At 35.4% G+C, this 72089-nt stretch overlaps 1 non-coding gene across 1 annotated transcript; it reads right to left on the bottom strand.

The window, feature by feature from the left end:
* Positions 1–49426: 49426 nt before the first annotated feature.
* LOC142875321 (small nucleolar RNA SNORD56) lies at positions 49427–49497 on the bottom strand. Its single transcript, XR_012922711.1, has one exon. It is a non-coding gene; the product is annotated as a small nucleolar RNA SNORD56 (small nucleolar RNA).
* Positions 49498–72089: the final 22592 nt, after the last annotated feature.

The following is a 72089-nucleotide window of genomic DNA, read 5'->3' as shown; positions in this document are numbered from 1 at the left end:
GTTGTACAGCAACTGATGTTTCTGCTCAGCATTTTTCTGTTAGTCTCATTTTTATTTTTAATCATGGATGCCTAAGGGTTGCTCCTGTGTCTGCATAGCCTAGTAGTTGGTCAGTGATTGGGCAGAGTAATAACTTCAAGCTTGTATGACTTCCACCCTACATCTATAGATTAATGTGTGAATTCAGGAATGCATTTAAAGTTCAGGCAATGTACACATTTGCCTCAGGTTTTAGTTTGCACTGGTCCTCTTTTACATCTTCCTAATACATGCCTGAAGTTTCCTGGTCATTCAGGTGTGCGTGGAGAACTTATCTATCTCCTCTATGGATCTCTGATTAACTAGATCTTTATCAAACTTCTGGATTTTCTACCACTCACCTCAAGCAGAACGCCTATGTGTTTCCTATGAAGTTTGCCTCTTTCGCTAACAATGCTGCTGGGTGTGGATTTTTGTTCTCTGTTTCAAGTTGATTCACCTTCCTCTGGAAGCAAAGCTGCTGGTTTTGAATTTGTCAAACCTTGACAAATCTACTGGGCTGTTAAAGAGAAACAAAGCTGGATATAGTTAAAGGCTATAAAGCCAGATTACATTCACATTTTACTGCAGTAGGAGAGACTTCATTGTGGAACTAAGCTTGATTTCCCTAAGACAAAATAAAAGAGACTTTTTCAATGTTGGGTTTAGCTAAAGAGACCAAAGGGCATTTTTAGAGGGAAAATTAGTTGGTAAATGCAAGGCCATCTGGGTTTGTTAATTGGTGCTTATCAGGAGGAGAAACAATGTTTTGCTGTGGTTAGGACAGGAGGTAGTTGTGCAAATCTGAGCAAAGCACCCACCGAAAGTAGGGCCTTTATCCTTCTTTCCACAGGGCCTGGGAGGTAAGAGAACAAGAGCCATCATCCTCGGTGTTTCCATTTGAGAAGGGTGGCTTCAAGGTCCTTGAGGAAACATTTCTGGGTAGCAGAAGGTTTCCTTTTCAAAGAGGCAGAGAAACAATTTATAATCTCAAGCTTTCTCATACAGGCATTTTAAAGGGGGTAGGGGATGGAGCCATCCTATTGACATGGCTTGAAGTTGCAAGAAGCCATGTTTGGTTCAGTTTCTTTGTGTAGGGTTTTAATAGAGTCCTTTTACAATTCTCAGGGTCAACTAAGCTGAATATAGAGGGATAGGGCAGGCTCACACAAAAAGGATGCAGAATCTCACCTTTCTTACCTGAAATTCTAGCAGCTCTGGGTGTGCTAATACTACTCAACTTCTTGTTTGCCTTTTTGCGATTTCCATGGCTTTACAATGGTTGTTTTGGACAATTTGGTTGAGTTTTATATTTGTTTTGTGGGGAGAGGATTTGCCAGACTTTTCACTCCACCAAAGCCAAAAGTCTTAGCCTGGTTGTTTTCAATCTTAAATGAAAAAACATTTCTGAGAGAGAAAATCATTGTGACTAAGTGTCCTTGTGATGTACTAGAAAGACTGATGGATTAAGACTCAGACCATTCTTTCCCTGGTTATGTTATTAATAAGTTTGTACCCTTGAGTAAATGACAGTCTGGTTAAGGTCTCTGTTTTCTCTTGTGCAAATAGTGATATTATAGATAACTAAGATATCTGTTGGAAAATTAAATATGATTTAGAGAATAAATTTATCTAAAGTTTTAAATTATAATCTATAAAATATCTTACAAATTTGACCGTATTGGCTTTAAATTATTTTAAATAAATAATCGAAGTCTGAAAATTGATTTATGTGCATGATTTTACATTGTTTACTCAGAAGTCATTCAGCCAATTTTAATTCCACCATTGACAACATTTTATAGGATTTTAGAATTTTGAGAAAATACATGAATTTATTCTTAGGCTTATTTCTTCTTCAGTTATTCTACATATTATGAATTATTTGCAGTATTTCTTTTGTTTTTCAACCTAAGTAGCCTTGATAGACATTGGTCTCACCTTCTGTCTGGGAAATAAATACAAATCTGCTTCACTAGAGTAGACTATTATAGAATGTTCCATGCCATCCCTTCAAGAAATAAAGGGCTTATGGGAAATTTCATTCAAATGCTAAAGCAACTAAAGTGTTATGTCTGAATATGAGTTACATTAAAAATTTCCTCCAAATATTTCTACCTGCCACACTCTGATCTCATAAAAGTAGCCATTCTTCTTTAGGACTTGATTTCTTCCTCCATATAATGAGAGTAATGATTGTGTTCATGTTGGTAACTTTTAGAAGTGAGAGGAAAATTAGTGGTGTAAACCCCACAAGAGTCACTAAACTTCATTTACTCTAGGGGAAGACAAATATGGACAAAACATTTTTAGGACTCTAAAAAGGTTTTTGGCATATAACATTACATTTGTATATCTTGTTATGCCAACATATTGACATGTTTACCTACATGAAAGAAAAGTTCTAAATGTGATGTGTACATTTCTCCTCCAAAAACTATTACTTATAATAACAATTTCAAACCTATTACCATATTTTGGAGTTTACTGTCTCTTTGTTCCTGATATTGCTATAGTTAAAGGAATGACTTCACTGATTTTGGAGAATAAAGCCTTAGATTGTTTGGATCTGAATTATAAACTAACAAGATATTTCTATACTGGAAAGACAAGGAGTGATACAAACTGAGAAAGAAGGCACATTGACTTGGTGACACTCCAAACTTTAATTAACTCTGGTCTACTATGTTATTTCCATATTTAGGAGGTCATTTAATAGATGTTTATTCCCCCCAGTTAATTAAAATTGAAACTCATATTGAAATCCTGGCTCATAATATGTTTTCTACACCTTAAAATATCCATTTCACAGGAGCACTGACATAAAGTTTTATGCAAATAAAAACACATGGAACAAAATCTACCATTATATGTACTTCCCTGACAATTATTTGGGTAATTCAATTTTGTTCTTCTAGATTATTGAACAATTGTTTTCTGGAACAGCAAACTGTACTACAAAGCTCCTGAGCCCATGAGATTGGTATTTTGAATTAGAAAACCAGTATTTCAGCAATAGCTGTCACTGATGTAGCTTATTTCTTCTTTATTACACTATCATCTTGGGAATTAAATGAAAAGACATAACAGTGTAATAAAAGGCACAAATGCCACTCATATTTTGTGAATCCAGTTACATAATATTTAACAAAGCCTGAGTATAGCAACCTCTCACTTGCAGGGGTCACCTATAGATAACTTTAACAACCTACAATGCTGTCAAGATCAAGGGAAGGGGAGTGTGGGTCAAAATAATCTTTGAAGTTAACACAAAGCAAGAACTCCTCTGGCCTAAAGTCATTTACTCCTATTTTAGACTGATCATAATGAAAATATTCATCTAAATTTCTGGCTCAGAGAAAGTACAAAGAGTAAATTATTTAAGAACAGATGAGGTTGGTAGAATTGGTAATGTTCAACCCAATACTAGTGTATTATATACTGATACTGGGCTGAATAAGTACATACTGCTTTATAGTTTTTATTGATGTTTTCACAGACCTTACTTGCTTCCTACAACCATTTTGTGAAAGGATGAAATGGCATTTTTACTGATGAGACAACTTCCTTTAAGTTCTTATTTCAACAAATCACACATGTATTAACTGAAATTTGAACCCAATTATTTTTTGTTTTTAATCAAGAGTATATATTTACTTACCTATGCCCATAAAGACAGCAAGAAGTCATGCTATATCTTAAAAGTTTAACATTAAGAGAAAGGAATGAAAAAGCTTAAAAGCATATAAATTTCAAACATCCATCACACACACACACATACACACACACACGTGCACACACACACACACCCATCTAGAGAAAGAGTGGGTATAAACAGCCCTGATACTCCCATAATATCAAATTGCAGCAATATGAAATAATATAAGAGTTAATATACCTAATCATGGTTGTGCTTTTAGGAAAAGATTAAATTATTCTGATTGTCTAATTTAAGAAAATAGTAAGGGAATTTTTTTAGAAAGATTTCCATATAAATAGTTACTAAAGATTACATTGGGATCCTTTAAATGAAATATTTCTTCTTTTCTGCCAAGTGTACTTTTGCAAAGTCATCAGTGATCTTCCATTCTATCAGTCCAGTAGGCAATATTTTTAGCTTTGTCCTTATTCTCTCTTTTAGTAACATCAGATTCTGGTGACTTTTCCTTGAAATAATCTTATCTTTATTCTTCCCATTATCATCCTGTTCTACTGAACACTTTCTCAACTTTTTTTTCTGGGAGATCCTACATATTGACCACTAAATATTGGAGACTTGATCTTTGTCCTAGAAACTTTTCTCTTTGTATAATCTCTCCCAAAGCAATGTCACTTATTATCAAGCTTTAGGTGATTATAACTCACAATTTTATATCTACAGGGCAGATTTCCTTTTGCATTTAGAATTGAATCGAAATTCTACCTTTAAGGTTTTCATACCAATCTTTTCAAGATATTTCATGCCATTTTTTCCCTTGTACTCCAGTTATTCTGGCCTTCTTTCTCTCCCTAGAACAGAACAAAAAAGCTCTATCTAATGTCAGAGCCTTTATTTATGCTTATCATCTCTTAGGCCAAAAACACATTTCCTGGGATCTTCTCTGGCTAGCCCTAAATACTAGTGTCAATGGTCCCTGTAGGGTAGACTTCCCTGGCAAGCTCTCTGGTTTTCCCTGGTGGTTTCTATCACAGCACACTGTTTATTTCTACATAGGATACACATACACCAGCACACAGACACACAAGCACCCACATACAGGATATAGAATTATGTTGTTCTGTCAAACACAAATATTAAGGTTTCTGAATAGGAATATTAACTGTCTCATTCTCCATTTTGTCTCCAGTGCCAACTCTACAGTTGCTATTAAATATACATTTGGAAATGAATAAATAAATGAGTTCATGATTGACTAACAGAATAGTGTAGCCCTTAATGCAAAGACAGGCTACTGAGCAATGGAATGTATTCCTTAGGAAAAGAATTAGTGTGTTTTGCAGCATAATGATTTTATGTTATTTGGGATAAACATGTAAAACTTTTTTAAGGAAAGTTTGAAATACACACCAGGAACTAAAAGATGAACTTGTGACTAGAGGTATATAGTTGGCAATCATTTACATTAAAATGGCAGTTGAAAGACTGAAAGTGGTTAAAATTGGCAAGAGAGAGAAAACAGAACAGAATGAGCATCATGTTTGGCAAACACTTGGTTAGAGGGGGTAGGAGTTTGAAGAGGAGTTAGAAAAGCAGAATGAGGAGGAAGAAGATAGAATTAGGGCTAGAACTTTTCTTTCACAGGTGTTTGTTACCTTCATGAAATAGTTTCCTGGTATGCGCCAAATTAAACAAACCAATTTCTGAGTTCTAATACCACTTTTATAAGTGGCAGTACAAGTTTGGCAGCTAACTTTTCTTACTGGATAATTAGTCTTAAAACATTAAACTACAGGGGTTTCCTCATTGAACATATTTGGGAGGAGCTGGCATTCTTTCTCCCTTGGGGATCAACATTATTTTTATTTATTTATGATACACTTATTTCAACATTTTAAGTATACTTTTCCTAAAGCTACTTTAAGAGAACTCTATTTCTATAGCTATTAGGTGGAGATAGCTAATAGTTAACTTGGTATCCATTTTCCTCTTTTTGCTTTTATTGATGAAGCCAAGAATTTAAGCTGCAACATGACTAGCTAGAGATAATATATTTTAGCTATCCTTTTAGTTAGGTATAGCCATATAGCTGAGTTTCAGTCAATGAGATATAATAGAAAGTAATATATATATATATATATATATATGTGTGTGTGTGTGTGTGTGTGTGTGTGTGTGTGTGTATACATGTGTGTGTGTTGTCCTTAAAACAATACAGTCCAGAATCTAGACATTGTGGTGATGCGGTTTTGGCAGATCAGATAAGTATGAACACCTTAGTGAATGGTGGAAAAACAAGATTTAAGGAACCTGAGTCAGGGAATGACCATATAAAACAGAAAGACTCCCCCAAACTGGAGTACTCACCTGTTACATGAGAGAGAAATACACTTTCATTCCATTTAAACAACTGTATTTTGTGTCTTGTTGTTATCATAGCTTTACATTTACCATACCAAAATAGGACTTTTTACCTGAAAGGGGGGCGCATAGGAAATATCTGAAATATATGGCATTGAGATAGAGGAAAGGTAATAGATGAAAAGCAAGAAATATAGCATGTTGGAAAATGGGTAATTTTTGTTATGCTGCATAAATAATTAATTACAATGTTGTCTCCAATAACTTCAAAGGCAGAACGAAAGAAAAAGGCTGTATGTAGTAGCTCTAATAGGATATGATCAGAAAAACCCAGAAATTTTAGTATGTGTTGATTGCACCTTGGTGTTCTTACCAAATATTATATGACAGAGATAAGCTCAATCAGAACTCATAGGAGTTATAAGCAGAAATTGAAAGAAACAGAACCTAGATCTCTGGGCTGTCTCAGGGCTGGAAGATCCAACTGTTTCAGTTCCCCAAATATTTAGAGCTAAGACTTATTCAGCACCTTTCTCAGAGGACTTCTTTTAAGACATTTTAGCCAATTAAAGGTATACCCCTAGTGTGAATATCAGATTCTGGATATTGTTTTCCAAACAAGCTTATTATTTTACAGAGCCAGGAGACAGCCACCACTTCAATGATGGAAAGAAGGATAAGCTAATCAAATGCAACCATAAATTATGACCTTCTTAGGGAATTATACTGTTAACGAAGTAACAAGCCAAGATGGCCAAAGACTCTGATTGTTTCATATCTAAACAAAATTTCAGTCCCTCAAGTGTGCTCTAATAGGAAAGAGCCTCTCAAAAACACAAGCTCCAAGTAACAGTGAGCCAGTGTCAGCCACTAAGTAACAAGATGAACAGAAACTGGGATTCTAAGTAGGTAGATGAAAGAATTGTTTTACTAGCATGGATCACTCACTGTGGAATTTATAGCACTGCATTTTTAGATTATCTTTGTGTTAGAATTTAGGTTTTACCTTCACAAGTACACTAGGTTTCAAATTTTATAACTCGTTAAATCTGTGCATTGTCTTCCTTAGCATTTTGCTTTCTGAAGTGATTTGTCATTTGTCTCTTAGCTTCCTGTTTGTGGGAATTATCTACAGGGAGTCTCAGGCAGGTCTCAGCTTAAAGGACCTTGTTTATGAATAGTTTTATTGTTATTCAATGATTACCAGTTTTCAAATTTGTGTCTCAGTTCATGAGTTTTGCAACATGTAGGTAACACATTCTCAGATTTCAGGAATATGCTGTGCAGTCTTAGGTTTGAAAAGTTCCCTATATTATTATACATGTTATATTTAGACTATTGGGAATGAAAATTTCAGTTATTGCCTATGATCTTTTATTGATTTCTTTGTTATGTAAGTAGCCACTTTAATTTTCTACTATTCTTGCAATTGCAACATAATACAGGCATTACAGTCTTAGAACTGGGATAAATAAGTGGCCTTGTCAGTCCTGTTAGATGTGTGGCTATAACTCCTGCCCATCAGTTTGTCTGTGTGTTTATTATTTGCTTCTGGAATGTGAAGAGTTCTCTTCCTCTTCTATATCTTAAAATATTTCATCTAGCACTTATATATGTCTTTGTTGGGAGACGAAGATTTTCCTATCTCTTTAGTTCATCTTTCAGTCTAGGAGCTGACATAGAAATGTGAAATAAAAGTAAAGAGAAGAGAAAATATTTCCAGATGTTCCAAATCATTTAGAGTTCCAAAGGAATAAGGAGAAAGAACAGATAAAATGCTACATGTGACAAAATAAGTAGAAAGACTATTAAGAATATAAGGAAGGCATGAGTTCAAAAGCAGGATCAACAAAAGAAAACTCACACGCTAACCACAGCTTGATGAAACTTTAATGCATCAAGATAAAGACAAAATGCTAAAAAGTATCCAAGGGAGGTAAATTACCATAAAGGGATGAGAAATAAAATGCTATCAGAAATAACAAATGCAATAGTACATATGGAATATCTTCAAAGTGCTAAGGAAAAATAACTTAGCCTGAAGTTCTTTAGCCACAACTACTATTCAAAAGTGAAGGTAGAACAAATATGCCCTTGGACAAACAATAATTTATAAAATTGCCAGCCATAGATTTTAGCTGAAATAACCACTAAAGTAAGTACTTTTTCAAAGAAATAAAACAAAACAAAAAATTTAAAAGAATTAGTTAGAGCAAGAATCAATAAATCAAATTTAGCCTAATATATATATATATATATAAACACACATATACACATAATAATTTTATGACATTATCAGTAATAAATAATAGAGGGTGTGAAAGGATAGTTTTGAAGTAAATAAAACCTCTGAAGATTCTTACATTATTTGTAAAAATAGAAATACTGAACAACTCCTAATTATCAGTTTAAAAAATAAAATTAATCCCCTATCTCATACTAATAAAACATTCCCTATAAAAATAAAAATAGTGGAAGCACTTGCTTATTTATCCTGGGTCCACCTGACCCATCTCTGACATAGGCTCCACTCTGCTGTCTGTCTCACAAACACAACTTTGCTTATTATGTTAATATCATAGATGTTTAAAACTTCTACCATGTACTAATCAGGTTATAGGCATTTTTGCTTGAAAGATTTCAACAGAAATCCTTGTGACAGCAGTCACAAGGCCTTGAGCTAAAGTGCAAGTTATTAGATCTAATGCTAGTTGTGTTATGTTACAAGACAGGTGAGGGTACCTATCTCTGGATTTTCAAAGCCCTTTAATATCCTATGACAATTGTCATTGAAAACCAAAACCCTCTTCTTTCATTTTAAAACCTATCACTGAACAAGAATAGAGCTTTTGACTTTAAGACCTTGAGGTGTAATGCCAAAAGCCTACTATTTGTCTCTCTGTGAACATACTAGGCAGAAAAGTAGATATCCTTTTATTGAAAATGCTGTGTTTTTATCTGAAGTAGGACTTCTGTAATGCCTATCATTTAATGCACTTTGGTTTGCACTAATTCAATGTGAAGAAACCCTTTTGAGACTGTGACTGTGTCTATAAGAGCGTGGAAAAATCAAATTAGGCCATAAAATTTGGCCCATTCAATTTACATTGAAAGAGAAAAATGTGCCAAGCAAGATTTTCTGTTGCATGTTTTATTGTGTTGAGGCTTTGAAATTTTTGGAGGAATTATAATTGGTAAAGTTCTCAAAGATAGCTCTTTCAATATGACTAAACAAATATGAAATAATTTAGCTTTTAAATCAATTCTGGCAAAACATAATTAAAGTAAATAAAACAGAGGGAAAATAGGCAGATATTCAGGTCTTAAGCCTATTCAGTGATGGGTAAACCTGATCACCTCCCATTTTATGAAGGGACAATATATTGACTTTGGTTGACCTTGAGGAGTCATTCAAACTTGTCTTTTGAGAGTTTTGACACTATTATTCATTTTTACGGTGTGGTAGCATCTACACATTTTTTGATATTTGATCATATATTTTATACCTTGTTTTGCCCCGCAGAGCATCCTTCTTTGAAAAACCTGCAGCTGTTTACATATGTATCTGCCTAAAGCATATTTAGGAATTTGGGAATCCAGGACATAGGGAGATGATTTCCCTGTGGGTACCCAACAAAATTCTGGTGAGGCTGTTCTCTAGGATTTATGGCTAATGCTGGATCTATTATTAATGCTGCATCAACCATCCAATAATGCAGTTGAAAGTAATACATAGCTCTCACAGTAGGAAAAACTTTAACAATTAAAACTAAACCTCAGTGTATTCTTAAGTGTTCTTTGGTAAACCATTATCCTCTACTAGCCAGTGTTTTGAAATATCCTCTAGGATGAGTATTTATGTAATAAAGGCATATAATGTGAGAAGCTACACATATACATTCGATTGCCTATTTCTTTCATTTCCACTTGACTCTGTTATTAATTTTTATTTTTTATTTCAAAAAGGTGTATAATTTGCTAGGATGGCAACAAATAGTTATATTCTGGGAGTGGAATATAAAATTTATTTTATTTTATTTTTTTATTTGTGAAACAATCTAAACCTTGAGAAGGAAAAGTAATACAATAGATATCCATGTGTCTGGATGTTAATATTTTGACTTATTTGTGTCAGTTCTTCCTTTCTTTTTGAATAAATAAAGTAGATACAGGTAAGCCCCACCTCCACCCTACCCTCCCTCCCTCCCTCCACCAAAGTTGGAATGTATCCTTCCCCATATGTCTTCACGTTTTTAAGCAATGTGTGAAAGCGTAAACTAATAAAGACTACATCGTAGATTTATTTGTTCTGTTTTGTGGAATTATACATAAATGATACCCTACTCCTTTCTGTACTTTATGTTTTTCCCACTAAACATTGTTTTTGAGATCCATCTATGTTAATACAGAATTGTAGTAGGTTTGGTGTGTTCTTTATTTTTTTTCCTCTTATATACTTTATTAATTTATTTTTCCTTTTTATTTCATCATATTATGGGGGTACAAATATTGTTGAGGTTACATATATTGCCCCGGCCATCCCTCCCTCCACCGCCCTGTCAGAGCTTCAAGCGTGTTCATCCTCCAGGTGTTGCGCATCATACTCATTGTGTAAGTACACACCCTTCCCCTCTGCTTCCTTCCCACCCACCCACCACCCTATAAACGTTTTTTTGTTTGTTTGCTTGTTTGTTTTGTTATGTTTTTTGTTGTTATGACATTTTGGTTGCATTTTATATCTTTACCTCTCACTTAGTGGGCTTAGAGGTAAGCCCTCCCCCTTCACAGTTCTCCCTATATCCTTAAGATGTGGGTCTCCCCCGACCCCCAGATCCCTGGTGAGCACTACCACCATTTAAGCACCATAGTTTTAATCAGTCAGTACCAATTTGGTAGAGAGTAGATGTGGAGCCCATTTTCCTGATCTTGTGTCACCTCACTTAGGATAACTGGCTTAAGCTTAATCCAGGATAGCATAAATGGTGCTAGATCGCTGTCATTTCTTAAAATTGAGTAATATTCCATTGTGAGCAAATACCAAATTTTATTATCCATTCATGAATTGACAGACACTTGAGTTGTTTCCATGTCCTTGCTATAGTGAATTGTGCCACCATAAAAATTCAGGTGCAGATGTCTTTATAATAAAATGTCTTATGCTCTTTTGGGTAGATGCCCAAGAATGCTATTGCTGGGTCGAATGGTATTTCTATTTCTAACTGTTTGAGGTGTCCCCAAATTCTTTTCCATAAAGGTTGCACTAATTTGCAGTCCCACTAGCAGTGTAAGATTGTTCCTGTCTCTCCACATCCTCGCCAGCATTTGTTGTTTGGGGATTTCCTGATACAGGCCATTCTTACTGGGGTTGGGTGGTATCTCATTGTGGTTTTGATTTGCATTTCTCTGATGATTAGAGGTGTTGAGCATTTTTTTATATGTCTGAAGGCCTTTATTCTGTCTTCTTTGGAGAAGTTTCTGTTCATTTCTGTTGCCCATTTCTTGATGGGATTGTTTGATTTTTTCTTGTTAATTCTTTTGAGTTCTACATAGATTCTTGTTATTAGCCCTTTATCAGAGGTGTAGAGAGCAAATATTGTCTCCCATTCTGTGGGATGTCTATTTGCTCTACTGATGATTTCCTTGGCTGTGCAGAAACTTTTTAATTTGATCAGATCCCATTTGTTTATTTTGATGCTGTGGTGATTGCCTTGGGAGTCTTCCTCAAAAATTGTTTGCCTAGACCAAGGTCTGATAGGGTTTTTCCAACATCTTCTTCCAGGATTCTTAAGATTTCATGCCTTAGGTTTAACTATGTTATCCATCTTGAGTGAATTTTTGTGAGAGGTGTGAGGTGGGGATCCTGATTCAATCTTCTGCATGTAGCTATCCAGTTTTCCCAGCACTATTTATTGAAGAGAGATTCTTTTTCCCATTGTATATTTTTGTATGCTTTATCAAAGATTAGGTTACCGTATGCTGATGCTTTCATCTCTGGTATCTCAGTTTTATTTCAAACATCGATACTTCTGTACTTATGCCAGTAGCAGGCTGATTTAACTATTATTGCTTCATAGTACAACTTGAAGTCAAGAAGACTGAAGCCTCCCAGTTTGTTTTTCTTTACTTAAGATTGCTTTGGGTATAGAGGTTTTTTCTGGTTCCAAACAAAGTGAAGAATTATTCTTTCTAGATCTGTAAAGAATGCTTGTGGTACTTTGATGGGGATTGCATTAATTCTGAAGATCACTTTATGTAATATTGACATTTTAATGATATTGATTCTACCAATCCATGAACAAAGTAGACTTTTCCATCTCTTTATGTCATCTGAAATTTCTTTTTTTATCATTTCTTAGCATAAATCTTTCATATTGTTTGTTAAATATACTCCTAGATATTTTTCTTTGGGGCTATAGTGAAGGGTAGTGCACTTTTGATTTGAGTTTCTACTTGATGGTTCGTGGCATATATGAATGCTTCCGATTTGTGTATATTGATTTTGTAACCTGGAACTTTACCAAATTTAGTTATCAAATCTAGGAATCTCTTGGATGAATCCATGGGGTTTTCTAGGTATACTATCATATCATTGGCAAAGAGTAAGAGTTTGATCTCATCAGCCCCCACTTGGATGCCCTTAATAGCCCTCTCTAGCCTGATTGCTAGGACTATTGCTAGGACTTTGAGCACTAAGTTGAATAGAAGAGGAGATAGTGGGCATCCTTCTCTAGCTCTGGTTCGAAGATGGAATGATTTCAATTTCTCCTCATTCAGAATGATGTTAGCAATGGGTTTGTCATATATGGATTTGATAAGTTTAAGGTATAAGAAATCTATGCCTATTTTGTTAAGAGTTTTTATCATAAAGGTGTGTTGGACTTTGACAAATGCTTTTTCTGCATCTATTGACAGAATCATATGGTCTATGTTCTTGTTTTTATTTATGAGGTGAATTGCATTTATAGACTTGCATATGTTGAACCAGCCTTGCATTCCTGGAATAAAGCCTACCTGGTCATGGTGAATTATTTTTTTGATGTGCTGCTGAATTCTATTTACTAAAATTTTATTTAGAATGTTTGCATCTATATTCATGAGGGATATTTGGTCTGTAGCTCTCTTTTTTTGTTGTGTCGTTTCCTGGCTTTGGTATCAAAGTGATGTTGACTTGGTAGAATGAGTAAGGAAGGATGCCATCCTTCTCAATGGTGTGCAATAGTTTCTGTAGTATAAGTATGAGTTCATCTTTGCATGTTTGGTAGAAGTCTGTAGTGTAGCCATCTGGTCTGGGACTTTTCTGTTTGGGGAGGTTATTAATTACTGCTCCAATGTCTGAGCTTGAGATTGGTCTGTTCAGGAATTGTGTTACCTCCTGGGTGAACTTAGGGAGATTGTATGAATCCAGGAATTTGTCCATTTCCTCTTCATTGTGTATTTTTGGAAATATAGTTTTTTATAGTAGTCAAATATAATGTTTTGAATTTCCATGGTGTCTATTGTGATTTCTCCTTCTTCATTTCTTATTGAGTTTATTAGAGTCCTTTCCTTTTGAGCCCCTGTCAATCTAGCTAGAGAGCAATTAATTTTGTTTATCTTTTCGAAAAAGCAGCTTATATTTTTGTTGATCTTCTATATAGCTCTCTTGTTCTCCATTTCATTAAGTTCTGCTTTGATCTTTGTTATTTCTTTTCTTTTCTTCTTCTAGGATTGGAATTTGTTTGCTTTTCTTTTTCCAATTCCTTGAGCCTATTCATTAAGTTGTCAGTATCTAAGCTTTCTGTTTTTTGTATGTGAGCATTAATTGCTATTAGTTTTCCTCTTAGGTAAGCTTTTGCTGTATCCCACAGATTTGGGTAACTAGTATTTCCATTATAATTTTGTTCAAAGTAACTCTTGATTTCCCTCTGAATTTCTTCGTTTACCCAATAATTTTTCAATAATAGATTGTTTAGTTTCCATGATTTTGTGAGGTGTTGAGTGTTTCTATTGGAATTTAACTGTAATTTTATACCACTATGATCAGAAAAGATACAAGGTATAATTTCTATTTTCTTGAATATTTTGAGATCTGATTTGTGGCCTAGGATGTGATCAATTTTGGAGTAGGATCCTTGGGCTGCTGAAAATAATGTAAATTCAAGTTTATTTGGATGGAATGCTCTATAGAGATCTGTCAGACCTTTTTGATCAAGGGCCTTGTTCAGGTTCATTATTTCTTTGCTTATTTTCTGTTTGGAGGATCTATCCAGATCATTCAGTGGAGTGTTGAAGTTCCCTGCTTCTATGGTAGTGTTGTGTAACATGGTGTTTAGATTAGACACTGTTTTCTTTATGTAATTGGGTGCTCCTGCATTTGGTGCATAAATATTAAGAATTGTTAAATCTTCTTGTTGGATCTTCCCTTTCACCTTTATAAAATGGCTGTCTTTATCCTTTTTTACTTTTGCTATTTTAAAGCTTAGTTATCTGCAAATAGTATAGCTACCCCAGGTTTCTTTTGACTCCCATTTGACTAGATGATAGTTTTGCATCCCTTGATCTTCAGCTGGAAGGCATCTTTGTGAGTTAGATGTGTTTCCTGTAGACAACAGATACTAGGCTTGTGGGTTTTTATCCACTCTGCCAGTCTATGTTTCCTCAGGGGTCAGTTTAAGCCATTTACATTTATTGAGAGGATTGAAATTGGAGGAAGAATTCCATTCATATTGTTGGGTGGAGACTTGTTGCTTTGTCTTACTCCTTAAGCCATCATGTAGTTTGAGATCTAAGCTTTAATTATTTGAAAATGTTACTTTGAGGAGTGTCTAATGCCCTGTTTAGTTAGAAATGCAGGTCTGAGAACTTCCTGTCGGGCTAGTCTGGACTTTGCAAATTCCTTCAGTGATTGCTTTTCTGAGAAGGGATTTTTTTCTCCCTCATAGATGAAACCTAGTTTTGCTGGATAAAGAATTCTAGGTTGGGCTTTGTTCTGTTTTAGAAGATTAATGATAGGCACCCAATCCCTCCTGGCTTGTAATGTTTCAGATGAGAAGCATCCTGTTAGTCTGATAGGTTTTCTTTTATAGGTTAATTGTTGTTTTCGTCTCGCTTAATGGAGAATTGCTTCTTTCACATTTACTTTGGTCAACCTATTACCATGTAATGGGGTGATTGCTTATTTTTCACAGAACTAGCAGAATATCCCACCAATATTATTACTATAAGATCAGTAAAGAGTCAAAATAAATTAAAGGTAAATTTTTTTAAATTCATCAGATCATTGCATTCAATGTATTGATTTAAAGTAATCAATACTTCTATTCATGTACTATATTAAGTCAGAATATCATGACCATCAAACTTTTAGAATCTATAGCAAAGAGAATGTTTATACCTTCTCGTCCCTATTCTGCTTCCCAATATGTAAAATGCCTGCCAAATTTATTATTTAGAACATCTGCATAGCAAATTGACATTTTAATATTTGGATATTTAATTCAATTTTACTCTAAATCTTTCAGTTTAAGTTGTCAAAATATTCAATTCTACACAATGTCTTATTTTAACACAACATATTTACTTATTCTTCAAACAATTATGCCTATAATCCTAGCATGTTAGGAGGCTGAAGCAGGAGGATTTCTTGTGGCCATGAGTTACAGACCAGCCTGCACAATAACAAGACCTTGTGTCTACAAAAGCATAGAAAAATTAGCCAAAGATAATGACACACACCTGTAGTCCTGGCTACTTAGGCAGCTGCAGCAAGAGGCTTTCCTGAGGTCAGGAATTTGAGGTTGCAGTGAGGTATGGTGACAGCACTCCATTCTAGCTCTGGTGACAGAGCAAGAGCTTATCTTAAAAAAAAAAAAGAGTAAAAGACAAAGAATGATGAAAGTTAACTAAACCAAGATAATGATAAGTTAGGACAAAAGATCCATAACACAATGTTTTATTTAGTTGCTAGAAGTCAACATTGAATTTGCTTTTTAAAAATTATTATTTTTTAAATTTCAAAATACTATGGGATTACAAATGTTTTTGGTTACATGGGTTGTTTTTGCTATGCTTGACTCAGGGTTATAAGGGTGCCATCACCCAATTGATGTTCATTGTACCGTTAGGTAAGTTTTCACCTATCCCCTTCCCTTTCCTCCTCCCTGTTTGATTTCCATTGAGCTTTACTTCCCTCTGTGCACATGCATGCTCATTGGTTAGTTACAATTTTATAGCAAGTTTATGTGGTGTTTGTTTTTCCATTTTTTAGATACTTCACATGGTATCCAATTTCAACCAAATAGTTAAAAGCATTAATTCATCCTTCTTTATGACTGAGTAGTATTACATGGTATATACATATACTACATTTTGTTAATCGACTCATGAATTGATGGGAATTTGGTTGATTAGACATCTTTGCTGATTTGTGAATTGTGCTGCAATAAACATTCGAGTGCAGATGTCTATTTGATAAAACAACTTCTTTTCCTTTGGGCAAATACCCAGTCATGGGATTGCTGTATAGAATGATAGATTTACTTTTGGTTTTTCAAGGAATCTCCATACAGTTTTCTACAAAAGTGTCCTAATTTGTAGTTCCACCAACAGTTTATAAGCATTCCTTTCTCGCTGCATCCATGTAAGCAGCTATTGTTTTGGGGCTTTTTAATAAAAGCCATTTTCACTGCAGTAAGGTTGTATTTCATTGTGGTTTTGATTTGCATCATCTGATAATTAGAGAAGTTGAGCATTTTTTCATGTTTTCTGGCCCTTATTCTATCTTCTTCTGAAAAGCTATGGTTCATGACTTTTGCCACTTTTTTTGTTTGTTTTTTTTTGAATGAATTAGCTGTTCTTTATGATGAATCTTTAATTTTTCCCCTTTTATTTCATAATATTATTGGGGTACATATATTGTTAAGGTTACATATATTGCCCCAGCCACCTCTCCCTCCCCCTGATGTTCCAGAGATTCAAGCGTGTTGAATCCCCAGGTAGTACGCACCACAAAGATTATGTAAGTATACACCCTTCTCCTCCTTCCCCCTCCAGCCTGCCCACCACCCAATAAGAAGTTATTTTTCTTTTTTGTTTATTTGTTTGACATTTTGGTTACATTGTATATCTTTGCCTTTCCCTAAGAAGGTTTAGAGTTATGCCCTTCCCCTCCAAAATGCTCCTCACATCCCAAAGATGTAGGTCTCTTCCTCCCCCCTGAATCCTGGTGTACACTACCACCATTTGAGAAACATAGCTTTAATCAATCACTACTAATTTGATGGCAAGTAGATGTGGGGCCCATTTTCTGTATCTTATGTTGCCTCACTTTGGATAACTGGCTTAAGCTTAATCCAGGATAGCATAAACAGTTCTAGCCCACTATCATTTTGTAGAATTGAGTAATATTCCATTGTGAGCATATACCACACTTTAATTATCCATTCATGAATTGACAGGTACTTGGGTTGTTACCATGACCGTGCAATAGTGAATTGTGCTGCCATAAACATTCGGGTGCAGATGTCTTTGTAATAAAATATCTTATGCTCTTTTGGGTAGGTGCCTAACAATGCTATTACTGGGTCAAATGGTATTTCTATTTCTAGCTGTTTGAGGTATCCCCAAATTCTTTTCCACAATGGTTACACTAATTTGCAGTCGCACAGGCAGTGTAAGAGTGTTCCTATCTCTCCACATCCTCGCCAGCAATTGTTTTGGGATTTCCTGATACAGGCCATTCTTACTGGGGTTGGGTGGTATCTCATTGTGGTTTTGATTTGCATTTCTCTGATGGTTAGAGATGTTGAGCATTTTTTTATATGTCTGAAGGCCTTTATTCTGTCTTCTTTGGAGAAGTTTCTGTTCATTTCTGTTGCCCATTTCTTGATGGGATTGTTTGATTTTTTTCTTGTTAATTCTTTTGAGTTCTACATAGATTCTTGTTATTAGCCCTTTATCAGAGGTGTAGAGAGCAAATATTGTCTCTCATTCTGTGGGATGTCTATTTGCTCTACTGATAATTTCCTTAGCTGTGCAGAAACTTTTTAATTTGATCAGATTCCATTTGTTTATTTTTGATGCTGCGGTGATTGCCTTGGGAGTCTTCCTCAAAAATTGTTTGCCTAGACCAAGGTCTGATAGGGTTTTTCCAATATCTTCTTCCAGGATTCTTAAGGTTTCATGCCTTAGGTTTAATTCTGTTATCTATCTTAAGTGAATTTTTGTGAGAGGAGAGAGGTAGGGATCCTGGTTCGCTCTTCTGCATGTAGCTAATCAGTTTTCCAAGCACTCTTTATTGAAGAGAGATTCTTTTTCCCATTGTATATTTTTGTCAGCTTAATCAAAGTTTAGATTACCGTATACTCATGGTTTCATATCTGGTATCTCAGATCTATTCCAGATATCCATGTTTCTGTTCTTGTGCCAATACTAGGCTGAGTTAACTGTTAGCTTTATAGTACAGCTTGAAGTCAGGAAGACTGATGCCTCCCAGTTTGTTCTTTTTATTTAAGATTGCTTTGGCTATACGAGGTTTTTTCTGGTTCCATACAAAGTGAAGAATTATTTTTTCTAGATTTGTAAAGAATGCTAATGGTATTATGATGGGGATTACATTGATTCTGTAGATCAGTTTAGGTAATATTGTCATTTTAACGATATTAATTCTATCAATCCATGAACAAGGTAGATTTTTCCATCTGTTTAAATCTGCTATTTCTGTTTTTAGTGTTTCATAGTTCTCCTTATATAAATCTTTAGTATCTTTTGTTAAGTATACTCCTAGATATTTAATTTTCTTTGGGGCCATAGTAAATGGTACTGCGTTTTTGATTTGAGTTTCTACTTGATGGTTCTTGGCATATATGAATGCTTCCGATTTGTGTATATTGATTTTGTAACCTGAAACTTTACCAAATTCAGTTATCAAATCTAGGAGTCTCTTGGAAGAGTCCATGGGGTTTTCTAGGTATAATATCATATCATCACCAAAGAGCAAGAGTTTGATTTCATCTGCCCCCACTTGAATGCCCTTAATACCCCTCTCTTGCCTGATTGCTATCACTAGGACTTCAAGCACTATGTTGAATAGGAGAGGAGATAATCAGCATGCTTGTCTAGTTCTGGATCGAAGAGGGAATGATTTCAATTTTTCCCCATCTAGAATGATATTAGCAGTGGGTTTGTCATAGATGGATGTGATAAATTTAAGGTATGAGCCGTCTGTGCCTATTTTATTAAGAGTTTTTATCATAAAGGTGTGTTGGACTTTGACAAATGTTTTTTCTGCATCTATTGACAGAATCATATGGTCTTTGTTCCTGATTTTATTTAAGAGGTAAATTGCATTTATAGACTTACATATGTTGAACCATCCTTGCATCTCTGGAATAAAGCCTACCAGGTCATGGTGAATTATTTTTTTGATGTGCTGCTGAATTCTATTTACTAAAATTTTATTTAGGATTTTTGCATCTGTATTCATGAGGCATATTGGTCTGTAATTTTCTTTTTTTCTTGTGTCCTTTCCTGGCTTATGTATCAAGGTGATATTGGCTTGGTAGAATGAGTAAGGAAGGATACCATCCTTCTCAATGGTGTGCAATAGTTTCTGTAGTATAGGTATGAGTTCACCTTTGTATGTTTGGTAGAAGTCTGAAGTGTAGCCATCTGGTCTGGGACTTTTCCATTTGGGGAAGTTTTTAATTACTACTCTAATTTCTGAGCTTGAGATTGGTCTGTTCAGGATTGTGTTACCTCCTGGGTGAACTTAGGGAGGTTGTATGAATCTAAGAATTTGTCCATTTCATCTTCGTTCTGAATATTTGGGGCATAGAATTTTTTGTAATAGTCAAATACAATGTTTTGCATTTCTGTGGTGTCTATTGTGATTTCTCCTTTTTCATTTCTTATTGAGTTTATTAGATTCTTTCCCTTTGAGTCCTTGTCAATCTCGCAAAAGGGCCATAGATTTTGTGTATCTTTTCGAAAAACCAGCTTCTGGTTTTGTTGATCTTTAGTATAGTTGTCTTGTACTCCATTTCATTCAGTTCTGCTTTGATCTTTGTTATTTCTTTACTTCTTCTAGGATTTGAAAATGTTTGCTCTTTTTTTCTAACTCCTTGAGCTTATTCATTAGGTTGTCAGTATCTAAGCTTTCTGTTTTTTGTACGTGAGTGTTAATTGCTATTAGTTTTCCTCTCAGGTAAGCTTTTGCTGTATCACACAGGTTTTGGTAAGAAGTATCATCGTTATCATTTTGTTCAAAGAGATTCTTGATTTCTCTCTGAATTTCTTCATTTACCCAATAATTTTTCAATAATAGATTGTTTAGTTTTCATGATTTTGTGAGGGGATGAATATTTTTATAGGAATTAAATTGTAATTTTATACTGCTATGATCAGAAAAGATACAAGGTATAATTTCTATTTCCTTGAATTTTTGAGGTCTGATTTGCAGTGTAGGATGTGATCAATTTTGGAATAGTATCCTTGGGCTGCTGAGAAGAATGTAAATTCAAATTTATTTGTATGGAATGCTCTATAGAGATTTGTCAGACCTTTTTGATCAAGGGCTCTGTTCAGGTCCATTATTTCTTTGCTTATTTTCTGTTTGGAGGATCTATCCAGATCATTCAATGGAGTATTTAAGTCCCTTGCTACTATGGCAATGTTGTGTAACATGGTGTTTAGATTAGATAAGGTTTGCTTTAAGTAGTTGGATGCTCCTGTATTGGGTAAAGAGATATTAAGAATTATTAAATTTTCTTGTGGGATCTATCCTTTCTCCATTATATAATGGCCATCTTTATCCTTTTTTACTTTTGCTATTTTAAAGCTTATATTATCTGCAAATAGTATAGCTACCTCAGGTTTTTTTTGACTACCATTTGACTAGATGATAGTTTTGCATCCCTTGACCTTCAGCTGGTAGGCATCTTTGTGAGTTAGATGTGTTTCCTGTAGACAACAGATACTAGGCTTGTGGGTTTTTATCCACTCTGCCAGTCTATGTCTCCTCAGGAGTCAGTTTAAGCCATTTACATTTATTGAGAGGATTGAAATTGGAGGAAGAATTTCATTCATATTGTTGGTTGGAGACTTGTTGCTTTGTTTTACTTCTTGAGCAATCATGTAGTTTGAGATCTAAACATTCATTCTTTGACGATTTTACTTTGAAGAGTGTCTTATGCCCTGTTCGGTTAGAAATGTGGGTCTGAGAACTTCCTGTCAGGCTGGTCTGGACTTTGCAAATTCCTTCAGTGATTGCTTGTCTGAGGACTTTATTTCTCCCTCATAGATGAAACTTAATTTTGCCAGATAAAGAATTCTAGGTTGGGCTTTGTTATGTTTTAGAAGATTAAGGATAGGTGCCCAAACCCTCCTGGCTTGTAATGTCTCAGATGAGAAGTCTGCTGTTAGTCTCATGAGCTTACCTTTATAAGTCATTTGCTGTTTTCGTCTTGCTGCACGGAGAATTGTTTCTTTCATGTTTACTTTCATCAGCCTAAAAACCACATGGCGAGGTGATTGCCTTTTCACATCGAGCCTCCCAGGAGTTCAGTATGCTCCTTGTATTTGAATATCAAGATTTCCTGCCAGGTCCGGCATATTTTCCTTCAGTATTTCGTGAAATAAGTTTTCCAGCCCTTGTGAATGTTCCTCTACCCCTTCTAGAATACCAATCAATCTGAGACTCGGTTTTTTTGACATAGTTCCACACTTCCTGTAAACTTTGGTCTTGTCTCTTGATTCTGTGTTCCCTTTCTTCCTCTGATTTGTTTAGAGCATAGGCATAATCTTCAAGTTATGAGATTCTTTCCTTTGCATGGTCCATCCTGTTCTTTAGGCTTTCCACTGAATTATGGAGATCCTTGATTGTTTCCTTCATTTCCAGAATTTCTGTTTGTTTTTTGTTGATAATCTCAATTTCTTTTGAGAATCTTTCATTCATTTCCTGTAGTGTTCTTGTGGTTTCTCTATGTTGTGATTCTATCTTCTCTTCAATTCCATTTAGTTTTGTAGCAATCCATATTCAGAAATCTTCCTCTGTCAGTTTACTCATATGGTATAAGTTGGTATCAGATGATGGAGAATGAATATTTAGCTTTGGAGGTGACTTTTCTCTCTACTCCTTCATGTTTCTTATAAACTGTCATTTATTCTTTCTCATCTGTGTACTTTTATGAGTTTTGGAGATGCAGGAACTGGATTGTGAGCTAAAATCTGGAATTCCGGAGGCATGATCCTTGGCTAATCTGGGGATATGTGCTGTGGAGCTGTACTGTCTCAGAGGAGTTTGAGCCTGTTGGGTTATATTTGACCTGTTGTCTTCACCATCTTTTTTTTTTTTTTTTTTTTTTTTTTTTTGAGACAGAGTCTCACTTTGTTGTCCAGGCTAGAGTGAGTGCCGTGGCGTCAGCCTAGCTCACAGCAACCTCAAACTCCTGGGCTCAAGCGATCCTCCTGCCTCAGCCTCCCGCGTAGCTGGGACTACAGGCATGCGCCACCATGCCCGGCTAATTTTTTATATATATATCAGTTGGCCAATTAATTTCTTTCTATTTATAGTAGAGACGGGGTCTCGCTCTTGCTCAGGCTGGTTTTGAACTCCTGACCTTGAGCAATCCGCCCGCCTCGGCCTCCCAAGAGCTAGGATTACAGGCGTGAGCCACAGCGCCCGGCCTTCACCATCTTTTAATAGAGATTAGTGAGATTGGAACCCTTTCTTAGACTCCTCGGAATTATATCCCTCTTGTGAGTATGATTCCCCTATCAACTACTCATATGAAGAGAGAGGCACTGTGATGAGCTATGAGGTTATTCTCTCTTTTTGTTGCTTGTGGTTTGCAAGGGGAAGTCAGTTATTAAACTTTTCCAATACTTGAAATGAGCTCTAAACCCTTAAATGTGGTAAACAGGACTTTCAGCCTTTGGGGAGTACTGTGCCTCTCCCAGGGGATCCTTGGGCCCTGTTACCTATTTAGTTGGGGTGAGATAAGCAATAGGTATCAGCAAGCTTAAGAGATTATACGTCAGAGTTTGCTTGATCTGTGCTTAGAGGGGAGCTGCTAAAATGTTATTCAGAGATCATTCGCTGCATATGTGTGGCAGCTCCTGGTGGAAAGTGTCTTTTGGTGCAATTGTTAGGGATTCTCGTTGAGATTTTTCTTCTCAGAACATAAGTCTATAATTTGGCAACTGCCTGGATACCAAGGACAAGCCCTTGTATTCTGCTTTTAACAGATGATACAAACCAACTCGCTATAGTAGGGCATCAACTCTTTTTACTCCACCTCTCCAAGGATGGAGTTTATCTGGATGGTATGAAGTAAAAAGCTCAGGGCTGTTGAAGAGGCCCTTCCCAGGGGCACTGAGGGACACAGAACAGAGAGCAAACTGCCTGGCAACTCTGCTCCTGCATATGAGGGTCAGGCCCTTCCATATGGAATACTAGTGGCCTGGTCGCAGACAAGGACCTTCTGCAACCAAGGGGGGCCTTAGCCCTAAAAGTGGACTCCCTCACTACTGCGTGTTTCCAGGGCTGGAGGCTGATCTTTTGGCTGAAGACCCTGTCTTCCAGGTCATTTCCAGAATATGGGCTCATGTCTTGGCTTGGGTATCAGTCTAGAGAAACCATTTCTAAACCCTTTCAGGGGAGGGGTCTGGGCCTTTGGCAAAAAACAGGCCAGCAAAGAATACTAAGCAATAGGAGATAGCAGTCCAGTCTGTGGTTTCATCTTGAATAATGGCTTGTTTCACTACTCCTCCCAGGGTGGAGACTGTAGTTTCGAGAGAAGCACCTATCTCAAAACCCCAGAATGTGCTGGAGGTACAGTTGTCCCAAGTCAGAGTTGGAAAATCACTCTCTTTCCTATTTCCACACTGCTAGGGCAGGTTCTGTTCATTAGGCAAAGCAGAGGCGGTTGGGTGGGATGGGTAACTGCCTGACCTCACTGGGGGACACCACCTGGGGAGCAATCTCTCTCCCTTTTCCGTCCCTTCCCTGGTGGGACTTGAGACACTGGGATCTTCCAGGAGGCTTCACCAAGAGGCAAGCTCTTTCCCGCTTCCACCCCCTCACCGGCAATGCTTGAGCTACTGGGGACCACTGAGAAGCTCCACTGAGGGGTGAAAACTATCACTTTTCCATGTGTCATCAGCAGACCTTGGGCCACTGCATACCCCTGGGGAGGATCCAAGGAGGATCCCACTGGCTCCCTCTTGTACCCCTTCACTGGCAGAGCTCAAGTAGCTGGGGACCACTGACAGCTGGGGACAACCAAGGGGTGAAAACTTTCCAGGCGACCCAGGCTGCTGAGCTTGGGCCACTGTAGGCCCCTGGGGAGGATCCGCTGAGGATCGTGCTCCCTTCCTCTTCCACTCCCTCCCCAGCAGTGCTTGAGCCATGCGAGTCCACCGGACAACTCAGTCAAATGAACAATCTGGCTCTCTTTTCTGTCCCTTCACAAGCGAAACATAAGCCACTATTGTGTGTAGATCTCCCAGCTAAGGCAACCTTGCACTGTGCCCTGGATATTTCAAATTACTTTCCACTCCTGCCTCCTCTCCAAACTGCCTGCCCGTCCATGTTAACTCTTCACGCTATCTTCAGGCACTTCCCTGCTTGTGTGGGTGCGGAGGTCCGTTAAGGAGAAGTCGTCCCCCTGTGGGGCGGATCACAAAGTCCTGTTTGGCTGGCCTCTGAGTGTGGCCAGCTTGCACTCGGATCCCCGCTGTACCACACGGATCCTTGGAACTTCACAGCAAATCCACTGAGTCACTTTCCTCCTTTTCCCAGCATTGTTGCCCCTTGAAGCTTCCCTGCAATTCCGTGAAGCCAATCCAGTGGGAGAACTACCCACTTGAGTGATTCAGGCCACCTTCTTCACCTCCCACTCTAAGAGCAGACAGCCAGGAGGTCATCCCTAATCCACCATTTTTGACAATCCCAGACTTTTGTCACTTTTTAATGGGGTTGTTTAATTTTTTTCTTGCTGATTTGTTTGAGTTCTTCATAGATTCTGGTTATTAGTCCTGTATTGGATGTATAGCTTGCAAATATTTCTCCCATTCTGTAGGTTTTTTATTTGTTCTGGTCATTGTTTCCTCGGTGCCAAAGTAGGCTTCATCTGAGCGATGTGAGGATGGCTCATTATACATAAATCTATAAATGTGATTCACCACATAAACAGAAGCAAAAATAAAGATCATATGATCATTCTATAGGGGCAGAAAAAGCATTCGAGAAAATTCAACACTCTTTCATAATAAGACCTCTTTAAAAATGTCATAGAAGATACATATCTCAAAATTATAAAAGTCACATATAAGTATCCCACAGCCAACATCATACTGAATGGGGAAAAGTTAAAAGCATCCCCACTTAGAACTGGAGAAAGAGAAGGATGCTCACTATCACCACTTTTATTCAACACAGTGCTGGAAGTCCTAGCCAGAGCAATCAGGCAAGAGAAGGAATTCAAGGGCATCCAAATGGGGAAAAGGAGATCACACTATTACTCTTTGCTGACAATGTGATCTTATATGTAGAAAACCCCAAAGATTCTGCTAAGAGACTAATGGAATTGATAAATAAATTTAGCAAAGTTATAAAATCATTATAAACAAATCAGTAGCATTCATATACACCAACAACAGTCAAGCTGAGAATCAAATCAAAGACTCAATACCTTTCTCAATAGCAAAAAATAAAATAAAATATTTAGGAATATATTTAACCAAGGAGGTGAAAGACCTCTACAAGGAGAACTATGAATCACTGTGGAAGGAAATCACAGATGATGTAAACAAATGGAAAATCATATCATACTCAGGGATCAGTAGAATCCACATTGTTAAAATCTCTATACTACTCAAGTTATTTATGGATTCAATGCAATCCCTATCAAATATCAATGTCATTTTTCACAGATCTATAAGAAAATAATTCTATGTTTCATATGGAACCAGCAAAGAGCCTGAAGAGCCAAAGCAAACTTAAGTGAAAGGGACATATCAGGAGGTATCACTTTACCTGACTTCAAGCTATACTACAAGACCATAGTAACCAAAACAGCAAGGTGTTGGCACAAAAATGGAGACATAGACCAGTGGGACTTAACAGAGAACCCAGATATAAAACTATCCACATATTGCCATCTGATCTTTGACAAAGCAGGCAACAATATACACTTGGGAAGAGAATCCCTGTTCAATAAATGGTGCTGAGAAAATTGGATAGCCACATGTAGAAGATTGAAACAGGATTCTTATTTCTCACCTCTCACAAAAATTAATTCACAATGGATAACAGATTTAAATCTAAGGCATGAAACTATAAGAATTCTAGAAGAAGAAATTGGAAAAACTCTTATAGATATTGGCCTAGGCAAAGATATTATGAGGAAGACCCTAAAACCAACCAAGCACAGCAACAACAAAAATAAAGGGGACTTGATGAAACACTGTAAATATTTTAATTTTAACTTTACTACTTGCTAGCTCTTGAGTGTTAATGCTTGCTCCTGCTCATTTTCTTAACCAAAATAATAATTCAATTCTTTCTAATGATTTGAAATACGTCTGTAAAAGAGTTGAGTGATTTGGTCTAAATAATTTGTCATTATGTGGTAAAACTACAAAAATTATAAAGAGACTTTCTTTATCTGCTTGTGCCATTATTAATCTTGAAATTTGCATAATAAATAAAATTGTAATTAAATGGAAAAATATATCACCTTCTTGAATAATGATTGACCAAAGAAAACATTCAAGGGAAAACAAGTCTGATAAAAACAGAACATCAACAGTAAGGAGACAAAAGGGTAGAGGGATAATTATCCATTCATGGATAAATAGAATAAGGAAAGCAAATGATCAGATGAAATAAAAAGTCCAGCAAACAGGCTAACAAAGCCAAAGTCCCAGAGATGTGCTCTGCCTTCATGGAGACAAATTATCATAACTTTCCTTTTAAATCTAAATGAAGGCATGATTTAATCTGTGAAGTTGTTTTTCTCTCAACCTTAGGAAAAAAAACCTGCTTTTTAAATCTATCTTGCAGAACAAAAGGAGCTGACTTTGTGTTTTTCAACATTCAACTTAGAAAAATATACTTTTGACTTAAATGGATATGGATATGATTTTAAACTCAATGTTTTAGATTTAAGAGAGCAAATGAAGAATAACCTATCATGTTTAAAATTGATCAGAATTGATAGATCCAATAATTCTAATCAGGAAAAAATAAATTTCAGGTATATATTTCAAAAACTCAAATAGCTTTCTAAAATGATATGATGCTATTTTGAAAATAACAATTCATTTGTAGTACCAGAAATGCACATTCTGTTAAGGGTTTAATTGTATAGTTTTATCCTAGTCAAAGAAGGATGGAGATATTCTATTACCTAGACAAGTATTCTCATTCTGTTCTTGAAGACTTGTGCCCTGCCAACTCTGTTTTTGTAGCAAAGTGACCCTTCATCTGTCCTCACAGCTGTGATTGTCTTACCTCATCATCAACTCTTCTTGCCTAAATTACTCTAACAACTTGCTAACTGATCTTTCTGCCTCTATTTTTACCCCTTTGCAATCCACTTTCCATGCTGATTTCAGAATAATCTTTCTAAAAGACAAATCTGAATGTTTACTGTCCTTGCTCAAATTCCAACTATCATTCCCATCACCATCAGCTTCCATTCCAAATACAGTGGCATAACCATATACAGTTCTGAACCAATTAACTCCTTCCTATATTTCCCATATGCTTTTCGTTTCGCACCAACCTCCCTCCCTTCCACTTGTATTTCTGAATTACTGTGGTATTTAATACATTAATTCACTCAACAAACAATACTGAATATATTATCTAATATCTCCATATCTTTGACATGTTCTTCATTTTGCAGTATGTGCTCTTCTTTTTGTCTGACTGACAAGTTGTCTCTCACTTTTTAAATGTGAACTGAAGTATTATCTACCTAGTGAAGAGTTCTCCATATTCATTTCTGCCCCCAGGCAGAGGGCCTGTATAAATTCACTATGACACTTACATTTCAAGGTCAAGCTAAAAGAATAGGGCCTTGTTTGCTCAGTTTCACAATTGCATGACTCTCCACAACATACTACACACATTTTGTGGGACATATTAAACCCATACCTTCTTACCTTTTCTGAAAACTATCTGTCAAATTGAGCCACTCCAGGCGGCAATTGTGTAATACAGCATTTTGCCAAAAACTCCCAACATTTAACTGCTAGGAGTAGACTTCTTATGCAAGATAGACAAATGGACCAATAAAATTCCCCATCCTCAAAATCGTAATTGTGATTTACTTTTTATATCCTTAATTTATTCATCTATAAAATAGGAATACTGATATTGATTTATCAAATGATAAATTTATCAAGTGATTTGATAATAAATGGGGAATAACTAGTACAGGATAGGTTCTTAGTAAATGGTCCTTGACTTGTGTCTGTTATTTCTACTGATCTCACATGCAGTTTCATCAGATGAGAAAATTTTGTCTGAGGACTTTGCAAATTGTTGGGTGGTATGCCAGTAGCTAACTTTTTTTCTAATGTAAATCCATACTTTCCAAACTGACATATGTGAATTCTTGTGATGAAAGTATACAGTGTTGTAGGCCACAGGTCAGGGGAATGCATCAGAAAACCTCAGTGAACATTCTTGTGATATAGATTGCCAAATTTCCCTAAGAGTACAAATTATAGCATTAAATCTCATATATATATATATATGAGATACACACACATATGTACATATATACACATCTATCTATGTGTGTGTGTGTATATATATATATATATATATGAGGAATGATAAACAATACGAATTTTTCTCATATTCCCAGATGCTCTAGGATATGAATTTTTTCTCTCTTGTTCTAAGCAGAACTTTGGTGAAAAATGTTTAAAATAATTACCTAAAATGTTATGAAATGAACAGTTAATACATCAGTCAAGAAGTTGCCTCAATTCTTTCAGTTTTTGATTCTTGGATTAGAAAAAAACAAAGAGAAGACTTATGAAAGCTTACATCAAGAAAAGGGAAGCCAATTTCCCACACCACACTTATCTTGGTCACTTCTTTATAATTTATACTCCAAGAACCTAGGGAATTTATATTTTTCTCACCCTCAAGGACGTAGAGTTAGCCGTCTCCAAGACACAGAAGTGGGTCAAGCTAGTATAAAGAAAATAAATCATAGTTAAAGGTTTGTGAAGACCCTGGTTCACTTTTTTTCAGAAAAGAAAGAAATTCAAAAAACATCAGGGTAAAAGGTATAAGTAAATATCAGGGATCTGATATAAAATGTTGATGCAATTTTAACATTTGAGTTATATATAGTGTCCAGAGGACTCAGTGTGAAATGTGGCATCTCAGTGTGAAATGTGGCATCTAGAAGGAGCAATTATAGCATAGAACAATGGTACAGAAATCCTGCAAAACATTTACTCAGATATTTAGAAGACAACCAAGAAGAGAAAATAGATGGCAGCTACAACAAAAAAAACATTATGTTCTAAAAAACAGTATAAAATTATCTTTCAATTTTACTTTAAATTTATTTTTAAAAAACATGGGTATCACATAGTTCGAAATTCAGAAGATACTCAGTGAGAAAAGTCTCCCTGTCACTCTTGACCTTCGACCACTCAAGCCCCATCTTCTCAAACAACCAATGTCAACAACTTTTTATGTAATCTTCTGAAGATATGTTATGTTTACATAGCAGATATGCTTCTATTATTTTCATTACCCCTCTTTTACAAAATGGTAGAATTTCCTAGTACTGTTTTGTTCCTTGCTTTCTTCACATAGCAAGACTTACTCTATAATATCACATAAAGTGTTTTCTCCCTTTTTAAAAATCTGTAGCATATGCCAATCATAAATACACAATAATTTTATTTATCCAATGAATGAAATACTTCTCATTTGTCTCTCTCTCATTTTAATTGATATCTCTTTAAAAAAGAAGGGGTAACTAACTTGCTGATCAGTCCAAGAAATCCAGTTCTGTGCTCAGCACACATTGGATCATCCATTCTCTAAAATACAGGTTTGGGTAACAGAGAGGATGCTAGCCTCCTCTTGTAAACTCATTACATCAGAAATGGTGCTGCTACTGTACATTATTCCTTATATTACTCCCCTGTCTATTCATGAAGTAATTAAGCTAATTGAGATGATTTGTTGAAGCTCCCCCAAATTCAAATGAAATTTATTCCCATAAACTATTAAAGTTTTTGCTTTCTACAGAAGATAACAGTATTTCAGTCTCAATAGGCTATATAGTTATTTTTGGAAAATGAGTAATTGTTTCGATTTAGAAAGTTATTAAAATATTTTCATGATTTATTTATATTTTAACCATTTATCTCAAATTAGACATCCTAGTTTTAATTTGTAAAACATACATATTTCCTTTATTTTTTGGTATACTCTAATATGTCTAGTTTACAACTGTCAAAAAGTAAAAAATTAAGCTAGGTGCCTATGTAAATGAAAAGCTATAGGAAAACCTCTTGGAATAAGCTTTTGGGAGAAACCATTTCTTTTTGGCTATTTAAAAGTATCTCTTTAAACTTTTCTCTGAGATATCACTAAATAGTTATATTTTATAAGAAAAATAAAAACTAAATCCTAAGTTATTAATAAAAAACTTCAATAAGAATCATAGCTAACATTTATTGAGTGTTTTATATATGCTCTACTATGCATTATATTCTTATAACTTTAAAAACAACCCCAAGAGGTATTAGATCACTAAATATGTCTGATTTCAAAACAAATATGTAGTTTATTATATCTCAAACAAGAAGCAGTACAATTAATCAAAGTATGCGCCTAAACTATCGACATAGTTTTGCCATCTTAACAGTAGCTTGTTTATGCCAGCAGCAAAGAAGCCTGGAGAGTGAGTGGTGATGAAATCATGAAAGACATTTTCCACAGCTTGTTAAGAACTGAATATTTTTCCTCACAAGAAGTGGTCCAAAGCCTGGAAGAAGTGGTAGTCATTTGGTACAAGATCTGTTGAATATGGTGGATGACAGAGAGTTTCCAAGTCCAGCTTCTGTAGTATGAGCAGCATTGTTTGTGTGACATGTGGCCGAGCATTGTCTTGCAAGAGGATTGGCCTGTCTCTATTGACCAATCTCAGCTGCTTAATTGCAAGCATTTCATCATTTTGTCCAATCGGTTACAGTAGATATCCACTGTAATTGATTGACCACGTTTTATGAAACCGTAAGTGGGTAATACCAGCTCTGGACCACTAAACAGACACCATTAGCTTTTTTTTGATGAATATTTAGGTTTGGACTGTGTTTTGGCACTTTATCTTTATCCAACCATTGTGCCGAATGCTGGTGATTATAAAAAATAATCCATTTTTCATCACACATCATGATACAGTGTAGAAATGGTTCACCTTTATATTATGACAGCAAAGAAAGGCAAGTTTCGAGACAGTTTCTATTCTGATGCTCATTTAATTCATGTGGAACTCATCTATCCAGCTTCTATACCTTGCCCATTTGTTTCCAATGATCCACTATTGTTGGAATAGTAACATCAAAGCTTGTTGCTAATTCACAGGTAGGTTGAGATGGATTTGCTTCCACTATAGCTTTCAGATCATCATTATCCATCTTGGTCTCAGGTTGCCCACGTGGCTCATAAGATTAAAATAACTTGAATGGAGCTTCTCAAACCATCAATTGTGCATTCATTAGCCATATCCTTCACAAACACTTTGGTGATATGTTGAGCTGTCTGCACTGCCTTGGTTCCATAATGAAACTCATATTTGAAAATAACGTGAATTTTTGACTTATCCATGGTTTCACAAAAATTTCTCTAAATTTTTCTGAAAGATAATCACAAGGCAAACCATGCATCTGAAAGACTGAGGCTATACCTTCACAATAAAAATAAAGCAAGAAGTGTCAACATGAAATGTCAGGGATATCAACTGTAAAACTTAGTACTTACGGAAATGAGACATTTCACACTAGAAATGAAGAATAGGAGAGTATTGAAGTGAACAAGGAATTCTCAGTTGCAGACCTATTCTCTTGAACCTCAAGCTATGATTTTTTCTATTTTATATAAATTTTTGCCTTATTTATATTTCAATCTGGCTGACCAAAATTATTTCTCATTATAAAGCATAATTATAGAGTATAGTTAATTATACTGTTATTATCTTAAATACTAGAATTTCTCATTATCTGGGATAGGAATTAAATAAATATATGAAGAGCACTTACTAGGTGTAAGGTCATTGGCTGAATACTCAGGAGGAAATACAAAGATCAAAGTCATGGCCAGTAACTTTAAGAGCTCATCATTGGCCTTCTGTGAGGTCTGCTTTTCAAGTGTGCACTCCACTCATAAATCAATCCAATCCATTGCATATTGCTTCCATTGTGTTTTCAGACTAGGATTATAGGAATAATCACAGAATGGGGAATTTCTTTATATGTATGTTTTTTTTATGTCTATGTCAAATGCTTTCAAAATGACAAAGTAATATCTAAGTGGGAGTATTTTTTAAAATATATTATATTAGAAAGAAGGTTGCATTAGGGAACTAAGATAGAGCTCTGAAAAGGCATCATCTTGGTTAATAAATTCACCTGGATTCAGGTCCGTTTCTAGGCTAAACTGTGCTCAGTTCTAACAATTGAATTAGAAACAACATCAACTCTCTTCATTTTCTTCCCCACCTGCTACCACTGGTACTTGAAACCCTGCATGTGCACAGTAAGTGGATTGTGCTTTTGTGTCTCTTTCTCCAGATAACGTATGACTCAGCCTTGCTGCACAGCTTGGTAAATATACAAGCTCCCCTGCATATTGTACAGTCTATGCAACTGAATACACTGGCCTTATCTAAATCAAGACCTAACTGGGATACTCACAAGCTGTATGATCCAGAGTGAGACAATAAATATCTCTTGTCATGACTTTATTCATCTGTAAAATAAGTGAAGTAGATTATTTGATTCTGCAGTCTCCTTTTAGCTCTAACTTCTGTAAACCATGAAGTATCTCAAAGCACAGAGGAGATGAAATGGGTGTTGACAATAGCCTGAACACTACCTGTCAAGGAGCATAAAAGAAAAATCATATATGAAAAATCGTATATATGTTGGGAGAGTACCCAAAGATAAATAGTGATTTTTCCTTGTGTGGTGAATTTACAGGAGACTTCAGAGTGTATCCATGTATACAGATTATGCTTTTAATAGAATTACATGCAATTTATTGCAATTTCCCAACATTCTGAACTAAAAATAAATTACTTTTAACAGTAAAATATGATGCAATAGATATAATGAAAGAGCTAAGAAAACACTGGGAAAAAAGTAACTAGCAAAGGTGACATTGTGGTTGGGTTTTGGAAAAAAATGATTTGGGGGTCAAGAAATAAAGAAAAGAACATTTTAGGAAATAAAAACCTGGGCCAAAAGGAAGTGTGAAGTGTGTGTTACTTAAGACAAGTCAAATTCAACGTGCAACACTCTGTCGAGAGGGCTGGTATGGAAGGGTGCTCCAGCTGAGACTGGGTAAGCGAGTTGCTGTATGTCTTTGTAAAGCAGTCATGGTATGGATACAGAGTGCAACTGGAGGCTTCACAAAAAGATTCCTCAGATAGAGTTATCTGATTATATAGTTCCTCCTTCTTGCTCGTGCCCTACCTCCCAGGAATTAGTTTTTTTCATCTGGAGAAACTGAGATATTTGACAAGGCAGCAAGGAGAATGGAGAGGCAAAAAGTCAGTACTTTCTTCAGCAGAGTATGAGTGACTTTGTCACTTTTCTAGGAATTTTGAAAGAGGATCATGGGATGAAGCAAGCCTTTAACCAAGGGATGGTTTCCTACGTTGTGGAATTTCAGCCTCTGTTGATGGTTAAGGCAAAATGGCATCACCTAGTTGATCGCCTACTACGCTCACCCTAAACATGGACTTCATAATCTTTATGTACCTTTTGCAAATGGTGTATGTATCTGCAAAATGGGTATTTAGGAATTTAATCTGATTAGTTGGTATGAGTTAACTATGTTAGAAGTGCAATGACGATATTGTCATTTTAATGTTTAATCTCGCCGTAGGAATTCTGGGCCGATATCAATAGGGAGTAATACATGACCTTAGCAGACACTCAGCCCTGACAGTTCTGTTTTGAAAATTTTCACATTCAGTGGGGTGGCCTCATGGTCTCCAATAATTTAAATCCTGCACATTCCATTTATGTGACAAACTCCTACTGTTTTAGGAGAATCTCAAGCACAGTTGTGACAGGTGGCCGTGTAATTCAAACAAGCTGTGGTAGTTTTCAGGTCAAACAATGCAGACTTAACTTTCTTAGAATCTCCTTTGACGCAGATGTTGCTTTCTTTTTTTATTACCTAAGCTTTACCTGTGGAAACTATTTTCGTTTATTCTCTACAAGTGTGCCTTGAGGCAATAGCAACAGGGAGGGTTAAATCTGCACTTTTCACTGTCAAAACTGGTAGTCTATAAAATATCCAGTTTTGTTTTTGTTTTTCATGATGTGACATTCAAACAAATTCATATTTTCTCTACCATGGAGTTAGAAACTTGATAGAGTAAATAGAGATGACGAGGACTTTCTTAGTCAACCTGGATTGAGATGCATGGTATGCATTGGCATGGGGAACCAAGTTAGAATTTAAACAATATCAACTTAATGTCTTTTACGTACTTAATGACGATTTTATTTATAATTGCTATTGGAGATTACTTAAATTCTTAAAAAGAGACAGGCAGGGTATAACAATGTTCGTTAAAATTAGCAGAATTGGTAGAAGAAAAATATCATTTTATTCCATTTTAGGCGGTTTATTTGCTAAAGGGCCAAATGTTATTTTTTCATATAAGTAGACTTTACATTGTAGAAATAGGGTTGACTCTGAGGGCACTTAAGAATTAGGGTAACCAGCTCATTTTGGTTTGCCCAGGACTTTCACAATTTTAGAGTTGAAAGTCTCACATTCAGGGACTTCCATGGGATACAAGACAAACTGGGATAACCATTCCTCTTTTCCTCTTTTGGCCCTGCTCTTACTTCATTCTTCATAGTTCTTCAAATTCTAACAAAAGCAAACTCCATTGTAATCAATAAATTAAGTACGTGATAGAATTGGATCTTATATAGAAGCATCTACATTGTGCATCGGTTTAGAGTCTACTGTGAAACTCATTTGCCAAGACCCCTTGAAGTATTGGTTCAAACAGATGTTGGCGTTGCTGAAGTATAATGTAGAAGCTATTTTTCACCCTGAGAAACTCAAACTTAAATCTGCAAATGAGTGACTTAGAGCATAAACTAATGAATCTGCAAGAAGGTAACTGCCAAATTGCTCGACAGCATGCTAGAAGGCTACTTAACAAGAAACTACTCTGAGTCCTTGCTGAGCCAACTTATCAAGACTTAAAAATGAAAGTGCCTAAAGACAACCTTTCTGGATCTGTTACAGTAAAGCCTTATTACTAGAATATGCGCGTCCTATTTTTTAATGCTAGGCTTGCGGAAGGGTGCTCTGAAGACAGTGAGGAAATCACTCTCTGTCAGTGGACTAAAGCAGTAACCCTCCTAAATCCTACCTCCAGGTTGCAGTTGACAGGAAAATCTGTGGAAAAGTTACTATTTTATCTGGTGAGCTTCAGCAATTCAGGAGAATATAATAGTTTTCAGTATGAATTTACAGCATAGCAGTCATCGTAGATAACCTGGTAGGGGTCCGATCAGTTCAATTATTCAGAATATTTAGGGTGCTAGAGAACTACGAGCAAGACAAGCACAGGTATTGTTTCTTAGGTGACTTATGCTGACAGAATTTGCTTTTTTATTTGCAGTATCAAATCAGAAAAAACACATTTATTGCAGTGTGGGGGAAAAATCAAAACACTCTAGAGTCAAAAAATTTGAAAGCCTTCATTTTAGACTTGTCTATTACAGTTCATAAAAAGTATGGTTTCTTTGAAGATTAATAAGCCATGGTAACGCTATAGGGAAATACTTTTGCATATGTAAACATTCCCATGTAAACAAATCTAGGGGACTAAAGTAAACATCAATATGTTTAAAGTAAAAAAAAAAAATCAACAAAAGCAAACAGTGCATTTATTCAAGGCTCCTCTGCTTTGTCGTATAAGACTTTTGATTCAAACTGTTGGGCTCTAAAATGAGCAAACTCTTAAGTAGGTAATTGCCATGTGTATGGAAATATAGCCTCAGTCCCCCACCCTAAAATGTGCACACATTTAGAGATTTTGACTGTGCAAAAAGATTAAAAACAGTCCTCGGTTTTGCTTACAGCCTTATTTCCCCCCCCCCACTTTTTTTTTAAAAACATTCTTCAAATTTAGTTCTCAAAAGAATTATTCTGACAGTTGTTGGAATGGGATTGCCCAACAGTCCCAGCAAGGTCATGTAGTAGGTTACAGTTGTGGAAGATGATTAGGAGGGGTCTATATTTATCATGGAATATACTTTGGAGAGTGTTTTCCCCTTTACTTATTCCCCCATTTCAGTTTGTTTTCTGGTAATGTGGTTCTGACTTTTAGAAGCAGATCGCAGAAAAAATTAATGTTAATTAAATGTCTCATATTAGTTAGTCAATCTTTTACTGAATAAACAGCCTTTAAAGGGACTGACACGATCCTGAATTTTTATTATTGTTAAAATTGTTTTAAAACAACAAAGAGAAGTAGTTTTCTTTAGTTAAATTTTTTTCCTGTTATTATGGCACTGATATCTCTTATATGTCTGACAACTATTTTTAAATTTTGTAACAAATATCTCTGATAGTTTGAGACTGTCAGGGTAATGCTAAGAACTGCATCAAAAGTCCCCCATCCATAACATCATATCTCAACATTGATTGAAAATGTAAAAAAGTCTTAAGTGCAACTTTAATGATTTATACCCATTAGCATGGAAGATATCCAGGGGAACATGGAAAATTCAAATTTGAGGGTAGAATAAAAAGCATTGCTCATGAGATTAAACATTTTACATATGAACTTTGTCATTACTCCATACTCTCTCACCTTGAATAGTTTCATGGTTTATGATTTGTTTTATAAACTGTGTGATGAAGACATTAGCCATCCGTTAGAAATATTTTAGAAAGTGCAATGGATTAGTTCACCTATGTTTGTAAAATATCATATGATAACAAATTGAGATAGTATAAAAGATTTATCGTGAATGAAGGACACATAGATATTGAGAAAATCAGAAGTAGTGGTATGTGGAAAATAAGTAAGCTCCAAATTTTGCTAGAAATGTCAGTAATCTGTGTATTATTGTAGGAAATACACATATATATGAATATATACAGTCAAGTAATTTTTCTCATTGCTGAAGGTTTACATGTGCTCAATCTTATAGTTACCATTGCCAGATGCTTTTTATTTTGTTATTTCTCCTGAAAATATTAGCTTTTTTGAATATTTTATTATTTTTACTTTTATATTTTAGAGTATAGTTTCATTTTTAGCAGTTTCATTCACTTAACCCCCTTTTCATGTTCAAGTTTTAAATGAAATATATTTTTCTTATTATTTCATGTTTAACAATTAATTTCTTTTTAAATTATGAACTTCCTTCTGACTATATCTTTGTCTATTACCCCCATAAGTTTTGATAAGTCATTTTCTAAATGACTTGTGCTATTTTTTCCTAAAGCCATTGAAAAATTGACCATAATTTCCCCTTTTAATAAATTTTCTTGAGTAAAAATTAAGGAAATGGGACTTTTTGAGAAAAACATGTATGACTTAAAATGATTCAAGAGAATATAGAAAACCCAAATTATCCTCTATACCTAAAGATATAAGAAAGCTCTCCAAATTGTTCTGAATTATACAAACTCCATAAAATCAGAATATTTCATAAATGTACTCATTCAAACCTTTCAAAATCTGACTTTTTTCTTGCCATTCAAGTATTGTGGCATTTTTCTTTAAAAGGGAATTCTCTAGCCCAAATTGCTCTAACTTTGAACAAAACCTAATGAACATAAGATTAGAAACATAAAAAAAAGTGGTAGAGACAAATATCATATGAATGAAGCTGCAAAAACTCAAAGTAATATATTAGTAAATAAATCTAAGCAAATATGAAAATCCTAAGTGAAACATCAAAAGGAGAACTGACATTTGGATGTTACTATGATCAGAGAGCAAGAGTGAGCAATATCTCTTCATATTGTTAAAAGCAGGAGAAACAATTAAAAATCAAGATTGAATAATAAGGCTGATTAATTAAACATCAATTTAAAAATCAGTTGTATTCTTATACCACTTAGAAAATAAGAAAAAAAAACAAAAAAAATGTCATTCATAATAGCTCAAAAAATTTAAAGCACCCTAGGATAAAGCTACAAAGATATGCATAAAACCTATATAAAACATTCCAACTATAAAATATTCCTGTTAAAAGGAAATATACATTGAATAAATGGAGGTTGATACATGTGTTTCTGAGAAAATATGTATCAATGACTTTTTTCAATATCAAAAAGACATCTTTGCATTTATTTGAGCATGATTGCATTTATTTCAGTGCAGGCTTAGGTTCTCCAACAAACATCAGCATTCAGTGACTTGAGTAAGAAAGTTTATTCTTAATCTAACAGTCAGGAGATGACAGACCCAGGGATGTGAAGGTGGTTCTGTCAACTTTAGCATGTGGCTTCTAAATTTTCTGCTAATTTTGTTACTTCCAAGTAAGCCAGAAGAAGGAAATAGAGAAGCCAGGGCATATAATCTTGAAGAAGATGTCCTAGGATTTGCACACATCTCACTGGCAGGAAGTTAGTTACATTGGCACATCTGGTTGCAAAGGAGGCTAGGAAATGAAGTCTCTAGTTATTCAAAAACATGCCCAGTAACAAACCAACTCGATATTTAGTGGCTTAAAATAGTTAATGATCATATTATTATTTCTCATGCTTTCAGTGGATCAGGAATTTAGGAAGAGTTCTTCTGGGTGGTTTTGGTTTAATGTCTCTCTAGCTGTAATTAGAAGGTATCTGGAGGAGGAACAGAGCTGCAGGGTGGTGGAATAGCTATTGGTGGGTTAGATATTTCTCTTGCTGTTCTTGAGCTTTTCCACGTGGTCGCTTCACATGGACCAGTTGGTGCTTTCTCCCAGCATGGCAGAATCTGGGCAATTGGACTGTTTACATGGTAAGTCAGGGTTCCTTAGAGAAAGTTTTCCAGAGAATTAGGCTGCAATTTCATTACCTTAAAATGGCACTGTAAGAAGCCTTAAAAAGTCACCCAGTGTCATTTCCATTGTATTCTACTGGTCAATGCAGAGAAAGCCACCAGATTTAAGAGGAGACAAAGAATGCCCCTTTTAATGGAAGAGTGTCAAAAAATTGGGGACATTATTTTAAAATTGTCATGCTTACTCAAAGAAAGAATGAGAAAATGGAAGTTGAGAAATAGCTACTAGTCTCTGTCTAGGTCCCTCTGGCTTCCTAAGTATGCATACATTCTGGTCTCCACATAAAAAACACCACACACAGACACACAGACACACAGACACACACCCACACACATACATGTGCACACACAACCCCTGCAAGAACTTAATCCAAGGTTCTACTTACCTTTTATATCCAGTTCAAAGACCAAAATCTGTGGCTAATGCTCTTTTCTTTGTATTAATTCCTAAGAGATGTTTTAGAGAATGGGGAAATGATAATATCAAAGACAAAAACATCAATATTTATGGAATATTAGGAACAAAAATGTTTACATAAATAAACTATTGTTTGGAAAAGAGAAGGTTTGAAAATACTCAGTTGTCCATAACAAATATAGCACCCTTCTTGGCAGAATTCTAATTACCTCAGAGAGGGTAAGTTCCTTTATTAAGCCTGTCTTGCCAACCCTGATTTTTCCCTCTAGAGTCAACTTCCTTTTTCACACTCGTTTATGACCCCCTCCCTGACTCTTTTCAGGTTCTCCCTTGACCATCACACCTGACGGCCCGCTCTTTCAGTGAATACTGAAAAATATGGAAGTTTGGCGATCTGAGAACTACTATGGAGCTTGAACAATCATAGGTTTTTGTGATTAGGCTTGTCATTTATTTAGCAATGCAATTCCTTTAAAAATTCACTAGTCTCTGGTCAATTTGCTTCCAGTTAGTTTTATGTGACATAACCATTCCCAAAGATCTCTTTTGGTTACAGTGCCTGAACTTGTTGAATCACTTCTTATATTGGATGGCTTCTGAGCTTAGGTCATCAACCCTGTCTCCCCTCTAATGGGGCTCCCTGAGGCATTTGTAACCATAAATTCATGTGGTTTGACAACACCCTTAATCTTATCTTTGCTTACAGCATGCCTTTGGCAGTAATCTTAATTCCTGCTGTTTCCATAAAGAAGCAGTTGTAATTTTTAACCCTCAAATGCCAAAAATGTCTGGACATTTGATCAGTTTATATTCCAGGTCACTTGCACACAGAGCCTCCCTTAATTACAGCATTCTTTTCCATATGTGCTTACAAATTGGCCAATTTGTGGCTGAATGTCTTCTCACCATATATTACTAAAAGCAGTCAGGAGCAGCCATCAAAAACTAGCATTCTACATTTTCTCAACCAGCTCCCCTATGATTGCAGCTGTGATAAGTATTGAGTCTAATTTCTAGGTGATCACAAGCAAGCATTCTGCAAATGCTTTACCTTGTCATAAAACAGGTGACCAAACTTCGGGACTATAATAACATCTGTGTCCTTTCTACATTTTAAGCAATTTCTAACACAAGCCCTTCTATTCTAGGATTTTTTTGTCAGTGTCTCACATCCCAGAATACAATTCCGTTTGTTAGGTTTTGGGCTCAGGTGGTAGAAAAAAATATTCTATCGTACTCTGCCTTAAATAAAAGAGAAGTTTGTATCTCTCTCAAGTACCAATTCAAAGGTGAATGGTCTAGGGCAATATATTTTAAGGAAAGAGCTTAGAAGTTGCCCCCACCAGGTCCACTCACTCTTCTTGGCATTAATTTAATCCTATAGCCACAGTAAACTGCAAGGGTAGGCAGTCCATATCCAGCTAACATTTTGGGTAGGTTTTCATGACATTCAGGTGAAAAGTAATGTATTTTTTTTGAGAACTTAACAAAATCATTCAAATATTGACCTGTAATAAGCAGCATGTGAGAATAATAATAGAATTCCTGAAAACAAAGAACACTAGAGTTGGAAAGTGTACTGGGTAAGGAATTTGTCCTAAAACACATTCCATTGAATGAAATAATTAAAAGAGTGTGTTGCTGATGCAAGAATAGATAAATAGCCTAGAGGATATAATGCAGAGACATGTCTCGTGACTCATAAAAACAAGGCATATGATAAATATGGCATTTAAAGTTGGTAGTGGAAAGATTCATTAGTAAATGATATATATTAGTATTAGAAAATACTGATGAACAGAATGAACTCAATGAACTATAAAAGTTCCAGAAGATTATATAGTTAAATATCTGTACAATCAAGGAGCAAGGAGAAATTTTTTAGAGCAAAGATAGCAACCATAAGGACAATATTGACATACATGATTGATAAATTTTGCAAATAAAATAAATCATCATAAAACTTATTAAAATGCAAGTGGAAATCTGGGAAATCTACATAACTTATAGAATATATAAAAGATTTATATTTTATTAGAATATACAGTTATTACCAATGAATAAGAAAAAAATCAACACTGTTATCCAAAAATGCTCAAGGTCATAAATCACAAAACTACATAGAATGTTCTGGGAACTTTTGAAAGAATGTTAAACCTTACTAGCTATAAAAGAAACAATTAAAACATTGAGACCATTTTTTAATTATCAGAGGGTAACCAATTGAAATTGCAAAGTCATGGTGAAATGAGAATATTCATGCACTGCCACAGTGCATGAATTAATTAATAATTTTTGTAGAATATGGCATTATATATCCAAAATTTCAAAATGTTTATACTCTTTTAATGATAAATCACAACTCTTGGGAAGTTTTGAAGAACAGAATTGTGAAAGTTCATAAAAACTTACGTTTAAGAATGTTCATCAGACTGCCTCTTGTATCAGCAAAACACTGCAACTTCTTAACAGTCCCTCAAAGAAGGTTACATATGTGATACATGCATATGATGAAATTCCTTTCAATATTAAAATCTGTGCTACATATGCATATTTATTTACTCAGAATGGTACTAATGATGTTTAAGTGAAAAATTTACATCATGTATAGTATACATACTAGATATATAAACATCTATATATACATATACACGTAGGAAAACATATGCTTATGTATTTTTTTCTCTAAGATGATAAATATTTGAGGAAGTTTATAATTAGGGAAAAATTATTACTTTAATTAAATTAATTAGCTGATTCAGGTAAAAATGAATTCTCTTATGAATGAATTGTCTGCTAAATACAATTAGCCATGTGATTAAAATGGTTATAAATGGAATCTTTTTGATGAAATTGAGTGTTTTATTGAGATTGTACTTCATTATATTATATTGGTTAAATTTGTATCTGAATGAGCATTTAATCAAAAAATATGAAAATAAACAATACTCATTTGCACTTATTGATAATATATACTTTTCTATGCTTTTAACTTTCATTCCGAATGAAAAAAATTTTAAAAATCCAGAAACCATATATTTTTTCTATGTATATGTATATATGTAAGGATGTCTCAGTGCTTATCTTTTTATTTTAAACACATACTGAGTACCTTCATTTTTAAGTATAAGCCAACACTGCTTTTGTTACCCTTCATAGTTTGCCTAAAATTAACCCATGTTATTATATTCTATGATATCCATCTTCAATTTGAAATGTGCAAGGTATGTTATCTATTTAAATGGAAGCTTGATAACCTAATGTAACAAGCTTGAACATCAGAAATCAGCTAAAATCTTTTATGTGACAATTGGCTCACAAATTTCTGCCTGGGCAGATGGTGTTGGTTTTAAAAGAAAGACATAATTTGCCTGGAGAATTTCAGAGAAATCTGGGCATCTTTTTCAGATTCTGGTAAAGGAGAAAGGTGTCAATTTCTTGACAGCCCCAGCGGTTTCTGTTACTGTTTGCATGACAGATGCCATGAACAGATTGATGTGTAAAGAAAGGTAAGGTACAAGAAAATCATACATTAAAACTCATTAGCTGGAGATAGACACACTCTACAGGGAGCCGCTCAGGAGCATTTTTTGATGTATAGAGAATGTTTAACATTCTTAATATATGTGCTTTTTAATGTGCTGGGACTAGATTTACATATGTGATGCTTGCCGAAATGGGAAAGAAAACACATTGGCTCGATGACAAGTAGACTGCCATGAATACGTAGCAGAAAAGAATAATTCTTAAATACAACTTTCAATATAAAATGCATTTTATTATTTCATTTATGTATCCTCTCTGCCTGGGCCTATGGAACTAAAACCCAATCATGGGACTATTACTATTAAAAACAAAAAACAAGCGCCACTCAACATATGACATTTTAAAGAAAGAAATTGAAAGCCATATTACTTTTATGATCTCAACTCCTATTTTTTATCATTTTCTCAAGAATATAAAATATCTGATCAATTTATGAAAATGAAATACTACTTTTTGCTTAGGTTATTGTGTATTTGACCCAGGATATTTTTAAGAATATTTTCTTTGCTTGGGAAAGGGCTAGATAAATGATTTCTATCAACCCTATCTATTAACCTGGAGAATAGCTTTGCACATTTACAAATTTATAGATTTCTGGTACCTACATAGTGCTTGAATGAATATAGATCATAAATCAAATTCCTCAACACTAATAGTGACACTCCGATGTCAATCATCATAAGCACTGTTTAAAAGCCTAGGAGGGCCCTGCCTACGGTCAATTTAGCACTCTAGAATAAAGACAATCACAAGTGCTAGGTCAGCAAAGGGCCATGAGACTGTAGCCCTTGTAAGCCATGGGGAGAGAACTAATAGAAATTCTGCGCTGCATTTACCATGTACAAAACTCCAAGGGTAATTTGTCTGAACAGCAAGTAAATATGGCCCACTATTCACATAACACACACGCACACATGCGCGCGCTCGCGCGCACACACACACACACACACACACACACACACACACACAGAAAAAAAAGAAAGAAACTCCTGGGAAGAGTTTCTACAAATTATTTACAGAAATAGATCAGCTATGATCTTAGATTGTCTAAGGTAGATGTTAATGTACATTAACAGAGCGGAAAATGATCTTCATCTTCCTTGCTTCCATTCTGAATATCATTCTCCTTACTTGAAAAAAATGGAAGCAAAATAGAGCATGCTTACTTTTGCTTCTTCTCTCATCTTTTAACATCACGCCACTTAATCTAGACAATGGATGCATCGCTTCTTAGTAAGCATTTCAGAATATTGCCTCCAACTCTGCGCCTTCATGAAAAACTTCCCTTCCTCCCCTACTTTGAAGTATTGCTTCTTGTTGTTCTCTCTGGCGAGAGAGGTTTATAATCCCACATCTCATGTGGCATGTTCTACAAACCCTGTTACAGTTCTCATAACTCCCTGTGTAACTCCTTGACCATAACTTCCCACTCACACAAAATTGCTTTCATTTCTGAGGCTCATTTTTTTTTCTAGCTGTGATGCCCTAAAACACCTTATTGCCCTTATTTGCTAACAATTTCCCCTATTTGTTATGGAATTTGGCACATGGCTATATTCCTGTGAATGTACACTTATTTGATCCAAGAATCCAGAATTGTTTGGTATTCTCAATACCATACCGACAACCCTCGCTATCATTAGCTTCAGGCATCTGTTCCTGTGCCCTCACCCAAACCCTGTTAACCCTTAGAACTGCTCTAACTTGAATTTATATATGAAAATATCTACCATAGCCTCCTGCCTTCTTTCACTGCCTTACTCTCCTAGACACATTCTTTGATACCTTGTCCCTTAAGCTCAGCTTTGTATCTTTATTGATCACTTCACTTATAGCTTCATTTCCTTCCTGAATCTTCAGTTAAGGTTCTACTTCTTGGTTCTTGCTTTCCTGAGACGGTTTCCCTAAAAACCCTCACCATTTACCACCTGTAGTCACACATTTGGATAGCTTAAGGTAGACTATAAAAATCACATAATCATATGTTTTGGTGCTACTCGAAATAATTTCAATTCCCTTTGGGTCCACAGTACAGATCAGCTACCTTTAGTCAACCTATTCTATCTAATCTAGCAACTGTATTATCCAGGATCTTTCCACTTAAAGAGACAAAAATAAAATATCTGAAGTCTGGGCAGTGATGTTTAACCTTCAGAATTCATGAGAATATCCCCCACAGGGCTTGCTAAAATAAAAGTTGTTGGTCTCCATTCCAGAGTTTCTTATTCAATGAGTCTAGGATGAGGACTGATAATTTGTTTTTCTAACAGTTCTCAGGAGTGGGCACTACACTTTAAGAGCCACTGGTCTCCGAATAGAATTCCTTTCAAACATGTCTGGAGACAGGTGTTCAAAAAGATCATAAGAATACATCTATTTCTCTCTCTCTTTCTCTCTCTCCTACCATCCCCCCCTTTCAAGAGAGAAAAAATGGTACTAAAAGCCCCAGGATTAAATATCCCTTTTAATTCATACATCTAGAGGAAAAACACTGCCTTTTCCCATATCTCTTATAAGACACCTGGGAAATGAAGTGGAAGGAGTTAGCCAAACCAGCTGCCTTATGTTACTAAGGACCAGGAAAGGAGAGAACCCACAAAGAAAGTATGTTAGATTGATGTCTTCTGCAGTGTGTTTTCATCTTTCTATCTTGCTCTTAAAACGCTCTATACCACTGCCTCACCTTATCTTAGTAAAGACTCTTTAATGACAATTTAACCAAAAGTAGCTGAGGTTATAAAGCAAGACATCACTCACCTCCTGACTCAAACATGTAATTAAAAAAAAAAAAATAATGTTTAGGGCCTACAGAGTATGTGTGGCAAAAACAGACAAACAAATGGTTTGAATATGGTTTGTTTGTCTCCACCAAATCTCATCTTGAAAACTGATCCTCCATGTGGTGGTATGGGGAGATGGGGCCTGGTGGGAGACGTTTAGTTCATAGGGATGGATCCCTCATGAATGACTTGATACCATTCATATGGTAGTGAGTGAGTTATCACTCTTGAGAGACTGAATTGGTTCTCAGAGGAAAGGATAAGTCCCCAAAAGAAGCTGGAAAGCCCCTTGGGTTTACTATCTTTTCTCACATGCCTGCTTCCCCTTTGATCTTCTCTACTATGTATTTTCTTTTTCCTTTTTTATTTTTTTTCAGCATATTATAGGGGTACAAATGTAAAGGTTACATATATTGCCTTTTCCCCCCTCCTCCCTCAAGTCACAGCTTCAAGTGTGTCCATCCCCAGTTGGTGCACATCACACTCATTATGTATGTATATACCCATTCCCTCCCCCTCCCACCTGCCCAACACCTGATAGATGTTATTCCTATATGTCCACTTTTGTGTTGATCAGTTAATACCAATTTGCTGGTGAGTACATGTTGTACTTATTTTTCCATTCTTTGGATACTTCACTTAGTAGAATGGGTTCCAGTTCTATCTAAGAATAGATAAGAGGTGCTATAACACCGTTGTTTTATATAGCTGAATAGTACTCCATGGTATACATATACCACATTTTATTAATCCACTCATGCATTGATGGGCACTTGGGTTGTTTCCACATCTTTGCAATTGTGAATTGTGCTGCTATAAATATTTGAGTGCAGGTGTCTTTTTCATAGAGTGACTTTTGTTCTTTTGTATAGATGCCCAGTAATGGGATTGCTGGATCAAATGGTAGATCCACTTGTATCGCTTTAAGGTATCTCCATATTGCTTTCCACAGATGTTGAACTAGTTTAAGGTCCCACCAGCAATGTAGGAGTGTTCCTATCTCTCTACATCCATGCCAACATTTATTGTTTTGGGACCTGTTAATAAAAACCATTCCCACTGGAGATAAGTGATATCTCATTGTGGTTTTGATTTGTATTTCCCTGATGATTAGAGATGTTGAGCATGTTTTCATATATTTGTTGGCCATTCTTCTGTCTTCTTTTGAAAAGATCCTCTCAATAGACTCAAAAAAAGCATTTGACAAAATTTAACACCTTTTTATGATAAGAACACTTAACAAAATAGGCATAGATGGGGCTTACCTAAAAATGATACAAGCCATATATGACAAATCCACCACCAACATTATACTGAATGGGGAAAAAGTGAAAGCATTCCCACTTAGAACTGGAACAAGGCAAGGTTGCCCACTATCTCCACTTCTATTCAACATAGTGCTAGAAGTCCTTGCTATAGCAATCAGACAAGAGAGCAGAATTAAGGGCATCCAAATGGGAGCAGAAGAGACCAAACTCTCCCTTTTTGCTAATGACATGATATTATACCTAGAAAATCCCAAGGATTCAACCAAGAGACTCCTTGAATTGATAAATGAATTTGGTAAAGTCTCAGGATACAAAATCAATACACAGAAATCAGAGGCATTCATATACGCCAACAACAGTCAAAGTGAGAACCAAATCAAAGACTAAATTCCCTTCAAAAAAGCAACAAAGAAAATAAAGTACCTTGGAATATATTTAACTAAGGAGATAAAAGACCTCTACAGGGAGAACTATGAAACACTGAAGAAGTAAATAGCAGAGGATGTAAACAGGTGGAAGAGCATACCATGCTCATGGGCTGGCAAAAATCAACATTGTTAAAATGTCTATACTACCCAAAGTGACCTACAGAGTCAAAGCAATCCCTTTTAAAATACCATCATCATTTTTCACAGATATAGAAAAATAATTTTACGCTTTGTATGAAACCAGAGAAGACCCCGAATAGCGAAAGCAATCCTAGGCAATAAAAACACAATAGGAGGTATCAATTTACCAGATTTCAAACTATACTACAAGGATATAGTAATTAAAACAGCTTAGGATTGGCACAAGAACAGGGACATTGACCAGTGGAACAGAACAGAGAACCCAGATATAAAATAATCCTCATATAGCCATCTAATCTTTGACAAAGCAGACAAAAACATACACTGGGGAAAAGAAACTTTATTCAATAAATGGTGCTGGGAAAACTGGATAGCCATATGTAGAAGGCTGAAACAGGACCCACACCTTTCACCTCTCACAAAAATCAACTCATGCTGGGTAACAGACTTGAACCTTAAGTGTGAAACTATTAGAATTCTAGAGGAAAACATTGGAAATACTCTACTAGACATTGGCCTAGGCAAAGAATTTATGAAGAAGGCCCCAAAGGCAATCACAGCAGCAACAAAAATAAATAAATGGGACATAATTAAACTAAAAAGCTTCTGCACAGCCAAAGAAACTGTCAAGAGAGCAAACAGATAACCCACAGAATGAGAGAAAATTTTCATGAGCTACACATCCGATAAAGCGCTGATAACTAGAATCTATTTAAAACTCAGGAAAATGAGCAAGGAAAAAATCAAACAACCCTATCAAAAATTATGCAAAGGACATGAACAGAAACTTTTCCACTATGTATTGATGCAACACAAAAGCTCTTACCAGAAGCCAAGCATATGCCAGTACCATGCTTCTTGTACAGCCTGTAGAACTGTGAAGTACATAAATCTCTTTTTCTTTATAAACTATCCATTGTTAGATGTTCTGCTATAGTAACACAGAACACAGTACAATTATTAAAATTTGCTTTTATATTAAACACCCACAACCCTGTCCTACCCCACCAACCAACCCAACACATACACACCCCTAAGTCTACCAACATGTCTTTTATAAAACATGACAATGACCTACTTTCTAATGTTTTTCCCTTATTATCCATTTCTTTGACCTTCAAGTCTACTACTTCTCATTACTATTTAATCTCTTTACCATTTCATATCTAAAACATTTAATGTTATTTAATAATTTATGTCAATCTCACTATATTTGATTTTGAATAACAGAGGGACTGTACTATTCATTCCATATCCTGGGTTTCTAGAAAAATTTCTACACAAATTAGTACTTCAGATGAATATATGAAAGAATGAATATATTTTATGAATTTACTTCCCAACCTTCTTCTAAAGGTCAAAAGATAAAAAAAAATCATCACTTTAATGAATTCATCATTCAGATTCATTGAATTCATATTTTTATAGGTTTGTAATTCATGGAGGGGGGCATGAGCAATATATGTAACCTTAACATATGGACCATTCTATCATTTAAAAATGTTTTCATTTTCATTTTTCGTAGTTATACCCAAATTATCAACACTCACTAGGTGAACTGTTGTTGATTTAAAATGTTGCCATTATTTCATAAAAATATTTTAAACAGGCAAAAATTAATATTGTTTCTAAACAAGTCAATGCTCAAAAATGAAACAAATCTAAAGAAACCACCAGAATTAAACAATACCAAAATTATAGAAAGGAATTCAATAAATTATCAAGACACTTTTTTCTTGTATTTATTTAAGTACCTACTTATAAATAAACTAACATTTTAGAAAGTCCTTCATTTAAATATGATTTCTTATGTAATGCATAATAGTAAAGATGTGCATGTATTTATCATAAATTCTCTGTAAAGTTTTTAAGTGTGAAAAGAACTTTTATTAATAAATGTCAATTGCAGAAATTATTGTTTAATCTATTTATTTTTGTTATTTTGAATCCTTAAAGGATTTTTTAAAAGATACACTGAAACAAATTGTTTTAATAAAAATACATAGATAGTAAATTATTGAGCTACCGGTCTCCATGTATAATTTATATAATTACTTTTATAAGACACTGATGAAAGTCTTTAAAGCAACTTTAAATACTGTATATTCTTAGAATATTTCCTTTCCAAAAATTTGTGGCATGTTGTGATAATTTTCATAAAACCATCAATATTAGGCCAATCTACCAGTGCCACTGTGAAGAATCTATGAGATGCTTATGAAAAGTGTGTCATTTCTACCTTAGATTTTTGGAGAAATGTAATTACAACTAGTCAATTTGTATAGTAAAAGATACTTTGCTCAATTTTGAATATAGATGGGAGCCATAGAAAGAAGGGAAAACAGATGATTGTATGGTATCAAAATAATTGGACAAGAGAGGAAATGAATGATGGAGGAAGAAGGAGGAGTAGGGAGCCAAGTGCACGGGTTTCAGACTTGTGTTTGTATACTGGAGGAAACATCAATCAGTGCATGAAACAGGTGAATGCATATGGAAATAATTCAACAAAAAATATTGATTTAACATCTATAGGTCCACAATTCCTTATATAAAACAATTGGGGCAAGATGTACGTGGAAAATTAGAATCTTTTGGATTTTAGAAGGTTACATGGACAATATACTTTATAATACATAGCATTTCAGTAGGGTCTGGTGCAGCATCCTATAATTAAACACATTGAAATAGGTCTTTTCGAATAGCACAGAATAAATAAAGACTATAATTATTTACATATCAGTGTTGGTTTAATTTTGCCAGCAAATGAGTTCCAGTGAAGTTAGGTTGTGCTGCCAAATGAGAGTTAAAAAAAAAAAAAATCAATGAAAACAACAAGAATAACCCAAACCCAATCAAAACTAACTTTTTTTATTCCAGAGTTCAGATTTTAGAATTGTAGATAAAGGATTGTGGCTCTGAATGTATGCTTGCTTGTACAGTCAATGTCAGGCTTATACTCAAACTCTTTATGGGAGAAAAGATTCAAATGCTTGAAAAACTTAGACACTTTTGTCACCATAACATGTAATCCAAGGCTTCAATTCTGCAGTTCAGCTAGTGTGACACCAGGATAAACTGTTAAATCAATATACACACAACGAGCAGTTGAGAGACAAATTCATATGTAGGGGTTCTTGGCTGGCAAAATTCAGAAAGTCCAAGAAAAAAAGCTCTTGTTTTATAAGGCTGGGCGCGGTGGCTCACGCCTGTAATCCTAGCACTCTGGGAGGCTGAGGCGGGCGGATCGCTCAAGGTCAGGAGTTTGAAACCATCCTGAGCAAGAGCGAGACCCTGTCTCTACCAAAAATAGAAATACATTAATTGGCCAACTGAAAATATATAGAAAAAATTAGCTGGGCATGGTGGCACATGCCTGTAGTTTCAGCTACTCGGGAGGCTGAGACAGGAGGATTTCTTGAGCCCAGGAGTTTGAGGTTGCTGTGAGCTAGGCTGATGCCATGGCACTCTAGCCCAGGCAACAGAGTGAGACTCTGACTCAAAAAGAAAAAAAAAAAAAATTCTTGTTTTAGTTGTGCAGGTGTTTATGGTTTAAAAATAGATGTAGGAGGTTTTGATATAGCTCCCTTCTCCACCTACTCTCAAGCTGAGGTCCTATGGATGAGACTGATCCATGTGAAGATAATGACAGTAGTATTGATAGGTGTCACATTAACAGTCTCAGTTGCTGCAGAATCTGAACTAAGGGCACCTATTTTTGCCTAAGGACTAGAGATCTTACCAAGGAAGTTCTCGAGTTGAGTCTTGGTGGATGACTTGTCTTCCAGTCAGTGTGATTTCATGCATGGGACAGGGAGCAGTGACTGCAGACATATTATTATTGCTCATATTGAATTCTGGTGACTCACTAGCTATGGTGAAGTCTGTGCACAAATGAGACTGAACAGACCAGTGTGGGAAGCGCATCATCCCTGGTCACAGCTGTGGCTACTTCACTGAGTATTGCCATTTTGTTAATTGCCTAGATTCCATTCCAGCACTTTCTTAGTATGCTAACTCTGTTCGTATATCTTAAGTTTCTCTCATTTGTATTCACCTGTGTGTTTCAGTCCTGTTGGATAGAGTCAGATGTGAAATATGATTCAGAATCCATAGAAATTATATGAAAAATATTTGTGTTAGTACTCCACTTAATAAAGTAACAGCCATGTAAGAAATATTGGAATGCATTCTGGTCATACTTTGTGTTTTCTCCCCAAATAATATGACTCAGTAAATAGACATGTGAGCCTTATTTTTCAGCTGTGCATGATGCAACAGTGAACTTCTTGTCAGTGAAGTAGAGGAATTCAAAATAGACAACAGTTGCAGTTACAATATTTGCCGAATCCAGTACACATAAAATAATAATGGAGGCAGTCGTTTCTAAAGGCTGCCAGACAGTGGACCAGCTGAGACAAGGCAATGAAAGAAAAAGAAATTTTGTTTTTCAAAAACAAAAAGAAATTGGGAACTAGCCAACCCACTGGTTAAAAATAAAAGGCTCAGTTGGGAGCTAAATGGGGAGCACAGTAGCCCTGGTCTTATGGTATCAGCAAAGTAAAAACCATATAAAGAAAAAATACCACCCCTACAAACCCAAAAAACCAAGTCAAAGAAAAAGAGAGAAAGGAAAAAAGTAGGAGAGATCAAGAGACTCTAAGACCTTAAACATGACTATATTTCCTAAAAGTTAAATGGATTTTTTCACTACATGTCACTAAACATAACCTTTGGCATGTTTCCATATCATTGCAATATAAAGGAAAACATCCACTATCTACCAGGGACAGTTTGTTTTTTATTTCTTAATCTGACCACTGAAAATTTATCTAGAAACATGTCCTAAGAATCTATGGTTCTTTGCTGTATATTATACGAACCTAAACCATTTTACAAAGCACTAAAGACTCTATTCTTGTGATTAGATTTAGTGACCCTCATTCAAGATTTGAGAAAAGAATAATAAAAAATAGTATGTTTTATAGAAAGAAAAAAGAACAAAAAAACTTCACACATTTAGCTAATTGGTAATTCTAAAAATTATCTTTCTTTGTTATTTTCTTTCTTTCTTTTCTCTTGATCTCTCCCTGTCTTTCTTTTGTTACACTGCTATAGTTTAAGCAATTACTGGATAAAGTATTAATAATTATTTTGGATTGTTGCTTAATCTAGGTAAAGACTACAGTGTTTGGGCATAATTGGCTTAGTGGTGGTATAAAAGCAAGAATTCAGTTTAGAGTTTTTACATTTCATTTGATATGAATTATATTTTGACTTTTAATATTTAAATTCATATTCAACTCTATTTCTTTCTCTAAAAAAAATCACAGACATGCATGTGGGAAAGTACCACTCAAGAAGTTCCCAAATGACATTTATTAGTAAAGTTACATATTATTCAAAATAAGCCTGAGTGTTTTTCTTAAATGTATTCACTACAAAGTTTCAAGGAAATATATCACTAAAAAGTTCTATGATTTCCATTAATTAAAAGCACTCCCTTATTTGCTGAGAAAATTTAAGTAAAGTAGGTAACACTTTTGGCCTCAATTTTTTTCTTTATTTAAAATGAGAGTGTTGAGTTTTCTTACCAAATTTTGAAAAATATAAACATGTAAGAGTGGAGTTCATAAAAAAAAAATTATCACTGAAGTAGGTTTTTTTTCTTAAAATGGTGGATAAGAAAGAAGAAGAAGAAGAAGAAGGAGGAGGAGGAGGAGGAGGAGGAGGAGGAAGAAGAAGAAGAAGAAGAAGAAGGAGGAGGAGGAGGAGGAGGAGGAGGAGGAGGAAGAAGAAGAAGAAGAAGAAGAAGAAGAAGAAGAAGAAGAAGAAGAAGAAGAAGAAGAAGAAGAAGAAGAAGAAGACTCTTGAGTCTTCTTCTTGAGTCTTCTTCTTCTTCTTCTTCTTCTTGATGATCTAAGAATGGACCCTAACTCTCCATCCCAATCTCCAGAGGCTGTACTGGGGAAAGAGGGTAGATAGAAAAATCCTCACAATCTTGACCAATGCACTTCCTTCCCCAACACACATACACAGGCAATCAACTAGGAGAGAAATAGACTGTCTAAATTAATGGAAATGCACTTAAAAGAGGCCCTACCAATCACTGAGGAGTTTGTATCTCAATATCTCAGTACTGCAGAAGTAGATGCAGGAGGAAGTACTGGAGCTTGCCACTTTCAGGGCTCTAAGCAGTAAATGGTCCAAGATCAGAGGTATTTTCCTTAGATATAAGGTATACTCATATTTACATATAGCTAATAATCTTTCAGAACACTTAACAGCATCCCAAAACTAATATCAGAATCTGTGTTCTCAAAAGAAAAAACAGGAAGTCTGCACATAGTCTTAGCTAGGAATTTCTACCCCACCCTTCTCCTTACCCTCAGATTACAGACAAGCAGAAAGCTAGAAGACATTTCAATTTATAGCTTAGAAGGAAAGATGTTTTTTCTGATAAGTTGGGAAAAGTCACAGAAAAAGCAACTAAATTTTACAAATCAAAGATTAGGTTATGATCTAATTATATAAAGGTTTTAAAAGAGAATAGAAGAAATGATAAACACACCATTAAAAGAGACTGAAGAAGAATACAGCCAAGAAGAAACCATAGGTCCAGAAATAAGAGAAAGCACAATAAAGCCATAAATAGAAAAATAGCATAGTTATAGATAAGCAGCATGATGTTGTTGTATAAACCCACATATACACAAGGCATATACACAGTATAAATGTACACAAATAGCATGTATACACACATATTGCATACATATACACATATGCACACAATAAAATCAGGAATGCAGGTGTTAATTTCCTTTTCTTTTAGAGTAAGTGATTAATTGATTGCTTATAATTAAAACATAAAATAGACACATGATGACTATAAGCCCTTAAAGTGTGTCATATTTATTCTCTTAACTTTATAGGAATAACTCACTTCCAGAGACAAAACCGTTGTTTCTCTTTTAAAATATTATAAAGTAAAATCCTCCCTTCTCCACATAATAGGAAACATGGCTGCTGCCAGCTCCCAAATGTGGCATCTTAGGACTTCATCCACCAAGAATAAACTGGCAGTCTTGATCACAAGCCCAAAACTTTCAGGCAAGAAGTCATTGATCCAGCTGGGATCAGTTGTTTATTCCAAGCTCATTGATGATACCCTCATACAAATTGATCCCACTGCAGCCACATAAGTAAGAAAGATTAGAGACATCAGACTGATGAACTGTGACTGAAAACTGCTAAACTTCTCAGGTCTCATATTACTTAAGTTTTCCACATACTTCTGTTGAGAATCGTGTTACCTAGTTGAACTATCAAACCCTTTAACTGCAGTTATGATTAAACATAACTAATTATGCAAATCCAACCTATCTTCTTTTTCTTTTTGCCCAACCTTTTCCTCTCTGCCCTCTGATTCCTCCTTATAGTGCCATACTCTTGTCCAAACATTTTTTTTTACCCTAGTCCCTAGAGTCCATCTTTCATTATATATCTATGCCTTAAATCTTAAGCCTCTGAACATGATCTTTTCTGAACATAGTTGACATCATTTAACTCTGACACTCAGACTCAATACACTCATCTTCCCTGCAGCTATCCTAAAGAGAACACAGCATTCTCTCATCCTCCTACGCTGCAGACTCTGAGATGACAATGGCATCCTCCTACTCCCTATTTCCAATTTCAGGTGGTTATTCTACTATTCTCTCCTACAATCACTTCCCTCCTAAGGTTCAGGATCTCAGACTGTAGCCATCTTCTACTGCTATTTGTGACTTCATCTCCAGAGTTCCCAACTCTTATCGTAATAGACATTAGTATCTACATTATTCTCTACTCCAAAAACTTCAATTAGAGTAAATGTGAAAAATCCAATTCTCCAAACTGAAAATTTCTTTTCTAGGAGTTGCTCAATCTAAAAATCCTCTTCTTCATATCTTTGGGAAGTCCTAGGCTTTGTCAGCATTTCAAACTATTAAAACTCTGTGAATTTAAACTCTAACACATATAATCTCTGATCACAGCTTCATTTTTCTTCATTTCTTTCAAATCATTTTCTAAGCAAATATCTTTGATTTCACTGAAGTGTTGAGTTTCTCCAAACTGATTCACTTTTGTCCCCACCTAGAAACTTCCTAGGTAGTACAGATACTATGTTGCAACTCAACTATTCCACTGTCACATATTCAATTGCTTTGTACCTTTGTATTCTGTTCTCTATTATAGCTGTGATAACCTTTTCCCTTAGATCAATATAGCCATTGAATACTTCTCACCTTACACTTGTACTGCTAAGCTCTGTGGAACAAATCACATGGTATATAGATTTAAGCCACCTCAAATTCACAGTCTACATTCTCAGTTTGTATGTACTATTCATAAGCTATTTTACCTGTTTATGGTCATCCTTTTGTCAACATTTCACATATTCAGTATTTTTCTCAAATATATTTTGGGGCTACCTGTGAAGACCAAGGATGATTGTTTTCCTTTACCTGTGACTAAAACCAATGGAGTCATTATCAATAACAATATTGTTATCAGTTTCAAGAATTTCTGAAGTTCCATACACAAAGCTCTCATAAGATGGTTGATTCTGAGTTATCTGATATATTCTGGATATATTGAATATAATGAGCTACCAGTTTTAGAATTAAAACACATTTCATTTTTTTTTTTTTTTTTTTGAGACAGAGTCTCACTTTCTTGCCTAGGCTAGAGTGAGTGCCGTGGTGTCAGCCTAGCTCACAGCAACCTCAAACTCCTGGGCTCAAGCGATCCTGCTGCCTCAGCCTCCCGCGTAGCTGGGACTACAGGCATGCGCCACCATGCCCGGCTGATTTTTATATTATATAAATCAGTTGGCCAATTAATTTCTTTCTATTTTTATGGTAGAGACGAGGTCTCGCTCAGGCTGGTTTTGAACTCCTGACCTTGAGCAATCCGCCCGCCTCGGCCTCCCAAAGTGCTAGGATTACAGGCGTGAGCCACCGCACCCGGCCAACACATTTCATTTTAAATAACATGAGAAAAGACAAAATAGAGGCAATTTTTCAAGAATTATAGCATCCATAATTATAATCTATCTGTGTTATTCATGGATTTTGTATTTGTGAATTCACCTTCTTGCTAAAATTTATTTGTAACCCCCAAGTCATCACTTGACTCCCCCCTTTTCAGTCATTGAAGAACATGCATACACAAGAGGCAAAGAATTTGAGTCTTCATGTACTTTGCCAACTAAGGTGGAATAAAGTGATGTTCTTGCCTTCCTGTTTCAGCTCCCATATCATAAATGAGTATTATATTGGTGTTTATTTAGTACCATATTTTCTTGTATTTGTGTGTTCTGTGTTATTAATTTCACTGTATAAAATGGCACCCAAGCATAGTGCTGAACTGTTGTTCAGTGTTCCTAAGTACAAGAAGGCTGTGAGGTACCTTGCAGGAAAAACACAAGTGTTGGATAAGTTTCGTTCAAGCAGGAGTTATAGTGCTATTGGCCATGTATTCTATGTTAATAAATCAGTGATATATATTAAATAAGATGTCTTGAACAGAAACACATATAAAACAATATTATGTATTGACTCGTTGATGAAGATATTGTGACTAGAGGATTGCAAGCTTAACTCCATTTTCAGTTGGGGACAATGGTTAATTCCATGTTCACGGGAACCTTACAGAACATAACTACCTGAATAACAAAAACTACCATGAGGAGAGATTGAGATTACAGAGATTTGAAGGGTTGTGATAAATGACCTGCTTGAGTATTCATGGTGGTGACATAAACTAAACTACTGCCCATTCTAAAACAATAAGTGTATGAGCTGCAAATAACTACCAAGTCACTCAAAATATTAGATGGGTGAAATATGTTATGATCAACAGTCTGTTTATTGGGCCATCAATCAAAGTCTCTGATGATTTTCTTGTCAACTTTCTGTAGGTGAGCCAACTGGCTTAGCTGGACAAAACAGATGTCAGTCTTCCTTCTAGTAGATCAAGAATCCTAACTGGAACAGTACAACTCAGCAATAATAGTCTCTAAATAAATTGCTGCACAAGAAAACTGTCTAGCCCCCCAAATAATTGGAACTAAAAGATGCTCAGGGAGCCACAGGAAAAGTGAAAAGTAGGAAATTAAAATTTCTTAAATAATAACTCTATGCCTGATAGTACTCTAAAATTTGACCTTATTTCATTTAATCTTATGGCTATCTTTTGCTATCAGTATTATTATCTTCATTACAGATGAATTACTGAGAAATAAAATGCCTACACCCAACTAATAACTGAAAGAGCATGAATTAACAACTGTTATTAATACTTTCTGATTCCAGAGATCATGTGCCTTTAACTTAAAATTCTATGTTTTCTATTCTATTTTCTTCATTGTCTTTTTCCTTTATTTCTTTTCAAGGTTTTCAATCTTCTTTTAGAACTGCAATTCAAATTATTTCATAAATCTTTAATGATATTCTGAAACATATAAAGTGCTAATATAAAATAATAGCATTATTTTACTCTAGGACTCCCTTTTCAAACTTTGTTGTATCACGTAAGTGCATTACTTGATTGTACTTTGACATATAATTTCCCTAAAAAATGGTACAATTGATGGTTAGACATTCAAGAACGGAAAGCAACTGTTTAATAAAAAATTGCACCTCAATTATAATTTTGTTAATCCTGAATTATGAAGCATCATCTAGTATGTTTCTATAGAAAGATGCATTTCAAGTTACAAGTTGTTACATAGCAAGCATAATTTACCTGTATTCACTGAATCTTAGAAACGCCTTCCCACAACATGCTAGGCAATGAATAAAAGGGAATCCTCCACTAGAAGACCCTGGTAATACATTCTGAGACCTGTCAGGGATTTTTTTCAAGGCTTACTTGGAAAGGAGATTAGGGCTTACAAAAGGGGGAATGTGAACAACTCTAAGAATCTCCTTTCCTGAAATGGACCTGGCTGGCATTTGCTCTTGTCTTGAACCAGCAGCTTATGGCTTGACGAACCATGTGTTATGACACATAGATTAGTACTTTATTACTGAAAATGTGTCTAGATAATTAGTTAGAAAAGGTGCATTAGATACCTCTTCTTTGCCTCTAGAATTAATACCACAATGCTTAAAACCTTGTACATACTATAAAACGGTGTCTAGAAGGTTAACTTCAACATTCCAGTGAATCTCATAGAAGATTGAAAACCTTGATATCAAATAAGAAACTATTTGTATATATTGTGGCAGTTCTAGATACAATATGTATATTTCCCTCTTTCCTTTACACATCACATTCATTTCAAACTTATTTAGTGCTTTGTTAGATTATACACATAAAGAGGCAGTACATTTATAGAATATATGCATATAAACATTTTCAAATTATGGAAATAAGGGTAAAGATTCAATATACAAGGCCCATGTAGAAAGTATTCAGCCATGTAATATGAAAAATGGAGACATGTATTGAAAAAGATACAAGATAGAAGAAACACTGTACATAGGACAATGACACCTTGGTCTCCCTTAATAGGCATCTTGGGACCTCACACAATTCTACCATCATCTCTTAACCTAACACCTGTACACATTCAGCATTCTCAGGTGTTCTGCTTGTTGCGGGTCTTCCAAAATGTGGATAATTTCCAACAGATTCTCAACCATCTTGAAGTGCTTGTGCGACACTTTTAGTTGCCTTGCACTCATTGCATCATCCCTGAAAGCCTTCTGAATCATCCGACTATTTTCCAAGGATGAATGTTCAAGTTTAATGCATAATTTGATGCATATTCATTGTTCTACTTGCTCATTCATTTTTACTGCAATGGCCACATAGTACACATGCTCACTCAATGGTATCATTTAGCACCCCACTGGCCAATACAGTGAAGCTGTCATTGTTCACACATGCACATCCCAGTCCACTCTCCTTGGCTGCCACATCAATGCTGTGCAAACCATTCTCCTTATATTAGCAGTGGCTGGATAGTTTCCAGATGGGTGTGGTATGTATGTCTTTATATGTGTACGTGTGTATGTGATTTTTTTAAAGACCAAAGAGGAAATGTTTATATATTAAAGTTGCTGCCATATGTAGGGAAGGTCTAGTGTTGTCTTAGTCTGAAACTGAACTCAAAGAGTTTCACGGATGATTCACTTCCTGGCATTTGAATAGATTCAAAACAATAGAAATCGAATGATCTCTCCATCCAATATTAAGTTGAAATATTGACTAGAATACCTGATATATGTTATTCCCATTGAGAGAGGTATAGAGTTCTTTTCTGGAAGATAACAAAAGTCAACCACTACAGAAACTAGAAAGTTCCTCCCCATCTTTCTTTTTTCTTTTGGCTTGCCTTTTTAAAAAGTTAAGGTTGTTCATTATTTAAAGGAGATAGCTGTCAGGGCTTAGTCTTACAAAGAGCAGTTCAAGAACAGCCGAACTCTCTGTATGTTGATTTTTAGACAAAGGTAGTTTTTTAATCTCATACATCATTTACAAGTTTCTAACATTCCATGCAGGATTGCACATTTTTTTTTTTACTTTTTGTGTGTGGAACTAAGATAATATAACAAAATAGGCACAACTAAAAACTTTCTCTCCAGGCTTTGATCCAGTACTATACAACTTACAGGTCTACTCTGTGAAATCCTCTCTGGGTGGAACAATAAATAGATAGAGGAGCAAAGCCATAGTGAAGTATGTGACAATATACTTATTCCAAAATCATTTAGATTTGTGTTACAACTAGAATTTCCTCTTATCCTATTTAATGTTAACAAATGCTAAAAAAATTTGATCTTAAGTAACTAAAAACTATACTTATGCTTTTGTGGTTTAGGCAATTCCACATCACCTTGCAATATCCAGGGAAAGAATGATTATCCCATAAAAGTGTATAAATATATAGACTATTTGGATAAACACTATTTCCAAGGAGTTTTCTCACCAGGAAAGAAATAAAACTAGTATTATAGCACCACTGGATGAAGTTAAAATAGAAGTATGTACTAAATGCAAAAGGATTATAGGTCGGTAGAATAAATTTTGAAAACTATGCCTTAGAGAGGGACATACAGCTTTCTTAGTTTTAAGATTCCTTACATATTCTCTTTTATCAGTATTATTCCAAAATTTATTAATATGATGACTTTGATTTCTTTCCAGAATTATTCATATCTTACGTAACATAAATTCAGTAAGTGATTCTTCAATTAGTTACTTAAAACTCTGGATACATGAACTCTACAAAATTCATCCTTGGGGTTTTCCATGTGATTTAGAGGAAATACAGAATAGACTAGGAATAGACATTTTAAAAATCTTAAGTATATTTTCTTATCTAAGAAGTCCCTGTTACTAATCATTTTGATTCTACTCACAATCAAACTATACCCAATATTCCTCTGATTGTGTTCACTATAAGATTTTTTGCTTTTGTTTTATAAGTAAACATTAACCACATGAAATATATTTAGTTCCATTATATTTAGCCTATAATTAGGCTCATGCCTAATTTAGTTTGATTTTTTTAATTACCATCATCTCTTATCTTTACTTTTTTTTCTATTTTTTTTATTTTAGCATATTGTGGGGGTACAGGTGTTAAGGTTACATATATTGCCCATGCCCCCTCCTCGAGTAAGAGCTTCAAGTGTGTCCATCCCCCAAACGTTGCACATCTTACTCGTTTTGGTTGTATATACCCATGCCCTCCTCCCCCCTCCCATCCTCCCGACACTCAATAAATGTTACTCCTATATGTCCATTTAGGTGTTGATCTGTTAATACCAATTTGCTGGTGAGTACATGTAGTGCTTATTTTTCCATTCTTGAGATACTTCACTTAGGAGAATGGGTTCCAGCTCTATCCAGGAATATATAAGAGGTGCTATATCACCATTGTTTCTTAAAACTGTGTGTATACATATACCACATTTAAGTTTTATTTTGTGAACAGAAACCCATTGAAAAACACATTTTTAGAGAGAAAAATTCTGAGAAATATTTATGCTTGAAAAACTGTTGAATGTCAAACAAGGCCAATGGGAGTCAGTCATTCTTGCCTACAGATGAATCCCCTTAGTATTACTAGGCATGTGGAGCACAGAGGTTCTGCTAGAGTGGGGCAGACTGTGATGTCTGGCAGCTGCATTGCATTGGTTGATAGGGGTTTCCTGAGTTGAAGTGGTGGGCAGTGCCTACGCACAGTAGTATTCCCCGTGAAATTCACATCTTGAAGACTAATGACTGGTAAAGAACTATGGCTCTATTAATCTAAAGTGTCAATTGTGGTTGGAGCAATTATAAAATATAATCCAATCTGAGGCTGTGAGTCAGATTGCATAGTGTCAATAGGAAAAAGCTTAAATGTGTCATATAATCTTGGCTGATTGTAAGGCTGTGTGAATGTATATAAGGGATATAAAAGGGCCCATAAAAAATTTAAAATTAAGGAAGATGTGAAAATAGCCTAAATATTGAGTGTTCCCTTACAGTGATCCATCACTAGAGAATAGAAGCCTTATTACCTTACAGTGTTCAAATAAACTTCTGTGTAACCATTGGCTGACTACTAAGTTCTATAGAAAGTAGGGCATCCAAAGGAAATCAGACTTAAAAACATATATCAACAATAACAACAAAAACTGGGCAGAGACATAGTTGGCCATGTACCATGGAATAAACATACTTCATAGATTCTTCCCCAAGGAAGTTGCTAAACAAACAACAAATGAACAAACAAAAAATGAAATCCACAACACAGCATATGGTGGAAATGAGAATAGAGACTCCTTATAATATGTTCTCTAATATATCTAGTATTCAACATAAATTATGAAACCTACAAAGAAACATAAATATGTGACCTATCTTTAGGAGGAGCAGTCAACAGAAATTATCTCTGTGTCCACAAGTGATGAATTTAGCAAACAGGACTTCAAAGAAAACATAAATATTAATATGTGAAAACTAATAAGAACCCTCTTTTAAAAAGTAGTGTGGTAACAAATAATCAACAAGTAAAGATTCTCAATAAAGAGATACAAATTATACAAAAGAAAAATGGAAATTCTGGAGTTGAAGAGTATAATAACTAAAATGAAAAAAGTAAAACTGGATGAAAATATTTTTTCATCCAAATTCCATGCTAAAGCTTTATATTTGTGCCACATAAAACCTTTCCCAATATAGTGTCCTAGTGACTAACAATTTGGAAGGTTTACTCTGTCATTGAGATCAAACACTTTTGTGTGTATGTGTCTTTGTTATTATTTGATCTCATCATATAAGCAACACAATGTTTTGGTGTAATTCTTTGAAAAACACCATAATCAATGGAAATGATGATAATTAGATCAAAAAGCTATTTTTTTTCTAACAAAGAGATTGTAGGCAAAGCCTCTGGTAGAAGCTGCCATTATTAGCAGGTGCACTGGGCTCCACACTTGTCACTGGATTATAATACTAGATGTTGCTTGGAGTTATAATGCCGTTTTGTTAGGAGCTCTTTCTCTGAAGGCAAAATATGGAACATGGAATAATATGTGGCTTGTTCAACTGATACATAGTATATTTCAAATACTTAACATGCCTGTAAAAATCAAATGGCATGAAGAATATCCAAAGGAAATCATGCAAATAAAAATGACTTTAGGTACCAAACAGCACATAATGACTTTAGGTGTCAACTATGCAAGCAAATTGTTAAGAATCCTCATAAAAAATGTTAAGTGGTATTTTGTCAACCAGCTTTTGTCATTAATTAACTGGCTTTTTCACAGTCTCTAGCACAATGATATCTTTAAAGTCCTTGTATGTTTTTGAATCATGAAAGAGATGTTAAATTATGCTCAGTATACTTCCAATGAAGGCTTTTTAGCGGAAAAACTGAAAATTCTTTCACCCATAAGTTGCCAACTGGCAGCTTAGAAGGCAAAGACAGGATGCTGATTATGTTGTATTGTGCCATATTATGTTCAAAAATCTGGTTAAGTTGTCAATAATTAAAATTTAGGATATTTTACCTAAAAACCAGAATTTATTGCTTTTTTGACAAATTTGGAAATCTGAGATACTGGGCCTGCCTTTCTACAATACCCTGCAGCTAAGCAGCAGCTGACCTTATCAAGGATATTCACTTACCACTTCTCCACAGAGCCCACCCTTGCCTTACAACTGGCCATCTGCTTTTCTTTATGTTATGTGTAGTTCCCATAGTACTTGAATAAGTGATTATTCAATCAATAAATTATTCAATCAATGAATTGATTAATTCATCAACTGATTGATAAGGAAGCCTTATCAGTCAATTAACAAATAAATAAAAAAAGCAGAGAGGAAAAGTGAGCTGCATATACTGGCTTGATGCTCTAGAGCATGGCCACAACTGTGTACCAAGGTCTTTTCATGTATATTTCCTTCTTATATCTTTTTAAAACTTTTTTAATAAATGAGAATCACTGCCTTGTGTATATACCTGATAGCAAGTCATGTCATTTTTTGTCCTGAAGTTATTATAAATAAGAGTTTATGATAATGTGCAAGACAAAAATATAGAAATAAGAATAAGCCTTGGAAAGAAATTGATATGTGATATGGTTAAGTACTTCATCATCTGAAAAGTCCCAATAAACATAATAATTTACCTTGTTGGGGTTTAGATAAGACCTTCAGTGCATCCTATGAAGATGCTTATTTCTCTGCAAAATCCTTTGCCTCTATTAATTATAAAAAGGAAAACATCTTTCTGAATCTGGCTTCTTAGAGAGTATCTGATTTTTCCAAACCAAACTCAAAACTTACAAGGACTAACTAAGTTTGTTTTCAATGTAGAAATCTTTTTAAAATAAACAATAACATAGTAAAATAAAATAATCAATATTTTTTCATTCACCACATAAAATTTTCCAAACAACTTATACCCAAGATAAATGAAAAATGTAAAAGTGTTCAGAAAAATAATGTGTACAGAAAAATAATAGCTGGAACTTAAACATTTTTTAAAATAGGGAAACAATTGGGAAAAGCATGAATGTAGGCCAGGGCCAACTTGTTATAAAAAGTGATAGAAGACATTTGAAGAACACAAACAGTCCTGAAAATCACACATGACAAATTTCCATATATAGATCCAATACTTAACACTTTAAACTCATTCCATTGGTAGACTCTGGACACATTTTTATTCAGTCGTATGCCTGAGTGCAGAAATAAACAATGAGTGTCTTTAATTATAGCACAAGTGCTCTGTTATGATTGGGTTTTAAAGGAGTGCAGGTAATGGATATAGAGTTGGAGAGAGGAGAAGAGAGGAAGCGGAAGAGGAAAATTTTGTTTAGCATTTATTATAAGCACATGGTCTCATATTATCCAGCCATCACGGCTCAAGCTATATGGTAACAGCCAGGTAATAAGACTCTCAGCTGATGTCTTGAGTATTAAAGCAAGAATCTAAACTGGCATGGTTTCTTTCCCTGACCACTTTTGGAGGTGCCAAGGAAATGGATATCAATTTGAGAAATCATTGCTAGTTGTTGCTGATTAGCTCAGCTATCCTTCTCACTCCAGATATCTGTGTCAGGTTTCTCAAGATACCAACTTCCATATTGTGATGGACTTCTTAGGTTTGCTGCTACTTTGCACATACCATTTTTGCTTTAGTTATAGATACAATCATTCACTTTGTTTTCCCATGTACAGAAAAATATAAACAAAACTTTGTTGAACAAAGGTTCAAACATTGTCAAAAATGAGATATTATTGTTTCTACTATCCAGGAACCAAGAATGATCTCTATGGTTGGTTTATTCTTATCTCCCATTCTACTACCCATGGCAAGGGCTAGCTCACCTCTCACTGACAGGAGGGCTATTGAACATAATCTCAGTCAAGAACTCCAACCAACTTGCTCAGAATTTTTTCATCACTCTTTCAATGAAGGCATGTCTCCTTTCCTGTTTAAGATGATGGGATGAAGGCAAAATGCCATGGCCCACAAGGTGTGTTATGACCACATCGTTCCATAAAAGCAACCAAAATACTGCAAATGGCAATACGTTTCCAAAGTCTAGATTATTTCATCTTAAGTAACATGTTAGATGGTGTCAACAGTCTGAATAACATGTGAGGAGATGTCAACAGTTTGAGAAGAAATATGGTGGTCTAGTCCAAGTGCTATTCACAACGTTCCTTCTAGTACAAAGTGAAGAGAAGATTGGTCTTCTAGATTGTCAGATCATCTGTGAGAAATACTTGGATTAAACATGTGCACACGCTGGCCACCCCGCCGCCACCAGATCTAGTTTTTTTTTTTTTTGACAAGTACGCCACTGGTCTCTTCCAGGGTCCCAGGGCCTGCATGAGTAGCCCCTTGGCTATTCCCCTCTTCTCGTCTATGAACAGATGAAACTCTTTTGTAGGATCAGGGAATGTTAGGGCTGGGGCTTCCAGCATGGCTGCCCTCAGGGCCTGAAAAGCGTCTTCTATTTGCACAGTCCACTTCCATGCTCGCCCCGCCTTACACCCTTCATACAGAGGTCGAGCCTTTTCCGCAAACCCTGGAATCCAGAGGGGGCAGTAACCCACCAACCCCAGGAATTTCCTCAGTTCTCGGCTCGAGGCTGGAGTAGGTATCCCCAACACAGTCTGCTTCATTGCCTCGGTTAGCCACCTTTGGCCACCTTTGATTTTATAAGTCTTTGGTGCCCTCTAGGCAGGCCCCGGGGGTTAGGTGCAGCTAACAGCAAGTCATCCTGAGGTCTTGCACAGGCCTATAGTCCTTACCTCCCCCCCCCCCGTTTCTTTACTGGCAAGGGGGGGGAGGTTTCCAGGCCGACTGGCATTTCCGGAGAATCCCACTGTCTAGGAGTCTCCGAATGTGGGGTAATGTGGGGTAATTCCCACTCTGGCTTCCTGGGACATGGGGTACTGTCTGACTTGGGCTGATTTGGCTCCGGGCTTTAACTCAATGTAAAGAGGCGGCCGGTGCTTTGCCCATCCTGTGCCCCCTGTCTCAGCCCACGCCATGGGAAATTTACAGAGCCATTGTTCCATGCCTTCCTCTCTGCTTTGTATGGGCTGGTACAGTCTATATTCATCTGCCTGTGTCAGGGTCAGGATCTGAGTGACCCGGGGGCTGTTGATGAGATTGCCTTTATTATCAGTTATTATTACTCCCTCTTCTTCAAAATGAATTGTAGCCTTAAGCTTGGTAAGGATGTCTCTTCCTAGTAGTGGCGTGGGGCACTCAGGGATGACCATAAAGGCGTGACTCACTTGTCTTGAACCCAAATCCAATCTCCGCCGTGTAGTCCACCGATATAGTTTGGCTCTTGTTGCCCCCTGCACCCAACTGGTCTTACTGGACAATTTTCCTGTGTCCAGTAGTAGTACCGTTAGTACCGAATGTTCTGCTCCTGTATCTATGAGGAAGCTGACTGGGTTCCCCTCCACTAGTGACATTTGTAAAAGAACGGATAAACACTGTCCGGCTACTAGTATTGCAACAACAATATCAGCAGCTACGGTCAAGTGCTATAGAACTAGAGCACCTAAGAGACCTTGAGGATGAGCAGGAGTGCTCGTCTGCTACCTAGAGAAAGGGGGGATGTAGGGCAGAGGAATTGTAGGACAGAAGAAGTTTTACCAATTGTCAGGAATTTACTTGGGTGGGGCAATGAGCTAATCGCAAACCTTTGCTTCTGGTCATTGCTTGCTTGCTATACCACTGTATGGGGAATTATGGGATGAGGTCATTGAAGCATGGGTGACTGGCCCATCAGGCAATAGAGGGCAACCAACCTGCCAATTATTTCAAAAAGCAATAGTGGGCAACCAATCATTTTAAAGGTCAACGCATTATCCATGCGTAGTCAGCTTGTGCACCATGGGGATAAAAGGCATGCCGTTGTTCCGGTCGGGGTCCTTGCCTGAGAGAGTGGCCACTGCGTTGGTGCTCTGGGGCTTGGACCCTGGCTAGCTAGAAAATAAACCTTCTCTTGTGTGATTGCAAAAAAAAAAAAAACATGCGCACACGCACACACACACACTCATTTTCTGGTATATATATTCCATTATATATAATGGAATAGCTATATATATATATATATATATATATATATATATATATATATATAATGGAATGCTATTCATCCATTAAAAAGAGAATGAAATCTTCCCATTTGTGGCAACATGGATGAGCCTGGACATTATGTTAAGTGAAATAAGCCAGGCATAGAAAGATAAATATCACATGATCTCACTACTGTGTGAGAGCTAAAAAAAAAAAATGATCTCATAAAAGTAGAGAGTAGAACTATGGTAACTAGAGGCAAAGTAGGGTAGGGTCGGGGGTGGGGGTTGGATAGGGAGAGGTTGGTTAATGAATACAAAATTATAGCTAGATAGGAGGAATAAGTTTCAGTGCTCTGTAGCACTCTAGGGTGAATATAGTTAACAACAATTTATTGTATATTTTATTTTCAAATATCTAGAAGAAAGGATTTTGAATGCTCTCAAGACAAAGAAATGATAAACTTGGAAGTGACAGATATGCTAATTATCCTTATTTGATCATTACACATTGTATACACATATGGAAATACCACACCGTATCCCATAAAATTATGTACCAATTAAAAATAATAATAAAAACACATTTTCATAGGCACTGATGTTTCTATTCTTAAGAAACATTTTTTAAACTTTGCCATAGTGCAGTATGACTAAATACATACCCAATTTACAATGGTAAGCAAACCACCTCGCATCTCAGTTTGGGCCTCCTGAAGGGTGTTGCATTTATATTTTTCTCAGAAAGGGATAAAAGTACTTGTTTTACTTTTCCATAGCTTATCATACCATTTTGGTGATTTATTTATACAAACAAATAAAGAGTGTGCACAATCGAATTGGTGTCATCACTCCAAAGAACAGGAAACAATTGTATGTTTTATGGAACCCTTTTTAATTTTGAAACTTCAGCCTTCATGACACTCAATTGTATTATATACAAAATAGAGCCTAGTAAAAATTGTTATGAAAAAGTCATCGTACTTCCCCAAAGCAGAGACTTCTTGAATCCATATATTTTTTGTTCTAATTTTTAGAATCAGAATGAATTTCTAGAGCACTAAATCTTCACTCATTCTATCAAGAAATATTTATTTAGCACCTACAGACTATTAGGTTCTGAAGGACAAGGAGCTAGAGCTATAAACATATCAGAAGACATAAACATATCACTGCCTTCCTGAAGTTTCCAGTATAGAAATTATCTGACTGTGATTGTGATGTTGGGTGATTTAGAAAATATTACCAAGAAGCCTTTTATTTTCAATTTCTAAAATTTAGGATGAAGGTAATGAAGGAGAAAAGATTAAAAAATGTTGACTTAGACTGAACTTAATAACTCTTACTGTTGAAAAATTATCTCACATAAATATTTTTTCTTACATAGTACTATTGGGTAGGTCAGTTGTTACTCCCATTATCAGATTAAAATGACAGCTTTGAGAGATTAACTGACTTGCTCAAATTTATATAAGATGAGGTTTAAATGTTGGAACTTGAATCTGATTTTCTGATTTCATGGCCAATATTTTTTCTCTCCTTCAGCATGCTGAGAAGGGAATCTTATATTATCACCATTATGATATTATGACTTTGGAGTTACTTTACTTTTCTTGACTCAAACCCCTCTTTAGGAACCAATGAAATACTCCCTTGTGGCCATCACAGGGCTCTTCTTGCTCTTAAATTACCAAATAATATATTTTAAAAAATTCATGTCTCAGGTAGCAATACCTTTGGCTTTGCTAATAACTGTTCACTTCTTTTCTCATTATGAGAGATAAATGTAAGAAATAAAGGAGATAAGTAAGTGGGAGGATTATCATAGGAAAATAAAATTGACAGAATAAATCACTTATTACCTAGTGGAATCTATTTAAAAATCCCTTTCGCCTTTTCTCTGATACAAGTCTTGACTCACCATTCTAAACTCTAGCACTACTAATATCACTCAGGGTGAACAAATAACTCACACTAGACAAATCAAATTCTGTCTTCCAACATTTTGAACCTAAGATCTGTTTTTCAGCTTTTCTTTGATCCTGAGCACTACCCAGGGTCCATTTTTCTTATTTGAACAATTTATAATCCATTACTTTTTCTTGAAACCAAAGAACCATAACTGAGACAGTCACCCAGAATTCTATTATTTTATTGGGAGCAAGGATGCCATGTACAGTCTAGTTTACTGGAATTTAAGGAAAGCAGACCTCAAGTTGCATTTCATGGACTTTTCAGTTTTGATTTGAACACGGAGAAAACTGAATTATCATGAGAAACTTCTACCATTTTCTTAATCTTTTCTCTCTCCCTGATGAAATTGGAGATAATGCAATTAGGTAAGATGTTAGGGGAAACATTTCATTATAAACTTCATGTTAAGAAAGAATAGTCAAAGACTAGTCCAATATATTTTCATCAGATATATTTTAAGTAGAAATTTAAATCATTCACTCATGACTGTGTTGAAACTGACAACACTGCTCCTGGTGAATCATTACAGTTTCAATAGATTATCCGCATGGCAATAGGCAATGAGCATATAGTGACTGGGATCCCAACAGTAAACTAAGATTAATCTTTCAGAGACAAAAATGAGCTTTCCCTTTTAAGATATCATAATATCTAAATATATTCCCTGCAGCATACATTGGCTAGTATCAGATTACCAGCAGACTTGCTCGTGGTTTAAAGGCATATCATGCAACTGCTCCAAATTTTTGCTCTATCAATGGACCTGCCTGACAAACAGATTGCCTAATTTTTCCATTTGTGATCCTTTTTCTGAGGTTAGGCGGTAATTTCAGCTGGTGAGTTGCATTTTATCCAGGGTAGCATTGCATAATTGGTTTAAATTTGTTTTGCATTCTAGCTATAGTACTCCATAGAATACACTGAACTGTCTGGCAAGTATTCTAGTTTAGAATAAGATCAGTGACCCCCAAAATAAATAAACAAACCAGAATCCATAAGATCATTCCCATTTCTCCATACCAACAGGTGTCTTTAATATTTTGCTGACTGTCAACTTCCTGTGTATATCATTATTGCTTTTATAGGTGGCATATGCCATTAGCATCTTTATATTTTCTCTTCATTGACTGGAAAGAATGTGCTGCCATTGCAGAATCTGCAAAGGTGACAAATCCCTACCCTATGCATGTGAGTGGAAAACTAAATTGACAAAGAAAGACAAACTTCAAGACAGGAAACATGCATGTGGTACCAGAGAGCAAAGGAAATTCAAGGAAGTGAGGATGGCAGCCATGCAGTAAAGAAGGTCATTCATAAAATTTCTGTGCCAGACAAATTCAAACCAAAGTTTATTTTTGTGTTATGAGAATTATATTTAAGCTCAAAATGTTTTTCACTCATTTCCATGTTTTGAAAAATATGAAATAACTTATAATTATCACAGTTATTTATATCACTTTTTTTTAAATGTTTTTTTTCAAACTAACAAGACTCTAGAATTACAATGAACCTATATGTGGGAAAACACAGCACTTTAATAAGCCTATGCTGGGAAAATTGCACCTTAATATGTTGATGCACACTTTTAACCTTTCAATATATACGAATTCCAAAGTTTGTTGAATACTTTGGGAATTTTAATTTATGCTCTGTTGTGCTTTGTTTTCTTAAATCTAAGAAATTCTAGTGAAGTAAAAAGATATGGAGTTGTACAGTTAAAGGACCTTTGTGATTTTTGTCAAATCCTTTTACCTCTCCAAGTTTCTTTATTTATATAATGGGAATAACAACACCCATATCAAAATTTCTGTTAGTCTAGAATATGAAAACAATTCTCAATGCAATAGTTTGCTCATGAATTACCTATTGCAATTCCTCTGTAGAGACATTTATCAAGAATCAATGAGGGAAAGTTCTAGACACTATATATTAAATATGTTGTTATAGACAAATAGATTATCACATATCTACTCTCAGGTACTTTAGTAGAGTTTAAGGATATAAATATGAAAATAATGTAATCATTTGCCTTTGAAGAGATCACAGTTAAACAAAGGACAGATCTGTATTCAAGTAATTATAATGTGTTAAGTACTATATTAAT

Source organism: Microcebus murinus, chromosome 13 (genome assembly GCF_040939455.1).
Source record: "Microcebus murinus isolate Inina chromosome 13, M.murinus_Inina_mat1.0, whole genome shotgun sequence".
Taxonomy (NCBI): Eukaryota; Metazoa; Chordata; class Mammalia; order Primates; family Cheirogaleidae; genus Microcebus; species Microcebus murinus.
This window is presented reverse-complemented; position numbering and strand designations above follow the sequence as displayed.